The following is a 72,089-nucleotide window of genomic DNA, read 5'->3' as shown; positions in this document are numbered from 1 at the left end:
GACATTAACACAACAATCCCATTTATTTGTTCAAGTTAAGTCAAGTTCAAGTTAAGTTGAATTCATCCTAAATGAACTTGATATCATCGTTATTCCTCAAACTATTCTAAACTTCTGTCAATTCAGATGAAATATCATGTTGAATTCTATCTTTGAAACAAAATAAAGTTACTAGAATACAGCTTGGGGTGTAATAGAATAGAATGTCGTAGTAATTCTCAGAAAAAATCTTAAACACACAAAGCACTGTTTGCTAAATTATTATCTTATGAAGAAACGAGTTTTATTGATGCAACTTTGTAATGGAAAGAAAAATGTCATCTTCCACAAATCCTGCCACATACATATACTTGTTTGCAAACATTTTGGTCTACTGAACAAAATTTGATGCAAATCTTTGGCTTTTATCGTTTATTTTGATAATGATACAAAACGCACGCACACACACATACAAACAGCTATTAAACTACAGCTATTGGAAACAGTGCACATTACGAGACATGTATCAGTCTAACAAATAATGAAATTATATGATGGGTATGGCAATTTCTGCTCTCAACCATCAGTATCCCATTGTGAAAAATGGCAAGAAGATGTATGACGTATCCTGAATAAATTATTAATACACCCTCTGTCAAAAAAAGAAACTGAACTTTTCGAAAATAGAAGAAACTAGTGGCGCCACCTGTTGTATCTTTATGTTGTCGAAAACGGCAACCTTCATTAGTGTTGTGTCAACTGCTTATGACATTTGTTTCATTAGAAGTCGAGTTATCGTGCCAAAAGTGACAGTGTGTTTTGACGAACGGTCGGAAAATGAGTTTCAAACAGAGAGCTGCGATTGACTTTTGTGTTAAACTTGGTAAAAGTTTTACCGAAATACATGAACTGCTCCAAAAAGCATACGGTGATGAATGCTTATCCCGTACTCAAGTTTACGAGGTTTAAGCGATTTCAAAGTGGTCGTGAGACGCTTGAGGACGACGAAAAGCCGGGCCGTCCAAAAACTGGATTGAGCGAAACTAGCATCCAAAAAGTGCGTTTTTTCATCAAAGAAAACCCCAAATGTTCTGTGAGATTGATTGAGTATGAATTGGGAATTCCAATTCATCTTCAAGTTAAGCTCAAAATGTTGTGCACAACATTTTGACCGAGAGTTTGAGCCTTCGTAAATTGAATTCACGATTTGTTCCTCTCAAGGTGACCGACGACTAAAAAATGTATCGACTTGAACACTGCTCGTAAGGACTCAAACTTCCTTGAAACGATCGTTACTGGTTACGAAACGTGAAACAAAGCGCCAGAGTGCTGAATGGAGACCACAAGAAGAGGGTCATCCGAAAAAAATATCGCTTGGAGAAGTCAAAAGTAAAGACAATGAAGATTTGTTTCTGCGATTCCAAGGGCATTGTCCACAAAAAATTCGTTTCGCCTGGCCAATCGCTCAATGGTGAGTTTTATCTCGAAGTTTTGAAGCGATTAATAGCGAGAATGCGTTGCGTACGGCATGAATATCGTGACGACCGACCATTCGTCAAAACACACTGTCACTCTTGGCACTATAACTCGGTCTCAAATGAAAAAAAATATCATAAACAGTTGAGACAACACTAATGAAGGTTGGCGCTTTCGACAACAAAAAGATACAACAGGTGACGCCAGTAATTTCTTCTATTTTCGAAAAATTCGGTTTCCTTTTGGACACAGGGTGTATAATGCAGCCATCTGCTTTTTCAGAAGTGTAAAGAAAGAATTATACAACGTGGATATCCTTTGTTAAAGTATTCCATTCCGATATTACGGTAGCAATCAGCTGGATGTGGGTATCGAAATTGGTATGTAACACACATGTAAAATATTATATAATATAATATTTTAAATTATATTATATAATTATTTTATATTATAATATATATTATATAATCGTAAATATTATTATTATTATTATTATTATTATTCCTGATACCTCCAAGGAGTCCGAGGACTCATCGCGGGAGGACATCTTCAACTGTCTCTACACCTTACCTCTACTACGAATCAACGCCATCTACCGCCCACCTCCAACACCACCACATTATATACGACATATAATATTTTAACTGAATCTAGCACAAGAGAAATTGCAAAAAACTGGAGACTTGTGTAACGCTTGCGTGCATAACGCTTGGTCACCAGAGAAACACACTTTTTAATTCGATTCCAGAAACTAAACTAAAGGAACTTTTTGTAAGCCTTTCTTCGTTCGTGAGTTAATCGATCACTGGCACATGTAAGTAGGGTTTCTCTCACAATTTCGTTTTCCTTTACTGTAAATTCAAGAAATTCGACCCTAGAAATCACAATGTTTTCAGCTAGTTATATATAGTTGTTTATTTTTTATTATGATGTATAGTTTTAGAGACTATGACATGGTAGCAGTTGTTTTCTATCTTAGGCATAAAGATCCATAAGGAGATCGATGTTTCATCACTGCTTAAGAAAGGTCATGAAATTTTGAATGTCACACCAATGAAGTTCTTGTCAAACAAGAGGGGACAGGAATGGCATACTGTAATCATTAATATAATGGATAGAGTGGCGTTGGTGAGAGCATGATCATCATAATGGCTGTTGTTGTTAGAAGTGATGATGGGCGGTAGATTGCGTTGATGGTAGCAGGATTGTTTCCCCTCACTGCTTAGTGGAGAACTAAGTAGTAGGGGAAACAGGAAAGTTTGTGTAGGTGGAGATTTAAGTAGTAGGAGAGACGCAGAGTTTGTATAGCAGAGCAGAGTGCAGTGCCTTCCCACGAGGAGTCCTTAGACTCCTCGGAGGTGTCACACAATAATAATCATAATAATAAAATAATATTTAGTGGGAAACTTCATTGGAATTAAAAAAATCCTAATAACAGAATTTTAATCATTATGCAGTTGGTATGAAAGTGCTTAGATCATAATCCCTGTGGTTTCAAAAAATAAGACTATAACATTTTCTCGACATGCAGTAGAAAGATCTCAATTTCATTAATGATTAATTGAAAATTTATTCCGATCAATTATAAAACAGTTGATCAGATCAGCGATGAAACTGTTCTTTGTAACTATCAAGTTGGCTTACATATCCAAAAGGAAAATGTAGCTGTTGTTATCATGTAAGATAATGCCTAATTAGGTGCATTTATTGATGGGCAAATTTCAGAGAGTAAGCACAAGAAACAGATATATTATGGAACTGACCAACTTTGGAAGATTGTCATAAGATGCGATGATCAAAATGTTACTTATCTGATATCAAAAAATGTCAATAGTCAGGAAGATTATTTCTTTGCTATTACGAATAATCATAGCTAATATTATTTTGATAAAAATATGCATATTTTCTACTGACAATCAAGAATGAATCAGTGCTTCTTGTTATATGCTTTGTATATAATTAATGCATTTCGTTCTTATATATATGATGTGTTCAAGAACAATCTGATTTATGCTAATATTGCAAGATTTATGATTAATTATTATTCATATAGTTATTCTCTTATCCCAAATCAGAGAGTCACAGACACAAAGATTTTCTAGTTACTCAGGACACATCGCTCTTGGGTAATTTCAATAATTACTTATTGTGTTCCTGAGCTAAACGAAACACTTACTAGACAGTCACAAAAAGCCGAGTTTCATTTATTCAAGTTCGTTTATAGTCAGTGTCTAGAAACGAACCCATAACAATATTTATTAAGATTATAACTTTTCATTATATAATATATATAATGAAATATATATATATATATATATATATATATATATATATATATATATATATATATATATATATAAATCAGCTAATGCCTTTTTATTCCCGTATAGGGAGTAAGCGACGCCGTTTTAACCCAATCTAACTTTTGGAGACTGAGTGGGCAGTTTAATCTCCACTGGTACCGAATCAGAGGTAACTGGCCCAAGGCTGTCACTAATTAAGCAGCATGCAGTGAAGAGAGACGTCTCAACAAGGGCCACCATCTCGTGGTCCCTAACGCTAACACAATTATATTTAATATCTGAAATAATGTGTGTTCTACGGTCGATTTTCTTGAGTTTCCGAGAAAACAATTCCACTTTCCCGTGCTATATAACGAACACCTCCATGGACAAGTTGCATCATGCCACGTAACGAGTTAGGTGTTTCTAGCTGGTATAAATTGGAATAATAGGATCCTACCAAGTCAGTCCAACTGTGTCAATGTGAAATGGCTACTATTATGGTACTGACCAACTTTGGAAGATTGTCAAAAGATGCGATGAATCAAGCTTATCTGTTCGATGAATTCGACCATTCTAGCTCAAAAATCAGTGACACAATTCTAAGACGGAAGCACAGGGACTCCACTGCAAGTGGACCCACCACACCAACCAAAAGTGACCGTAAGGTACTACGAAGGATAATGGGGAAAACCGCCACTCGTTGGCCGACATGTGGAATGTGTAGTTCCATGCATCGACTGGAACACGAATCTCCACTAAGACAGTTAGAACCAAAGTTCACACAGTTTTCCATCGTAGATGCAGAGAGCGTATACAGTGGGACGTTGAAAATTAGAGAGAAGTGCAGTGCAGCGACGAATGACGCTACGCACCCTACCGAGCAGATGAATGGATTTGGTTGATGCCTGGTGAACTCTCTTAACACAGTGAGTAACCCCAACTATGAAATTCGGAGATGGCGGAATGACTGTATGGTCCTATGTTTCTGCTTGGCCTAGGACCTCTGTTTGTGGTGCCACAAACACTGAGCTCCGATAGGAACCTGAACATTTTGGAGAATACAATGCTTCATACTTTGTGGCATTTCTATGGAATTGACTATTGTCATTTTCAGCAAGACAATACACTATGCCATAGAGCTGCTTCTGTAGCCATGTGGTGTGTGGACTTGAAAGTGGATTATTGTTCTGTGTAGGCCAATGAGTGTGGTGACACCTACTGGCCTACACAGAACCATAATCTCAACCCTATTGAACATACCTGTAGGATGAACTGGAGCATCACGTGAGATCAAGAGACGTCCGCCTCACAACAATCCATGACCTCATTACATGCCTACAGGAAGAATGGTCCAAATTCCCATTGATAGCTCTTGTACACTTGTGGTAAGTATGTCTAGAATTGTTGTAATAATTCCACCTAAAGGAAGTCCTATATCTTAGTGGAAAAAAAATCAGCTAACGCCTTTTTTATTCCCGTATACGGGAGTAGGCGAGGCCATTTAGCCCTATCTAACTTTTTTATTGGAGACTGAGTGGGCAGTTCAATCTCCACTGGTACCCAATCAGAGACAGATGGCCCAAGGCTATCACTAATTAACCGGTACGCAGTGAAGAGAGACGGCTCAAATGTGCCGCCATCTCGTGGTCCCTAACCCTAACACAATATATTTAATGTCTGAAATAATGTGGGTTCTAGTGTCGATTTTCTTGAGTTTACAGGACGAAAAACCCGAGTTTCCGGGAGGAAAAACCTGCTTGCCTGTGCCAGAGATCGACTAACTCAGGAAGCGGTCGAAAAAAGGCTCGGAAAAATTTCCTCTAGTCGCCGACTAGACTCGAAACCAAGTCTTCCTTCGTGCGGCCAAGCGCGGCGGTATGCAAACGCCACAACCGCTGAGCTATCTTAGTGGAAGCCATCTCTTTTTCTTCCCCATGCTAAGGTGTCCATTTACTTCTTTACAAGCAGTGTATATATAAGGAAACTCTTTCAACCACTATTCTTGAATCTGAAAAAAAATCCTGCCACATCTTTAGCCAAACCATCTCAAACTTTCAGAGTCCTTGGACTCTGGAGGTGTCAAATGATAATAATGATAATAATAAATTATTTGCAATCAAATTTTGGTTGTCTTCATTGCTTTTACAAGAACTATTTATGCCTCTGGTATTGGAAAAATGCTATTAATAAAAATGAATAAATAAATCTTTTTCTGCTTTTTATTCTTCTCCAAAAAGGAGTAGGACGATCCCTTTATCCTAAGTTTCGAAATAGAGGAACTTTTGAGTTCAAAGTTAGTAAATGAAGGAATCGGGGAGGAACATGACAGAATGATGCAATCAGTATGAATTTTGTGGTATATTTTCTGATTGCTGGACTGAAATCCCAAATTTTTCAGAGAGAAAAAAATTGTGCTTGCCTACACCAGAAATTGATAACTTCAGAAACTAAAGCTGGAACCAAATCCAAGAAAATGTTTCTCTAGTCATCGACTAGGATAACAATCTATAACAGTCTTGGTAGTGGAACATCAAACCTTAACATGAAATAATGTATAGCTCAATGGAAGTGAAGTTTGCCCTCTAATGGGCGCCAGGACGTCCGACGAAATACCTAGGTTCAATTCTAATTGCCGACTAGAGGTACATTTTTTAAGCTTTTTTTTGACTGGTTCCAGAGTTAGTCGATCTCTGGTACTGGCGAACAGGTTATTTCTCCTAGAAACTCTGGTTTTTGTCCTGTAAACTGAAGAAAATCAACTGTAGAACAGTTGATTTTCTTCTAACCTACACTGTTGCAGACAATAAATATGTACTTAGAATTAAGATGAGCCTCCGTAGCTCAGTCGGTATAAACGAAGCCCTTTGGTCAGAAGGACCTGGGTTCGATTCCCGTCTATGATATGAGGAACGTTTATGTGGTCTCTTTCAAATAAAGGTGAGTTATCGTTCTCATTCGGGGGTTGAGGGTTTTTTCACCTGGAAACTCAGGTTTTTCGTCCCTCGGAACAGGCAAACCGGCCCCGTGAACACACACGGATTACAGTCATTAATACTTATGGCAATATGCTGAAGAGATAGGGTCTTCACCACATGCCACAGTTAACCATGAGTAACATCATGGTAGTCAACCTCCTAGATAGGAGACGGCACATGAATGGAATGGAGAATTAAGACATACGAGATTGCAGCACTGGTCAGCTGTCTCTACTGGAAGCTGTGTATAATTTGTGATAGTCTTAAGACAGCTATCGCCATTTGGTTATTGATCGTCATTGAACTCCCTACTCAGTCTGCAAAGGTAGATATGACTTAAACGACATCAGGCTCTCTCTATATAGGAGAATAAAATGCGTATACAGGTAGTGGAAAATTGATACGTTTTATGACTTTCTACCACTGCGATAAAAATAACATATTTTAGCTTAGCTTCTATTCAGAGTTTAGAACTGAATCTATAATATATTCTCTATGCTAATCCTCGTCGATTTTTGATGCAGGGGAAAGATGGATTTTCTTTTGTCTCCTGAATATTCTGTTTAAGAGCTTTAGGCTTAAGAGCCTGTGTAGCTCAGTGGATGTGACGTTTGCACACCACAGCGCTTGACCGCATGAGGGAAGACTTCTTAGTTTCGAATCTAGTCGGCGACTGGAAGAAATTTTTCTAAGCCTTTTTCGACCGTTTCCCGAGTTTGTCGATCTCTGTCAGGGGGATGCAGGTTTTTTCTCCCCTGAAACTCGGGTTTTTCGTCCTGTGAACTCAAGAAAATGGACCATAGAACCCACATTATTTCAGGCATTAAATACGAGTGTTAGGGTTAGGGACAACGAGATGGCGGCACTTGCTAAGCCATTCTCTTTACTGACTGCTGCTTAATTAGTGATAGCCTTGAGCCAGCTATCTCTGATTGGCTACTGGTGGAGATTGAACTGCCCACTGAGTCTCCAAAAGTTAGATAGGGCTAAAACAGCCTCGCCTTCTCCCTATATATGGAAATAAAAAGGCGTTAGCTGATTTTCTCCTGAATATTCAAATTTTTATAAATCAGGGTTTAGAATCATGAGACGGCAGTAGTTGTCTTCCATATTCTTTGTCTGATGCCTATAAAATCATGTGAGAAAACTGTGGATAAAATCGGCTGTTTTTATTTTATGTAAATAAATAACAGCTGGTTGTAACAATATCGTAATATAGCATCATCGGCTGGCTGAAGATTAGATAACCAAGAAACCCTGTTTTTGAGAGTAAAAATGAACCATTTTTAAGCAACTTCATCCAGCCAATAATGCAGCTTAGTGGTATTCAAGGCCTGAAAATCTGTTTAAGTTGATCATAAAAGACGTTCACCTACTTTTGAATAGAAGATAAAGATATTAAAAGATTTTAGAGATTATGAATAAAATATAACAAAACTGAGTTTAAATAAAATCCTTTTAAATCGAATACATCATCCAACGCTTTTTCCATTTCAAGGAGTAGACGGGAATGTTTTAGCCCTATCTAAGTTTCGGAGGATAGTCTTGAGATAGCTCAAGACTATCACCACATCCAATGAATATATAACTTATATGTATCTCTCCCATGGTCCCTAACCTTAACGCAATAAGTTATTATCCAAAATAGTGTGGGTTAGACTATCTGTTTTCTTGAGTTTATGGGACGAAAAACGCGAGATTCCAGTAGAAAAAACAGTTTCCTGGAGAGAGAAAAAAACCCACTTGCTTCAGTCAGAGATCAACTAACTCAGTTACCAGCAGAAGAAATGCTTAACAAAGTTCTGCTGGTCGGAGACTAGAACAGAACCTATGTATTTCTTCGAGCGGCCTAGCTCAGAGGATGCAAACGCCACTTCCGCTGAGCTACACAAGCCTTTGTAAGATGAATATATATTTCACTAAATAGAATGTGTGTATTTCAAAGTGGAGTATTACTACCTAGAGATTTCAAAAAGAGTATTCTCTCAAACGAATGACTCCATGCTTGTGATATGATTAGCTATCACTGGATCTGTTAATGCGATGATGAAAAATTCTTTATTGAGAAAAAATACAAATATGTTTTATTTACATCAATGTTTAACCTATTTAGCTCCAAGGATGTGGCGTTTGCACACAATGGCGCTTAGCCACACAAAGTAAGACTTGGTTTTAAATCTAGTCGGCGACTAGAGGAAATTTTTCTAAGCTTGGTTTTCGACCGGTTTCCGAGGTAATCGGTCTCTGGCAGAGGTAAGCGGGTTTTTTCTCCCGGAAACTCGGGTTTTCATCAAACTCGAGAAAATCGACCGTAGAAATCACACTATTTTAGATGTTAAATATATTGTGTTAGGTAAAGGACCACGAGATGCCTCTTAATTAGTGATAGCCTTTGGCCAGGTATATCAGTGATTAGCTATCAGTGGAGATTGAACTGCCCACTCAGTCTCTAAAAGTTAGACGGAGTTTAAAGGCCTCGCATACTCCCTATAGGGGAATAAAAGCCGTTAGCTGATTTCTTATATCAACTTTTACCTGACATTAACGTATTGTAACAGAAATGAACAATTATTTTGTAAAATGCTCACTATTTATTGCCAGTTCGATTTACTATATGTCCAGTGTGCAAGTTTTTCTTTTAAGTGGAGAAATTTATTGAAATTTTCGAAATGGAATATTTCCAAGAATTAGTGAGCCATCCCAATTTTTATTTCAATAGGATCATTCTGAAAGGGAAAACATTTCGAAATTTTGGAAATTGTGTTTTTTGAAAATTCTCTTTTGGTTGCATGGAATTTAATAAAATTTGCATTTAGGAAAGATAGAGGAAGATGTCCGTATTCTTCAATTTTGATTTCTACAAACACACTTTTGTTGGCAAATAAACTCGAACTGATAATATTTGATACCTGTTAAAAGTAATTTACTGAAACTTGATATTTAAGAAATTTAGTGTTGTGGAAATGATATTTGAATCCATAGTGCTAGGTTTTTCGAAGAAAGAGCGTTCTGTGTTCGATTCTGGTCTATGATGACCGGAACATTTTTTTAAGCATTTCTTCGACAGTTCCCAGGTTAGACGATCTGTAGCACAGAAAGTAAGGTTTTCTCCTAGAACCTTCAGTTTTTACTCCTGCAACTACAAAGTATCTATCCCAAATCCACACCATTTTAGAGAAGAATATTGATGAATTAAAATATGTGTGAATGAATTAAAAAAATCTACCAGTCTTTCGTTACTCCTGAGTAACGAAAGACTGGTAGTTTTCTTTTTTTTTTCGATTTTATTTTCTACTGGATCCTATAGTGATAAAACATGCCTAGATTAAACAGTATAAAAACACTACATCAGTTTAATTAAACACATAGTAACGATAGATTTCATTCACAGGATGGTTACCAAAGTGCAATTAATCTACAGCTTCCATGAATAACTAAATTTTGTTGCAGAGATATGACATAAAAAGCGATTAATATTGACAGTGAAAAGTCAATTTTCAAAAATGTCAACGTGTGTTGCAAAAATAAATAAACAAAATTAAAATTTATAACATGTTGATTTTGAAAAATCTTTTTTGTTTAGTATGCACCCTTCATTGGAATGGTTTCCGTTGTGAAACTAGTACCGATTATTATTATTATTATTATTATTATTATTATTATTATTATTATTATTATTATTATTATTATTATTTGTTTCTCTCTCCCCCACCACACATACACACACACACACAGACATAAACCTACGACAACCCCCCCCTCTCAAAAAACTACCACTACAAGAACACAAAGAAACAAACACACCATGTCTAAATCCAACCCTATTTGCACAAAAAAAAAAAAAAAAAAGTTAAACTGTAATAGCAGTCGAAGTCTTTCAAGCACGTACCAACAAACAGTAAAATTAACACCTGGCTTGTGACCACTATAGGAACACAACCATGAAACCACCACCCTCTGTCATCTATTATCTTCCTCAGATAAGCTCTGCTAAGCTTCGAGGAAGAAAATTACTAACTTGCAAGTATCTGTTATACACACTTGTAATGCGTTATAAATATTATATACATATAATTACTACAGCAGCTATGTATGCAATTCATCTGAGACATAAAAAAAAAAAAATTCTGTATAATCCGTATTGTAAATACTGTAAATATAATTATTGTATGTAACTTATACTGAGACATAAAAAAATGTAAAAAAAAAATTATTATTATTATTATTATTGAATTGTGTGTGTATGCTGCATTACTGCATTGTATCGTGAATTGTGTGCACATTGGTGCCAATCCATATTTAGCTAGTTTAAAAAAATGTATATTCATATTTATAAAATGTACTCTGCATTTTGTATATCGAATTTTCGTACTGTACAGAAAAGATAATATGTTTTTCATTGTGTGTGTGCAGATACTCTGTGTGATAGTAAACCTTATCATTTTCATTGTAAAAACAAATAAGTCGTTTATAAAAATAAAAAAATAAAAAAAAAATCATTATTATTATTATTAATAATATTATTATTATTATTATTATATTCTAAATTCAAAAATTCTGTATAAACCTTATTGTAAATATACTGTAAATATTATTATTGTATGTAATTTATACTGAGACATAATAAAATGTTTAAAAAAAAAAATTATTATTATTAACTTGCACTTGAAAGTGCTACTATTTAATTCTACTAGTCACGCTGAAGACAGAGACGTTCAAATTACCAAAATCGGATAAGTAAGATTCAAATTTTCAGTGTTGGAAGTTCATAGAGTGTACTGCAGTCACCAGCCAACAAAGAACAAAGGACGTCGCCATTTTAAAAGTCGCACTATAGTCGCTAACGGGAAGAAAGGCTAAAGGTCACCGAGACAGCGAAGTTCAAGCAAAATGAGCTGTAACAAATGCAATAAGCCATTAAGCGATGAAGGGGGGCCGCATTATTCCGGATGTAACAAAAACAACACCTCCACTGTTAAGGGATCTCAGAAAGCACGTGGAAAGCAAAAGGAGCCGTGAAACGGACCGAATGGCGATGTCAACAGTGCCGTGAGAAAACGAAGAACAAAGACCAGACACCAAAGAAAAGTAACGACGCATATCAAGGTAAGCCGCTTCCGGATCCTAAAATTACAGATAAATTTCATTCATTTAAACTCATAAATGCACACATGGAACAAATTAACAAAACATTCGAGGAGTATGAACATTACATACAGTTCAATAAGGAGACCTCTGAAGAAATGTTAGTAACCGCGCGAGAAATAAAGACGAAATTAACGGTAGCGATAGAAACGCAAGAAACACTCCAACGCGAAAATCAAGAATTGCGGAAAGAAGTAAACACACTCAAATGTCAAATGGAACAAATGCTACAGAAAGAAAAAAAAGAACTTCAAATTGAGGGAATAATGAAAGAAAATACAGAAGACTTAAACAGCATAATGCAACTGATCGGCAGCAAAATTGGAATTCAAATCGCAACCACAGATATCACCTATATCAACCGAGGCCCCAAAAAAAATAAAGAGAGACCGCCAACAATCATCGCTCGTTTTACCAACAGAAATCTGAGAGACTCCATTCTTACAGCAAGCAAGAAAACAAGGCCGACAACAACGATCCTAACTGATTAGAAACTCCCAACACCAATCTATATAACGGAACACTGGACTCCATACTTCAAAAATCTTCTATACCAAACAAGGAAGACAAAAACAGAGAAAAACTACAAGTTCCTGTGGGCAAAGAATTCCCAGATATTTTTGAGAAAGAATGAAAACACTCGAGTATACATAATTACAAGTGAATCCGACTTACACAGCCTACCAATATAAAACACTAACTCTTTACATCCTTAAGAATAAGATTAGAACTCATTTAAAAACTATATAATGGAGATCTCAAACATAGGTGAACATATCCAGTCAGACAACATAAACCTCATGGTCTTTGACTCTTTGAAGAAATGGTGAGACAACATTTCCACCAACACCAACTTCACTATCGTACACACAAACATAAGAAGTATAAAAAAGCACTGGCTTACATTGATAACACAGCTCAATTATACCATGATAAACATAAATGCGCTAATACTGACCGAAGTTGCAATAAACGACACAGAAATTTACGCATACAACATAAATAATTATAAAACCTACAACTTATGTAGACCAAACAAAAGAGGAGGAGGCATTGTGGCATTTATCAAAGAAAAATACAATGTGGCATTTATCAAAAAAAAAAAAAAAAACTCGCTTCGAACATGCGGAAACACTAATTTTGGAAATCACAAATAGCCACAATAGTATCAAATACACAAAAAACACAATATACAGACCCCCAGATAATAATCCACTCAGTTTTCTTCCCGAGTTAGAAACATGGCTAAGCGGCATCGAACCGCGTACAACATACGGGCTCATCCTAATAGGAGACATTAACATAAATACTCTTGACCACGCTTCTTCAACCACTAACACATATCTTGATATATACTAAGTCAATACAACATAAACCCTACCATTAACTCCCCAACAAGAGAAGAAATATTCAATAACTCACTTACACAATCATGCATTGATCATATCAACATACGGGCTCCCGTCCATACACATACATCATCAGTAATTAACATAAAAATTGCCGATCACTACTTTGTCTCAACTTCGTTTTATTACGTTTCCTACCCCCCCCCCCTCTCACCACCACAAAAGTCGACAAAACTCGATCATATGAAAGAGCATTGTCGATAACCAAGTAAAAAATACAGAATACAGACTGGAATTCCCTACTTAAAATAAACGATCCTGTAACATTATACGAGAATTTTCAACTAAAGTTCACAGAAATATACAAAAAAGCAACAAAACCTACACAAACGAGACGACAAACAGACAACAATCCATGGGTAAATGAAGACATACTAAATACTATTACTGAAAAAGAATATCTATGGAAAAAACCCAGTAACACACATTTACAAACCTTATACAAAAACACAAGAAATAAACTAACAAGGCAAAATGGCGCTACTACTTCCAAAAATTCATGGAATATAACGACAACATTAAGCAAACATGGGCTACACTCAACGAATTAGTAACCCGAAAAAAGAAAACTTCAGCACAAGATTTTATTGCAAAAAGCTTCGGTCAGGACACAAACCAAGAGGAACTAGCAGACTCATTCAACCATGCTTTCACAAACAACATCACACAACTCAAAAAAGATAAAACTACCAACGATCAACAAAAAAATACCGACACAAAGTCAACAACAAACGATGTATTTTCCACCCATAACAAAACAAGAACTGAAAGAAGCAATCCTACAACTAAAACCAAAGACCACTCCAGGAATAGATAAAATAAGACTCACAGACCTTATGACACACTTTGAACAAATAAATCCAATACTTTTGAAACTCGTGAGCATAATATTCGACACAGGCATTATTCCACAATAACTAAAAACTGCAGTAATTACGCCAATATATAAACACGCAAAAGAAACGATACTCAGAACTACAGACCAATAGCTACACTACCAGTCATCTCAAAAATTCTAGAAAAAATAACACACACCAGACTACAGAACTATTTACAGAAGTACAACATCATCTCACAAAACTAATACGGCTTTCAGAAAACAAAAAGCACCATTACTTTGTTAGAAGACATCGCCAACATAATAAACAAAGCTCTGGACTAAAACAAGTACGCCGTCCTTATTACTGCTGGACCTAACCAAAGCATTTGACACACTTGAAGACGACATACTACTCACCAAACTATACTCAATAGGTATAAGAGGAACACTGCATACATGGTTCAAGAACTACCTCTCAAACAGAACACAAGTAACAAAAATAGGTACATATCACAACCGGGTTATACAAATAAAACACGGTTTACCTCAAGGTGCCATGTTATCCCCCACCCTATTCAACATGTACATTAACGATGTTCATAACATATCATAAGAAGTCAAATATTTCAATAAGCAGATGACACTGCACTACTAGCAATCCACACAGACATTAACACAACTCTCTGCAAAGCACAAGACCTAAAATAAATCACAACATACTTCCACCAGAACGGAATTCTAATCAACGGCACCAAAATACAGATGTTGATAATACACTACCCAAGAATCATACGCCCGCACCACTATCGATACACTGTCACAGATACCGCTGCATTTTCAACAAAAATATCTGCCAATGTTCCGAAACCAAACCTGTAACACACGCAAAATACCTCGGTCTCTACATAGATTCCCACTTTAAACGGACAAAACATGTAGAATACCTACACACTAAACTCCGGATCATCGCAGCAAAACTATTCCAAGTTAAAGACATTATTCCACCCAAAATAAAAAAACTCCTATATCAGGCTATCTGCGAATCCCTACTCAGATACGGAATAACAGTCTATGCAAATACATCAAACAGCCACCTAACAAAATTAGAAACACTACACAGGAAAATCGTGTCAATAGTGATCTGGACACCTTACACGCAACAACCAATATCTGACAAGCACATGGCGATACACAGAATTCTGAGCATTAAAAACCTGAAACACTACATGACATTAACAAGGAATTACTTCAACATCATCTATAAACAACAGAGACACACATCGTATAACACGACCTACAACAACTCTCTACATCCCCACACCCTTCAACAACTCATACGGTTCATTTGTGGGATCGCATCAGATACCCACGCAACTCAACAACCTACCAAGAAAGTTAAAATACGTAGATAACTACAGAACATTAAAGAACGAACTCTGGAAAATATACCAAGAAAGTTAAGAAACCATTAACACTAATATACACATCACAAATCAACAGCATCCAATGCCTACATCCCATACAAAAACAGCAACAACAACATAAATAGCGAAAGCCAAATCCCACTCGCTTCATAAAAGCTGACCCACGCTTCGAAGCAGGTGGGATTAACTCGTCTCACTCATCTACACGTAATCCTTATAATCAAAGAAAGCAGATTATGCAACAAAACTGTTAGTAAAGTATATAACAATAAAGAAGATACTGATTATTAGAGATAATATCATTAATATAATATTAGTATGTAACACGAAAAAATAATGTAATAATTATTCTTATTATTAAAAAAATATGTAAATAATGAGTTTATTGTATGTGTGTGAGAATTAGGAAATATAATATTTTAATTGCATACGTGTAAATATTGTTGTATAATCACACTTTCTCAAACTTTAAAAAAAATATAATAAACTACAACATGTTATATTATATAACTTGTGCAGCTCTGAACTATATGATTGTTATATTAAAAAATAGAAAAAAAGTATGTTGGCATCATTATTATTGAAATCTCATTATTGTAGCACTTAGTGCTGAACCTTGTAAAATAACATACTGAATGTTACTCAAGATGATCATAGTATATATGTAAATATTTGAGAGATCAATAAGAAAATATTTGAGAGATTTAAAAAAATATATTATTATTATTTTACCATATGTATCATATGTAACCAAGTGCAAGTAATTTGTTGTTTTAAGGATACTTGCGACATAAGACTGAATGATATAATCACGTAATCACAAGAAAGATATTTATTTAACCAAATATTTCGGTCTGGAAATAGCAGACCATCGTCAGTGGTGTTACAAGAACAGTTTAAAAAATATACAAGCTAGAATACTAACAATAGATCGTTGAAATTAGAACATGCCGCGTGATGTTATATCACTAAGTATGAAACGAAATATTTTGAAGTAGAAACATGATTGAATTTGCTATTAAAAAAAAAAAAAAAAAAAAAAAAAAAAAAAAAAAAAATTAATAAGTAATCTTGATTAGGCTTTCCCAGATTTTTGATATAGATATGCAGTCATTACGATTCAGGTTGGGATGATGGAGCAAGGCCTCCACGCTTTCCTTGAACAAATGTTCGAACCTATAACGGGATCTATGTAAGAGGCGCGTTTTGGACCAAAGGATGCTGTGGTCAGTTTCAATCCCGTGTTGAGCCAAACCAGACTTTTCAGGTTTATTGTGAAGAATGGATGATTGATGTTCTTGGATTCTTTTTTCAAGAGAACGTCCAGTCTGTCCAAAGTAAGAGAGATCACAGTTGCAAGGAATTTGATAAACTCCAGGAAGAGATAAAGTTGAGCGTTTGTCTTTAGGAGAAGGAAAATGAGAAGACAATTTGTTAATAGGAGAATACGTAGCTGTTAAATCATATTTCTTCAAAATTCTTGCGATAGGTTCTGAAATACCGGAGATATAAGGAATAGGTACTCGACGTATTGAATCTTTGTTGTTTTGTGGAGGATTATAAGATGTAAGAAGACGTTGAATACTTTTTTCAGAAAAGCCATTGAGTTTCATGTGTTGCTGGATAGTAGAAAGTTCTTTCTGTAGATAATCAAAAGTAGAACAATTAGTTTTGGCTCTTTTGATGAGACATTTTATAATTCCTGTTTTATGACATGGATGATGGGCTGATTCTTTCAGAATATAACGACCTGTGAATGTTGGTTTCCTGTATACTGTAGTTGTAAGAATATTTGAAGATGATCGGATGAGGAGAACGTCTAAAAAAGATAACTGGTTGTTTTCTTCTAATTCCATAGTAAACTTTATGCGATGATGTAAGGAATTAATACTGTTTAAAAAGGAAGATAAAGTGTTTTTACTGTGAGGCCAAATAGCAAATATGTCATCTATATATCTTACCCAAAAAGATGGTAGAGGGAAACTAGATGTGAAGAGGACTTTTTCTAAATGTTCCAAATAAAAGTTGGCTAAAGCTGGAGAAAGAGGACTTCCCATGGCTGTTCCTTCTACTTGGCTATAAAATTTGTTTTGACATATGAAATAACCAGAATGTATAACGAAATCGAATAGTTTTATAATATCTTGAGGAAAGATGTCAGCAAGTAGTTTTAAAGTTTCCTTAAGAGGTACATTGGTGTATAAAGATTCTATATCAAAACTAACCATAAGATCTGTAGGTTGTAATGAGACATCTTTTAATTTTTCTAAGAAATCTGAGGAGTTTTTTAAAAAAGAACTCGAGTTGCCAATGTAAGATTTCAGTAATTTAGCTAGATATTTGGCTATACGGTAAGTAGGAGAATCAATGCAATCTACTATTGGACGAAGACTTAAAACTCATTTTGCAAGACCTCCTAGATTTTATGGCCTTCCAAAAATCCATAAGATTGACTATCCTCTTCGTCCAATAGTAGATTGCATTGATTCTCCTACTTACCGTATAGCCAAATATCTAGCTAAATTACTGAAATCTTACATTGGCAACACGAGTTCTTTTTTAAAAAACTCCTCAGATTTCTTAGAAAAATTAAAAGATGTCTCATTACAACCTACAGATCTTATGGTTAGTTTTGATATAGAATCTTTATACACCAATGTACCTCTTAAGGAAACTTTAAAACTACTTGCTGACATCTTTCCTCAAGATATTATAAAACTATTCGATTTCGTTATGCATTCTGGTTATTTCATATGTCAAAACAAATTTTATAGCCAAGTAGAAGGAACAGCCATGGGAAGTCCTCTTTCTCCAGCTTTAGCCAACTTTTATTTGGAACATTTAGAAAAAGTCCTCTTCACATCTAGTTTCCCTCTACCATCTTTTTGGGTAAGATATATAGATGACATATTTGCTATTTGGCCTCACAGTAAAAACACTTTATCTTCCTTTTTAAACAGTATTAATTCCTTACATCATCGCATAAAGTTTACTATGGAATTAGAAGAAAACAACCAGTTATCTTTTTTAGACGTTCTCCTCATCCGATCATCTTCAAATATTCTTACAACTACAGTATACAGGAAACCAACATTCACAGGTCGTTATATTCTGAAAGAATCAGCCTATCATCCATGTCATAAAACAGGAATTATAAAATGTCTCATCAAAAGAGCCAAAACTAATTGTTCTACTTTTGATTATCTACAGAAAGAACTTTCTACTATCCAGCAACACATGAAACTCAATGGCTTTTCTGAAAAAAGTATTCAACGTCTTCTTACATCTTATAATCCTCCACAAAACAACAAAGATTCAATACGTCGAGTACCTATTCCTTATATCTCCGGTATTTCAGAACCTATCGCAAGAATTTTGAAGAAATATGATTTAACAGCTACGTATTCTCCTATTAACAAATTGTCTTCTCATTTTCCTTCTCCTAAAGACAAACGCTCAACTTTATCTCTTCCTGGAGTTTATCAAATTCCTTGCAACTGTGATCTCTCTTACTTTGGACAGACTGGACGTTCTCTTGAAAAAAGAATCCAAGAACATCAATCATCCATTCTTCACAATAAACCTGAAAAGTCTGGTTTGGCTCAACACGGGATTGAAACTGACCACAGCATCCTTTGGTCCAAAACGCGCCTCTTACATAGATCCCGTTATAGGTTCGAACGTTTGTTCAAGGAAAGCGTGGAGGCCTTGCTCCATCATCCCAACCTGAATCGTAATGACTGCATATCTATATCAAAAATCTGGGAAAGCCTAATCAAGATTACTCATTAATTTTTTTTTTTTTTTTTTTTTTTTTTTTTTTTTTTTTAATAGCAAATTCAATCATGTTTCTACTTCAAAATATTTCGTTTCATACTTAGTGATATAACATCACGCGGCATGTTCTAATTTCAACGATCTATTGTTAGTATTCTAGCTTGTATATTTTTTAAACTGTTCTTGTAATACCACCGACGATGGTCTGCTATTTCCAGACCGAAATATTTGGTTAAATAAATATCTTTCTTGTGATTACGTGATTATATCATTAAGTGCAAGTAATGTACGTATCAGATGTAAACCAAGGTAAGTAATGTATGCATTATATGTAAACAAATGTATGTAATGTAATTATCATATGTAAACAAATGTAATGTATGTAATAACTGTAACAAAAGTATGCAATATAGACTGGTTATATCCATTAATATTGTATATATATAGAGTGTAAAATTGCAAAGAAACAAAATTCTTTGCAATTTTGTTTATTTAAAATATTCAAAAATATTCAAAAAATATTCAAAACAAAGAAACCAAAATCTTCACCACCTCTCCTGACATACTGATTGTTCTATAGATGGATACATCGATCTTCGCAGCAGTCTTGTGCAATGGGATTACCATACATTCTTTTCATTTCTCTAGAATATTCCCTGTAATAATCGTCATTATGAATATTATAATAATATATGTTGTAAACAGTTATTGTTATTATTATTATTTAAAAAAAAACTTTATGTACGAGAAAGTATTTGTTATGCATAATTGTCTTCATATAATGTATGTAATTTATCTGAAAAATAAAAAAAAAATATATATATTATTAAAGGCCTGTGTAGCTTAGTGGAAGTGGCACTTGCGTCCTCTGCGCTTGGTCGCTCGAAGTAAGACTTAAGTTCAAGTCTAGTCGCCGACTAGAGGAACTTTTTCTAAGCCTTTCTTCGACCGATTTTCGAGTTGGTCGATCTCTGGCACGGGAAAGCGGATTTTTCCTCCAGGAAACTCGGGTTTTTCGTCCCGTAAACTCAAGAAAATCGACCGTAGTACCCACATTATTTCAGACAATGGCATATCTTGTTAGGTACCAAGAGATAGCAGCACTTGTTTGCCAGCCTCTTCATTGTTGGCTGCTACAATTAGTGATAGACATGGGCCAGCTATCTCTGATTGGCTACCAGTGGAAATTGAACTGCCCACTCAGTCTCCAAAAGCTAGATAGGGTATAAAGGTCTCGCCTACTCCCTATAAGGGAATAAAAGGCATTAGCTGATTTTTTTTATTATTATTAATAGAGACCACCAAGAAGTCAGGGACCCATCGGCAGCCGCATACTGCATGCGCCACCTATCATATTTATAACTGAACTCATTCAAACAGCTTGCACACACAACGTCCAATGGAAGTCCATTCCAACCACGCACCACCCTATGAGAGAAACATTTTACCATCATCCCATTTTTAGCGGCATTTATTCTTAGCTTCCAATGATACCCTGCTGTTCTTTCCCCACCCTCCATAAATTGAAAAATTCCATCAACTGGAACCCTGTATGACCCTTTCAGAAGTTTGTAAGTCTCAATCATATCACCCCCTCTTTCTCCTGTTTGCTAGTGTCTGCAGTCTACAAATTCTCAATCTGTCTTCATACTCAGTATTCCACAAACCTTATATCAGTTTCGACACTCTCATTTGCACTTTCTCCACTGTATCAGAATCACAATGGAAAGCAGGAGAACAAACGTGCACGCAATAGTCCAAGTGACATCTTATTAAGGCTTTGTAAAGAAAAAAATAACATCCTTATTTTTAAGTTTTTCAGCATTGCAATTATCTTTTGAGTTGTATTTGCAAAGTTTGCTACATGGCCCCCTGAACCTCAACTTTCTGTCTACTAACACGTCAGGATTCCTAGCCTGATCAGTTTCTTCTAGCATAATCCCACCAACATAATACGACATGGAATATCTAATCGCGCCAAAGTGAATGACTTTATATTTACTGACATCCATTTTACTATTTCCACATTTCCAGTCTATTCAAATTATTCTGTAAGTACTACATATCAACAGCCAGCATTCCTGATTACCCTACCAATCTTTGAATTATCAGTAAATAGCTGTATGTCGCCTGTCAAATCCTTCATAATGTCATTAATATGCAGATTAAACAGCGGTAGAACAAGGACTCATCATTGTGGAACACCACTGGTTACCTTAAATCTTGCAGAGACATGCCCTGTATATCACTTTTTGATATCTGTCAGTCAGTCATTTTCTTATCCCCGTTAATATTTTATAATCCAAACCCATATTCTGCAATTTATACAACAGTCTCCCATGCTGTACATTCAAAATCCAAAATATCATGGTGTACTAATTCCCCTTCTCTAGTTCAATGGTAACATTGTTATAAAATGTGAGCGAGTTGGTAAAACACATGACCTTCCGTTAGTAAATTAATGCTGTTCATTGCAAAGTAGAGATTCACTGTCAACCCATTTCTGAATGAGAGCCCTAACTAATTTTCCCAAAATCTTCACCACCTCTCCTGACACACTGATTGTTCTATAGATGGATACATCGATCTTCGCAGCAGTCTTGTGCAATGGGATTACCATACATTTTTTCATTTCTCTAGAATATTCCCTGTTCTGAAACTCAAGTTATTTAGCCTGGTCAAAGAAATTGCCAGTTCAGCTGAATACTCTTTTAGCACCCGTTCTGATATCCCAACATTACCTATTGCCAAATTCTTATTCAGTTTGTGCAACAGCTCTAATACATCCTCTTCATACATCTGAGTTTCTTCAGTGAGTGAAGAGGTAGCAGTGAACGCAATGTTGCATTCACCAGGTTCATAGCTTTTAGCAAAACAGGTACTCCTTAACTGAACAACGTTTTCTGCTTCTATTACCTTCATACCATCTGCATTCAGAAGATTTATTCTTTCATTTCCATTCTTTCTTTTACTTGCAGTAAATCGATAGAATTCTTCTGCGTTGTCTTTAGCTTGCAGAGCGTAGATTTCTTTTTATACTCAGACAGCCTTCCGTACAACAACTGTGACTATTCTAGCCTGCTGGTTATAATTTTTATAGCGGACATCATTCTTATGCACACTATATTCCTTCCACATCATCCATTTCTTACGAATCTCTTGCTAAATAAGATTACACATCCATTTCACTCCTACCCTATTAGTCTTCGAACTATCGGGACATTCTGATATTGCATCATTTAAGTAATTATTACATGCTTCCCATGCACTGTCGATATTCTTTCCATCCAGCAACTGATCCCATTCCACTGAACTCAGTATACTCCTCCTTTGGTCAAAAGGTCCTGCTTTGTGGTTTGTAAACTTTTCTGAATGGTACATTCATAAACATAGTCACTTCTCAAGTGACTACTGCATGATCTCTGACGCCTCCGGATCCAGAATAGTTACATTTTAAAGTTAAACATCATATGACGCAATAATCAAATCTAACACTGTTTGACTTCGACTTCCTTCTGTCACATGCTTCTTGAGGAAGTTGTCGTGCAACAGCTCAATAATTCAGTTTCATTCTTCTCATTAGATTCTAGTGCTACCCAGTCAATTTTTGGATAATTAAAGTCTCTCATTATGATAACTCTTTTCGCGCCCATCGACTCTATTTGGTGATGCATTTCCTCATCACCACCAACCTATCCATCAAGTCTGTAACAACACCCCACTATGTAATTGATCTTGTTAGATTCCATCTCACACCAGATGGTTTCAAATTCACTGCCACATGAAATAGTTACTAGTAATAGTAACAGTACTAGTACTATAATCATAGGTCTAAACACTCACTTCATTCAAGTCATCCGATATCATTAGTAGCACGCTTCCTCTCTTGTATGACCTGTCCTTCCTAAAAATACCGCACCCTTTACTCTCGATACCGGTTAGTATGTCTAATTATGATGGCTGGGTCTCACCAATTCCTACAATCTGTGGTCCCAACATACTGACCAAGGCAACAAGCTCTAATCCCTTTGTTTCTGATACTCCTGGCATTCATGTACAGACCTAATAATCTACCTGCAATTTATTGTGTATAGTCTTGTCTGCAGTCTGCACGACACAGTTGAACAACTTGCAGATCTCTATTCTTCTCTAGTGCCTTATACATGTAGACATATTTGCACACGTTTGATTGTTTCGAACCAGAACACAAAGTCTAAATCGTTCTCCGCTTGTAATCATTTCCATGTTAAAGCCCTTCACTAACACAGTTACAAAACATTGTCGCTTTTACTAATAAAAAAACTAATAAAACTAATAATAAAATAATAAATAAATAAATAAATAAATAAATAAATAAATAAATATATATATATATATATATATATATATATATATATTTCAAATATATATCACCATTTCAAATATATATTCAAATATATATATATTACCATACCAATGTTATATATATATATATATAACATTGGTATGGTATTTAGGGTCTACTACTCACTGAGGAGACCTCAAAAAAGGTTGAAACCGGGTGATCAGAGCTTTACCCACCTTTACAATGAGTTGCCCTGGTGTTATACCATTTTTAGACTTGAACTTTGTTTCAGGCGCAAACTTAATTGTTTGCATACTTGGGATTAGGAGTTAAATAACCAAGTTTATAAAATAACTTGGTTGTCCTAATATATATATATATATATATATATATATTCCCAATAACCTATTCCCAATACGTTCATTTTCACGTTCTTGCTTAACTTAGGAAAGTCATTATTATTGCCTTTTTTTTTTTCTCAATGCCACTGAAGTTAGCATTGTAGCTGTCACAATAAAATCCTTGACGGTTAATTTATATATCTCCAATATAGAAGGCATGTGATCCACTAATACCGCAGACGTTTCTGCTATGAGATTTTTGATTTCAACAATTTCAGCTCTTCAGTGATTTAATTCCTTTACCATAACAGACACATATTTTGTCTCACAGGAGCACAAAAAAAAGGCGCCAATTCACAACTGTACTTTTAGAAAGACAATACTCGAATTTATTCGTACCTGTCAATCGCTAATCTAATATCACAGAAAAAGCCCGCACAACTATCGAAATATCAGATCTGTTATTTCAGTTTAGTGCATTATTAGTTAGTTAATTTTTGAGTGTTGAAAATTATTTACATTAATATTAATTACATCACAAGCATCTCTTACAGAAATGGTATGACATTTTCTCACGCCTCCTAACGCCCCCTGGAACTCTGTATTAGAACGGCTAACGTAATTACGAAATCAATTATTATAATTGCAATATTTACTCACTCTACCACAGCTAATTATCACTGTTCATTTCCGGGCATTCCATGATAAATAATAATATCGTGTACATAAAAATTACAGACACAAAAGGGACATCGATTATCAGCGAAATTACTTGTAATTTTTTATTGCATGCGAGAATGAAAAAATACTACAAGCATAAAGCAGTTGCATGATGATCTTTGTAGCCACTTTGCCAACATTTTAATTTGCTGTTTACAATTTATCCAGAAGAGACAGCGAATCATCAAGAATCCACGAAGAAATAGCAGTATTCTGTAAAAGAATAAAAACAAACTCATTATTGCAGTCCAAAAGATAAATCTCTTTATTACAAGAAAACTATTTAGCGGTCATAAATTTAAGCATCTTTATATTTATGAAATAGCAAAAATTTTTAATTATTAATTGCTATGTGACTGCCCTGTTAATGTTTTTTCCTTATTATTCATTTTTTAGTTTATTATTTTGCTTTATAAAATAAAAAAAAAATTAAAACAATTTATTATTATTACAAATACCTTTTGGGAAGAAAGCAAATAGCAAAGGAAGCAATTCAACTGACCAAGTATTTATTATAATTATCATCATTATTTGCCATTTTCTGCCTGCTGCTGAATGAAGGGCTCCATCAAAGGGTCCCATTCAATCCTCCTATTTTCAGCTATTCTATGCCAGGGAGTTCCAGCCGCCTCTTTAATTTCATACCTTCACTGTTTCTTTGTTCTTCCAGTAGCTCTTTTACCATCTCTGGGAGATCATGCAGATATCATCAACGTTCAGTTTGGAGTGTTACCGTTTGTAATATGACCTTCCAATTGCCATTAGGATCTTTGAATGGCTGTTATAATGTCTCTCATCTTTCTTTGAGCTCTGACCCAAATACTGTGCTTTTCATGAAAGATATTTTGTGCACGAAAATTCTCAAAAAAAAGAACCGAGACACTCACGAGTTCCCATTTCGGATAACAATGCGAAGCTACACGTTGTTTGCTTGGAGTATTGAATCTTATGAACAAGTATTCGAAATAAGTTTTTCCTCACTCCATATACAGTTCCGACATGAATCCTACAGACGTCGATCTGTTCCTTAAGTTGCAAGAACTACTAAATGGAAAATGCTCCTTACACTGACGAAGTTTTTGTTGAAACGACCCAACTTTATTAAACACATCAACAAAAAATGTCCTGGGAGGTATATAAGACATCCAAACGTTGAAAAGTTCAGAAAACTCGACTGTGGAACACACATGTATATGCAAATAAACAATATTTAAACTTACGAAACATTTTTTCATATCTAGTATGTGGTGGGAATGCACTAAACTTTGACGATGGTGAGAAGTGAAGGATGCTACCTCCCAATTAGAAACGTTAGAGTTAATGGGGACTGTAAATTTCATGATTCAGTGGATTTCTTATTGCGTTTACACAGCTCAATTTAATGCAGCAATAAAACATCAAAGAAATCTTATAAATATGGCTATATTCTACAAGAAAGCGATTTATAAACTTAAATATTAAACAGTATATCTTTATTAATTATAAGCATATTAAAGAGAAACAAAAGGATTCATCTATAAAGAGAGAAAAGACTGTTTTTGTGTTGGCACCAATTACCATGCCATAAATTTTGTTTATCGCAAATGGCTAGTGTAAAGAAATTACACTTTATTATGAGTGATTCAATGAACTCTGCTAGTTAATTTTTATGTCTGAAACAGTGGGAGCTCTGCAATCCATTTTTCATAGTTATACATAAATATAAGTCCACTAACGCCTTATAATTCCCAAAAGAGAGAGTAGGCGAGATCTATTTAATTGTAACTTTAGGGATAACAGTCAATCTTCATTCAAAAATAACTCTCGCTAACCATCAATGAGTTTACATGGCAGACGGTGGCGACAGTACACCAGACAGCTACTGCCATTTTCTGGTCGGCCTGCTCGAAAGCATTATATTATTATCTGAACTATTATGGGGTTTTAGGTCGATTTTCTTGCATTGTGAGATTAAAAAGCGGAGTTTCGATAGAAAAACCCATCTTGCTTATCTAGAGATCAGTTAACGCGATAACCGGCTGAAGAAAGACTCAGAAAAGTTCCTGTAGTTGGCATCTGCAATCGAACTTAGCATGGTCTTTCTTCAGGCAGCCTAGCGCTATGGATGCAAATGCTATTTCTACAGAACTGCATAGCATAATACGAGATAAAATTTGAATGTCTATAGAAAAAAATTAGGAAAAAGCAGAAAAAAGTTATACTTTGCAACTAGAACTGAAATCTTGTGGTACCATAGTACGACACAATGAGACGAATTTTCCCGGTTCGCATCTAGTCGTCGACCACAGCATTTCTTTTGACCGATATAAAACCATGGACAATGATACCTGTTAGGGTTTAGGATAACGAAATATTTACAGTTGAGATGCCTTCAAAATCATTAATAACCACGAACTCACTTATTAATGAAGGCTAAGTATGCTTTTGATAATCGATGGTTCCCATCAATTTCAAATAGTGAATAAAGAGATTTATTTATTTATTAATCAACGAATGCACTATAACCAACTTTGTTTTGCTTAGCAAGTTTTGCTTTCTGTTGAAACAAACACTGAGCAAACTTATTCTCTCCAGTTGTTTATTGTAAAATAATCAAAGTGGTTTTATGAACAAAACAAATAAACATTATAGGAAGCGAATAGATTACCTGTATGCTTCATTAGCGCGCGTGGTGGGCAAAGTGATGAGGGAGGTGATGCTCGTCAAAATGATGGCCGTCAAAATGTGGCCCTTCAAAATGGTGACCGTCAAAATGGTGGCCATCAAAATGTGGCGCTTCAAAATGGTGCCCATCAAGATGGTAATGATAATCAGGATGATGAACAAAGTGGTGATCGAGATGATAATCAGGATGATGAACAATGTGGTGATCGAGATGATGACCATCTATATGAGCATAATGACCAACAGGAACATAATAATGATGGTCATACAAGTACGGATAGGGAAGATGATGATAGGCGAGTTCTTCCTCTGGAATAAAGTGCGCTAGGGTGCATACCACCATGGCAAAAAGGAGTACAGCAACCTGTGGAAAATAATTTATAAATAAGAATTGCGAACAATGAAACATTTGAATAATGAAGAGTAATATTTATTCTTTAATTCTATAATGAAGAGTTAAAGCGTACTACTTAAAAAAAAGGTTAAAAGGGATTAATAAAATTTCCTGTTTCGTGTTTTTTGCTCACTCTAATTTATGGCACAGATCCCAAGAGATACGCTTCTGATTTCCTAAATGAAACATTGAAGAAAGCTGGATTGTAAGATATAAAACAATGCATATAGTAAAGTTATAAGGGAGTTATAACTTGTAAATATAATGTACATGAAATAGCAAATAATTACAACTACGCCGCTCTTAAAACAAGGAAATAAATATCTTCCTTTATTTTGGTAATAAAACTGTCTAAATAAAATGAAAAAAAAAAGCATATCTGTAGAACACTGGCTATTATTTCAGAAATGCATATTTTTAGATCTTTATGGTATCAACTTCCAAATAAGTAAAATAGCTGATGGAAATATCTTTCTTTGCATTCGACAGTTTATTTAAATAACGGAAATATCGAAAGTCTTTTTTTTTTCCTTCTATGAACTTTGTAGTACAGAGAAGTAAGAGAAAATCTGGATCAACGATGGTCTTGGGCTCAGCTATCGGTGACTGTTAAAAGTGGCGACCGGCTAACTACTAATTTCCAAAGTTAGTAAGGGATAAAATAGCTCAGCCTATTTAATTTAAGGAATTTAAGGATAAAAAGTCGTTAGAATTTTTTAAACTTTAGATACATTACTTCACTTTGATAAAGTGCAATCATTAAAACTAAATGACTTATAGTAACGAATATAACACTATATGCAGTACTTGCAGAATGTTTTCAATGATTTCAGTTCATTGTCGGTAAATATAAAGTACTTGGGCGTGGATAGATATCCAATGTCGTATTATATTGGTGGGATTATGCTGGAAGAAACTGATGTGGCTAGGGATCTTGGAGTGTTAATAGATAGGAAGTTGAAGTTTAGGGGCCATGTGGCAAAGATTGCAAATACAACTCAAAAGATAATTGCAATGCTGAAACGAACGTTCATGTAAAGATATGGATGTTATTTTGCCTCTTTACAAGGCATTGATAAGACCTCACTTAGACTATTGTGCGCAGGTCTGATTTTATGGTTTCCGTTTTGATTCTGATATATTGGAAAGAATACAAGGGAGAGTGTTAAAAATAATATCAGGATTGTGTAATAGTGATTATGAACACAAATCGAGAATATGTACACTAGCAAACAGGAGAAACACCGGTGATATGATTGAGACTTACAAACTTCCCAAAGGCTCACACAGCATTTCAATTTATGGAGGGTGGGGAAATGACAAGAGGGCATCCTTGGAATCTGAGAATGGATGCTGCTAAGAAGGGATGAGGGCAAGATTTTTATCTCATAGGGCGGTGCGTGATTGGAAGGGATTGCTATTGGATGTTGCGAGTGCAAACAGTGTGAATGAGCTCAAGAATAAGTATGATAGCTGGTGTATGTAGTATGTGGCCTCCTTCGGTGAGTCCCTGACTCCCTGGAGGTCTCTCTTAATAATAATAATAATAATAATAATAATATTTTTTTAAATACTTTAACCAGAAAAGTTTGTGAACACACAAATGGTAGATATGCTACACCTGCATTGTATCAGTTATTTATATATGTTGTCTAGCCGGTTTATATCTGCTTTGAAAAAAAGTAAATAAAAATAAAATAAAATAAAAACATTGTCCAGGAATAAAATGCTGCCACCTACATATAAGATCAACTTACATGACATTAACATATTTATTGAAAACTAATATATTTACGACAACAAATTGCTACTTAACTTTCTAAAAATGTTAATTAAAAGAGAATTTAAGTATTATCCTAGAAATTCGATTTATATTATTACAAAGTCAGAAATATATGGAACCAAAGTTACTTATGTCTTATAAAAATCCGTGTATTATGGAAAGTTGAATAACAAGCGTTCTCTTCTTTTATTTTCTTTTTGTTTGTGATTCTGTTTATCCTTTTTCTTTAGCTTTATTATTATTATTATTATTATTTTTTATGCATACATTTTGTACACACCAGGACTTCATTGGAAAATTATACTTCTATATTCCTTCCAGGTTAACTTCTATTCTTAAATAATCTATCTCCAGAAGTCTGTTCTCACTTAACGCAATTTCAGACATATAGAATAATACAAAAAAGTATTGATATTCTCAGCAATTTTACACAATTATGAATAATAAGCTAGCATACTAACTGATGAACCATGTACTTCACATGGTTTATCAGGATAGTAAACTGGATAGATTCTTTAACGAATGCTACAAAAACTATAAACTATAAATACTGGAGACCTTCATAAGTCAGATTATAGTCGACGAGCCTAGGCATATTTTTAGGACTTATTCAGCCGTTTATTCTTAGATTTCAGAAAAAAATAACTATAAAACTCACACAAACAGACAAAAAAAAACGAGTTATATGGTTTAAGATCAGGGAGATCCGAATTATCAGTAAGTCAAAGATTTATTTTCAGGGGAGAGAGAGAGAGAGAGAGAGAGAGAGAGAGAGAGAGAGAGAGAGAGAGAGAGAGAGAGTATGGCAGACTACTGTCGCCATTTCGTAGCCCTAAATCATAACATTCTTAAATGTGTGTTTAAATGCGCCGGGCACGACGAGCTTGATTAAAATGGTGGCAACGATATTTACCTCGAACAGAAAAACATAATCAGTCATATTTTTGACTAACGTGACTTTGTTTAACAAGTTAAAAGTTGTAAATTTATCAAACCATTGTAAGTTGTGAATTCATCACATGTTGACTGAATGTATATATTTCTGACTGAATGTATATATTTCTGACTGAATGTATATATTTTGTTTGATCTGCATATGCATGATCGGTATAACAGTGTTTAATACAGTGACTATGGGATTATCTAAAAGTATCAGAGAATTAGTATTTGCTGTTCAGTATATGAAATATATATTAACTCATCTCGCCGTAGCACCACTAAAACACACATCTATCCAATTTACTATCGTGATAAACCATGTGAAGTACACGGTTTATCAGTTAGTATGCTAGCTTACTATTCATAATTGTGTTAAAATTCACGAGAATGTCAATACTTTTTTGTATTATTCCATTACACTTGTTTTAGAAGGAAGCCAAAGTATGGAATACATAATTTCGTTAACAAATATATTACTTTTATGATACGCTAGTATCAAGTAGTTCCACAAGACTATGATTAATGAATGAATATGAAAGGCAAAAATATTTTCATTGTTACAATTATACTCTAAGAATCAGTAAAATAGAACTATTTATTGCAGACAGAAAACTAAATATTAAAACCCCATTAGGTATTCATAGCGTGACTACTGCATCTTTGGTTGCCATTTCAATATATAATGATGGTATAATTCTGTGTGTTTTGGGCCGTTTAATGCATCTGATTGAATTTAGGAACTTAGCAGACATTATAGATTATAACTGCTTAGCTAAACTACGTAAGTAAGGTGAGGACAGTCTATTAGTCTTTTTAGTTTATCTGGTAAAATATTATCGCATCATTGAGTTTTAAAAATGTCGCGTGTGTATCATCGCTGTGATTCATTTAAGAATACATGGTCTACTGAGTTTGTTTGTTTACGAAAAAAAAAAAAGGATGCATGTGAACGGCTAGATGATGCGAATGTTTAGAGCTTTATATGAGTTATGAAATTTGTGCAGTGTGCAAAATAGCGTTAAACGGGTAACCATGTGTATTCTAGTCAATAATATGCCTAACGACCTGTGCCTTGGATGTGTCTAATATACGAAATTATATAAAGCGAGTTTGTAAATAGGAATCGAATTGCTATTAGAGCTACTGAAATTATAGTCAATGCGAGATTTTAATTAATCAGAAAATCCACAACTAGAAACCTGTTATAATAATAATAAGCTAACGCCTTTTAATCCCTTATAGGGAGTAGGTGAGGCCTTTAAACCCTATCTAACTTTTGAAGACTGAGTGGGTAGTTCAATCTCCACCGGTAGCCAATCAGAGAGAGCTGGCATTTGTCTATCACTAATTATAAGCAGCCACCGATGAAGAGACCGGCAAACAAGCGCTGCAATCTCTTGGTACCTAACCCTAACAAGATATCTCACTGTCTGAAATAATGTGGTTTCTACGGTCTATTTTCTTGAGTTTAAGAGATGAAAAACCCAAGTTCCCGGGAGAAAAACCTGCTTGCCTCTGTCAGAGATCGACTAACTCAGAACTGGTAGAAGAAAGGCTTACAAAAAGTTCCTCGAGTCAGCGACTACACTCCAACTATAAGTCTATCTTTGTGCGGCCTAGCGCAGATGATGTAAGCGCCATTTCCACTTAGCTACACAGATCTCTAGAAATCTGTTAACAATAAAATTTTGGGGAAAAAACAGATAAAAAAACAATAATAGAAGATACAACATGTAAACAGTAAAATTAATCTTTGGACATGTATTACTTTCATTCTGGGTATTGTAGTTTACATATGTTTAAACTATGCGTTGTTTTCATAAATTAATATTATCGAAACTGTCTTAACATGCTTGTTACATTAACACAATAATGATATTCACCTTATTAATATAATTCAAATCCATTCCACGACAAAGTTAACGCCCCGATTATTCCAGTTTTTCCTTCCGCTTTGCAAACGATGTCCAAAATGCATTCAGTTGATAGGCAAATACAAACGCACTCGCGCGCCGAATTCTCGTGGTTTCCTTGGTGCTAACTGCCTCAACCACAATACAATACATTGCATTAAATAACACTAAGCGTTATTTAATGAAATGATTATTACGTAAAATTATTAATCATTATTCTATATACATGTGTCTGTTCTTTTTTTTTTTTTTAATTTTTTTACTCTTTTTTGTAGTCGTCACTACCACGGTATGCATTAAAGCGGTAAGACGTTGCAGCAATGAAAGTAAATACCAAGCAGTCAAACAAGATGCTGTTGCAAAGTTGGCAGAAAATCTTGTTTCCGAGGAAAAATGTTTCTTACTTCTGGAGGAGGGGGGGGGGGATGTGACGATGAAAAGTCATAGAGTTCCGATATGCACTTGGCCGCTTTCAACGAAGTAATGTTTCCAGCTCACAAGCAAAATTCTCAAAATGAAGAGGACACCAAACAGAGCGAGAGCCATGGACAAAAGGAAAGCGTCTCTAACGAAGAGCAGGTGAAAACTCTTTTGTGAGTCTTGGTCTGGAACACGAGACTTTGAGATCTTCATTCAGATGAATGAAGATTATAGCGCTCGTCCTGTGAAAAGGCTTATTTATTTGTAATCAGATGATTATATACTGAATGACTACACCCAGCAATCATACTTCAGATTCCTAGTATGTTTCCTAGTAGCTCGGTGTACATTATTTCTGAAGCTGACTACATTTATTATTATTATTATTATTATTATTATTATTATTATTATTATTATTATTATTATTATTATTATTATTATTATTATTATTATTATTATTATTATTATTATTATTATTATTATTATTATTGACACCTCCAATGATTCCAAAGGTTCATGACGGGAGAACAATCCAGACCACACAACTCACTTTCTACACCACGTACACATTATATCAGTGTCCACTATTTACACACTCTGGCATCTACAGCCCGCTAACAGTATTTTTCCTCTGTTAATCACCGCATTCGAATGTTTTATCTATTTATTTATTTTTATATGTTATAGAGGCTATACTTGCTTTGATATTTAAGAACATTTCAAAGATGCTATATATTTCCTATTTTATCTTTAATTCTAACGTGGCACATTTTGTAAACATCGTCACTACTTATTTCAAAAATATCGATGAAATGCATGTTTAGATATAATTTAGGCAATAAATCTGACTAAGCTAACACAAATTGGTTGCCTAAACGTTCATAAAAATTAAAGTAAAAAGAATACATCTTCATAAATTTTACTAGTGTTAATACTATAATTAATTTATGGATATAAATTCGACTGCAAATGAAATATAGGATTGCATTCGGCGATTTGGGCTAATCAATGAAAAAAAAGATTTAAGCCAGCAGATATATTATTCTAGCAAAAAGAGGGCGCTTAATTTAGTTCTCTTTTAGTAAATCGTTTAAGAAAGTAAGTGAAAAATGAGCACTGATATTTTGATTAAAATTTAGCTTTTGATTTGTAATTACTTGTAGTAATGATTTCTAATTTCTCTTCTTATTTATTAACAGCATTTATCATGGGATAAATACTGTTAATGCGAATAACTTTAATTAATAATTTTCTAACTGATCGATGATTTTTCTCCGCGTGGTCTGTCATATTACAATTCTACAACGGAAGTGAAAACTAATTCGCATTATTAAGCTTTATTTAAGACAATTTAAGAGGAGAAGTTTGTATTTAATGCATTTCTATGCAAAGCCACGCATTTTGCATTTCTAGTTGTTTAAGAGAATTATTTAGTTTCTAGTTATAAAGCAAATACGGTATGTTACTAGTACATTTTCGCTTTACAAATACAGTAATCTCTCGATTAATGCGGCCCGGATTAGTGCGTCATTTTTTTTCGATACCCAAATTCGATTAGTGCGCCTCTAAAATTCGATTAGCGAGCCTATATACATCTTAAAAATAAATGTTACAGATTTTAAAAATTTTCTATCTATACATTTTTATGGCTAACTGTTTTAAAAAATCACTTACCAGAATGAAATAATTTAGTTTCCGATTTAAAACATTTTACAAGTTATTTTTAATGGAATACCACTATGTATACTATGTTCCAAATTTTTACCGCCAAAATTTATGTTGTCTGCTATAGTACGCCCACAGATTCGAGACCCTTCGACACTTTTGCGCATGTCACAAAAAGGAGAACCCATCCGATAATAGGGTAATCAATTCATCTTCTAGGATGAGTTGTTTATTATTACATGGCGGAAAATTAACTTCTCTTTTATGATCATTGTAGTTTTAAAGTGGTAACTATTTTGCTTGTATAATAGTTGGGAAATTTTACCTATTAAGCACGTGATTTCGCTTGTTGGCGACCAAATCGTACGTCCTTCAATGATAACGTCCAAGAGTTAATGAAATCTGATTCTGAAAAATTGAGTGATTCCGACCTGCTAAATTTAGATGCACAGCGGGAAGATCCCGAAGAATATGAAGAAAATTTAACCGCTGATAGTCAGCCAAAACAGATTTCACAGAAACAATTTGAAAATATTTTTCAAATTGTTTTTAAGTTTTTTTAAAACAAAAAGTTTTTAAGCAGCAATGCTTAGAGGCTGACCGTGATGAAGAGAGAAGCAGTAAAATTTGCAGAAGAGTAGAAGGGGCAATAGGGCCATACCGTCGGTTGTATGAAAAAAAAAAAAGAAACAAAATGGCCACCAAACTACGTTAGCTCAATTCTTTGTCAAGAAGTAGAATAATAAAATTTATATTCTGAATATGTTTTATTGTGTTTCAGCTTCATGGTTTTCCTTTAACTAGGCCCTGAGACAAATTTGAGGAACGAATTATACATTTTTCCATAGGTTATTATATTCGATTAGTGCGTTTTCGATTAATGCGCCTGTTTTAAAGAACGCATTAGGCGCACTAATCGAGGGATTGCTGTTGATAAATTAATGAGTGTTTACATATTAGTAAATAAACATACAGGTATGAATATTTACATATATGTTTATGTGGTGATGAGCAAGTAGAAAACTTGCTCGTTTGAAAATAAATAATCTTTTCTAAATTTTAGCTTCAAAGGATTCCGAACTCTTTTTTTTTTTTTTTTTTTTTCACTCCAGAGAGCTTAGCATGGCTGATGATACACAGTTTGTTAGTTTCCCAGTAAGTAAATGCTAACAAAATGACAGGAAATTGAACTACTCTTGCTTTGCTTTCTTAATAACTCAAATCTTAAAATTAAAAATAAAACGAAATAAATGTGTTACTTACTGCGACCTTCATAGCGTCCTTAGTCTCTTTTCCAAACTTGCATTAAACTTACTACCTGTCAACGTCTTATATATAGGCAAGAGATTATTTAATGTCATACTTAAATTCCTAGTTTAGTTATCATTTTACATGTAAAGTGGACTTTTATCCAGTGATTCGATATGCGATTGCATAACAAAAAGGAATTTTGATTGAATCTCAGGATCACAGAATGCGTGGGCGGTTCTTATGTAAATAATTCAAAGTAGATAAATATCCGTAACACGGTGTGATTAGGTTTTACATTAATGACAAAAAAAAAAAAAAAACTGTCGGGATTTGGAAAGTAAAATGATTTTTTTTTTAATGTTTTATTTATTTTTTACTTGAAAAGTATGTAATATCACTTTTAACCTAACCTTTGTGATGCATGTACTTTTCGATTTTAGATATTTTAATGTTTAACACTTCACTCATTTGGCAATTTAAGATAAATTAATGAGTGTTACACGGTGACATGCACTTTAGAATGAAAGCCAGTTTAATGATAGTTTAGTAAACACATGTCGAAAAGCAAAAATATTATTGGCGTTGCCGCTTGAATTACCACACTTATGGTTGTAATTGTTGAATATGTTTTTAATCACTGATTTTTTTTTTTTTTTTTGTTTGAATTTTCTGATGTGAAGTGTGGAGGGGAGAGTGAGGAAACTGCTGAAGGCATTGCAATTAAATAAATATTCAAGGAGCATTATTTATGAAAGCACGTATAGCAACTTCTTTATTCTAAACTAAACATTTCTACCATGTAGCAAATAAAACCAATATTAGAATTTTCATCTATATGTATATTTTAACAGAAATGTGGTAATTATGAAACTGATATTAACGATCCCCCGCATGACGTATTTCTGTCTATTCGCTTGGAAAAAGAACGTCCGTTGCAGATCTCGTGAGAGATTGGCGTGCCCAGACAACATTTGAAGCTCTCTCCGTGAAACTCAGATATTTTATATTGCAAAACAGACTTATTGGTTAAAAATACATGCAAACTGACAGGATAGATTGCATAAGGACAAGAAATCAATTACCTTATTGTACTAATAGAGTACGAAGCCGTTTCTGGGCAATCATTTCGTAATTGGAAAATTCTTAAAGAAGCGATAGTCATGTAGTTGTATACCAGAGTAAACTTTACAAAGAGATTGCTTATCTGTTTTTCGCATTTATATGGATACAAGATCTTGAATTATTTAAATTATTAGTCATCAGAAACACTTATTTTAAAGATATATTGCGTATTTACTAGAAAGGGGCTTATTATTATTGTGTAAATGACATTTAGTTTGGTGTAATAGCGCCTCTGTAGTACAGTTGGTAAAATACGAGGCATGCGCCTCGAAACCTTGTTCGATTCTCGTCATGACAAGCGAAATCTTTATGTGAACTTTCTCAGTTCGTCACTTAAAAGTGATTTTGATGTCCTACCGATTCAGTATGGTCTTTCTCCCAGAGATGTGGTATTTTTCTCCCGAATAACAGGCAAGTTGGTCAGAGATTACGATATTTATACAGTATTAATCGAAAAATACAATATTTTTGTTTGCTAATTACGTATGTCACTACATGACGTGACATATGTAATTAGCAAATAATTAGCAACTGGACTCCATGGAGATGTCATGTAATAATAATAATTTTCTGTGTGCCAGGGAAAAAGTACGGAATTGTAACTTTAGAATGCTTAAAATATTCACCTTTCTCAAGTCTGCCGTTTTGTGTAGTTTAAATATGGACCCTTTTGAGGTCCAATGCGCTTAGTAAAGCCGAATTCGATAACAGCCATGCTATTTTCAAGATTTTTGGAGATAAACATTATTTAGGATCACTTACATTACTAAAAAGACAAGACAAGCAGTTACAGTCATATAACGAACATTTTCAATTTCGTTGACTTAAGTTAACACAGCTCTTTCATCACATTAAAAGCATACAGTTTAAAAGACCGAATAAGATGACACTAACAAGTTCTTATATGCATTCTGCGAAATCAAAGATGACTTCTCAATGATTGTTTGCTCCAAAAAAGTTTTTAGATATCACATCGGCATACGCTACATTAAGTTGGATTTCCAAACTTCATGTAGCTGTGCCCTCATTATCGTAAGAAAATTTCGGCCCTCATTTTGTTTCAGTTAAATATTTTTTACAAATATTTATTGCACTGTTTTATTTATGTGAAATATATTGGTCACTAAACTAAGAATTAAGATATACAAAAAAAAGTGCATAAAATTTAATGCATGACTTATTTCAAATAACATAATAACCGTAAGACTGTTCACATTTGTCATTTGCATAATTTGGAAACGGATCGACGTTTGGATCATTTACATTATTTAGAAAATGCTAAAAAAGTTTAGGCTTATGGTGCAATCAGAAGACCAAATATACATCTTTATAGTGAAAAGTCAAAAATCACATAACTCGAAGAAAAACAAAACTTGCCTCAATATGAAGCGTAACGAATTCATTCCAGTTGAACAACGCATAGCATTTACAGAAAAAGAAGAGATGAAAATCTTCAAAATGGGACAAGGTGGATACAAAACTGACTATTCAGAAATGTTTCTGCAGCATAGTTAAAATCGCTTGATTAACCCATGAAATCTTAAATAATATTAAATCGAAATGATCGGTATGCAATAAATAATCACTAAATGAGCGCAGATAGCTTAAAAATACCTCGCAAAAAAGTTTTGATCACACCTGAAACATATGATAGAGCACTCCGTGAAATTAGCTCAAACGGAGGTTTTTTACTATATGTTTACAGATATAATAGGAAAATCATGCTAACGTCGCTTCATTATTTACAAAATTCGCCTAAAAATGAGCTTATTTAACTGTCTAATAGGTGGCACTGTAAGAATTTCTTACCCTGTTTCCACTCATTGTGACGACAGCGAATTAGTATGTGCAAATCAAAGAACTGGCGAGCATGCAACCCATTGTGTACTTGCGTGTTCCTTCCACTGCATTTATGTAACTTTATCAGGAAAGTAAGCCGAGAATACACGATGAAATGTTATCCTGCTCTTAGAGAGGCGCTCTGATAACAGACGAAGCCTGTAACACGAACAAGCACACAAATGATCCGAAAGAATCATAAAAAAAAATGCTCATTTCGTGCCAATTTCGATCCTGTTTCTACTTTCCTCGCACGCATGCCTTTTTGACCTCCCATTAATTCCTTATTACTCATTTTCATGATATCTTCAGTTATGTTGTTTAAAATCATAACTTGAGAGCTTTTGTCATTTCTTTCCCTGTTCCTAAATCAAATAAACCGTTAGTGTCATCAGTTCTTTTATGAAGATTAAGCTTAGTAATTAGTTGGACTGGACTGAATCAAGGTCGAAGCGACTAAGGCTATGAGGCTAGTGTATTATGCCTTTTAATTGCGTGTATTCTTTTGCCGATTTGTCCGTTTTGAGGACAAAAAATTCCAGAAGAAAAAAAAAAAAACGCCACGACCATCTCCGTATGCGACTGGTAACTCATTCTATAAAGGTTCGTCTTGTCACGGGATTCTCATCCAATTCTTACTAGTAAAGGGCTTCATTGTTTTCAACGGAGCTACTGAGGCTTTTGTGTTGTAATTCATTCATTCGTTATCTTACGATAGTGAGAATTGTGATGAATGTTAATTATACTTATATTAATACCTCAAATTATGGGAAATTAATGATAATAGTAAATGCTTTAATTTTCTAATCTGCCCATCTAGACGTCTCATGTCCCTTGTAAAAGATATACTAATGATGACGTAATTTATTATAATATCAAGCGATCATTAAAAATTATCGAATGCATAGAATTTAAGCGTGCTTCATGGGATAATTATAAGGTTTCAACTGTATAAAGTGCGAAGTAGGTAATACTGGATCTATTTGTAAGCACTCCTCATATGCAACAACATGCAACGATATTTCAATAGTGTGATTCTTTTTAAAATTATGGTTGGTATTTTCTTTTTCTTTATAGATGCTTGGGGAAATGTTTGGGAATAGGATGCAATCCCGGAAATGTCGTGTTAACATAATCTTATGGATCCGATGTAGGTGACATCACATCAGGGTTAGCAGTTAAATTTGTAAACAACATTATGACATTATAATGTTTTTAGGTGATTTCATAGTTTATTACCGGTTGTGCATCCGAATTTATATTTAGAATGTTCGAAACTGCATTCGATGTTTTTACGAATTTTGTGGATTTTGAATTTTGAGATCACAGATATGTTTTCATGGGGAAAGGAAAGGTTGGTTGGCATAATCTGCAATCTGTTGTAGATATTGTCGGTGAAGAAAGATATATTTGAGACATACAATTTCTTGGGCTTTAGAATTATGAGTGATGAGAATATTTGAATGCGTTAATAAACTAGATGAGATGTGTTTATACAGAGGAATGTTAAAAATCCCTTGGACAGCAAAAACGTCCAATCAGGAAGTACTGGAACAAATGGGGAAATCACGTGAACATTTAGATACCATAAAAAGAAAGAAAACTGCATATCTTGGTCACCTACTTTGTAATGAAAAATATAAGATACATTAATTGATTATAAAAGTGAAGATAAAGGAAGAAGAGAACAAGGAAGACGAAGATAATCTTGGCTGCCAGACATCAGACAGTGGACTGACTTGAACTTTGAGAGACTACTCAAAGTAGCTGAGGATCGCTCAACATTTGATTATAAAAGTGAAGATAAAGGAAGAAGAGAACAAGGAAGACGAAGATAATCTTGGCTGCCAGACATCAGACAGTGGACTGACTTGAACTCTGAGAGACTACTCAAAGTAGCTGAGGATCGCTCAACATTTGCCAAGGTAGTCGCCGACCTCCGATAGCAGATGGCACTCAAAGAAGAATAAACTAGGATAAGGTAACCTATTTAAAAAACAAACAAAAAAAAACACGATATGAAAAGTAGCTCAAGTACGTTCCAACATTCCATTGTATACTTTGGTCCTGATTTTATGTTCTGATCTTGTAATGTGTGCCACATTATAACTGTTTAATTTATTCAATACTTTCGTCACAGATTTAAGTTTACAATCGAATATGCAAAAGAAAAATCCAATAGCTCTTTAAATGTAACTCCCAGTAGAATCTCGAAATCTTTTTCTTCATGTCTTATTTTTATTTTTATTTTTAAAGTATGACAACAACCTTTGCACTTACTTCAGGTGAAACTATAGAATAAGCTCAGGTTTTTCTAGGTTAATTCTTTTCACAACTGTGATCATGGTAATGTATTATTATCGTGTCAGACCAAATGCGAAAATCTGATCGCATTCCATGTTAAACTGCAACCTGATGCTATGAATCATTCTGTTTCTATTGTAGACTTGCAACCTGAAGCTAAAAAGACGCGATCTCAGATCTACTATGTATAAGTTTGCCATCTCTTGATCTTGAGTATCTCTGATATTATGGACCTGTCCAGGATTGAACTATCAGAACATCTGATTACCACTTGCAGTTGGGCAGAAAGAATCTTAAATGAAAGACCAGGGATTAATGAGCCGGGAAATCGGTCATGGATGGATGGCCAAGAACGTTGGCCGTTAAGCATTCCACTCATAAAATGTAACACACACTATTTCCAATATTTTGGTATTCTAATTTTCACTTGAAGTTTCGAAGTTATTATTATTCCTCTATGTTCTTGGAAATATTCTATTCCAGGGTCAAAAAATCATACTCCCGGAATCTGAAATCTAATTATGAAAACTTCATTAAGAGCATTGAAAAAAGTATTTCTCTGTCATCTATATACAAACAATAAAAGATTTGTTAACCGCAAGCACGTTACTGTAAACCATTCTCACTGTAAAACACTAAGAATGTAAATGGCACTACGAATCCACATGACGATAATAATAATTTATTTATTTATTTTTAAATTTGCAATTAACAACGATGAGACGTTTGCTGGATCTCCTTAAAAGCACAAAACCACTGGATAATACACATAACCGAGAAATAAATAACACGCACATATCGTAAATATAGAAAAATCACAAAAATAAATACCAATTATCCGATAAGTAATTATGCTTCAAGTTGAAAGACAGGATAGACTACGTGATGGTGTTGTACAGTTCAGATTTTAGATTAGCTGATTGCTGTAGGAGTACTGTATATAAAAATGTAGGAAGAAAAGGAAATTTATAGCTAAAGAGTGCTCAAACGAACATATGCTTTAAGCCTTTAGTAAAATTATCACGTACGTTAAGGTTCGTTTGGTGGCACACATTTTTTATTATCTTTTTTTTCATATTAATTTAACACCATGTGTACATTTCATACTCCTGCCGAGTGATAAAGGCGCCCTCTATAAACCTTTTTTTTTATTTTAAATCTACGTGGATGAATTAAAAAGCGTTATGTTTTTCAGCGTGTTAGCGATAAGAAATATTAGTGCTTAATATCTGTTGCTCATTAACACGATAAAATCATTTTATTTACTGTATTATAGTTTTTTTTTTTTAAATAAAATAAAATTATAACAAATTTCTAACTTTTAAAACGATAAAAATGTTTTACAAGTATATATAAAATTTCTAAATGAAGCTATAAAACTAAACTCAGTTACAACTGAATAAAACTATTTGAATACAGTTTTATTTATATGCTTTTCGTACTTTTAAAACACGTCTTCCAACAGAAATGCTAGTCTCGTACACAAGTACACTAATTATTATCATTCCTTAACACATTTATGTAATTTGATATTGATTGAGTGAAGCGACATTCTATATTCCTTTCTTCTTCGTACTGTGTTTTTATATTTTACTTTTCTTTGTAGATTTATCATTGTTAACAACGTTGTCAAATACGCATAATTAAAAAAAAAAATAAAGGAATATTTGTTATAAATAATTTAAAAAATTACAATCTGCTACACTCAATACAACTCATCCTTCCATTTAATAACAGAATTCAAGATTGCTTAAACGTTTCTTAAATTATTTTCATACTACCCCCCCCCCCTCGTTTACACACAAGAGTTACAAGATTTTTAACACAACAGTGCCAGTGTGTGTGTGTGTGTGTGTGTGTGTGTGTGTGCAAACAGTCAAGGAGGAATATTATTATTTGCTGCCCTGGTAAGCAGTAAGCTGTGTTTCGAATCCCCTATGCAAGAATCACCTGTTGGACGGATTGCCCTCGTCTGTATCCAATCAAGAATTCTTAGGGAGTTTTGGGTGCACCATTCTAAATGTGAGAACAGTATTCTAGTCGATCAGATTTGGTTTTATAAACTTAGTTTTGAGCAGGAAAGAAGTAGTGTTTTGAACAAAAGAATACCGCGTTTTTTTGAAGGCAGAGGAGACTATGGATGTAATTATTTTCTTATACCGAATATGGTGAACGTCATCCCAATGAAGGAAAATTTAATGCTGACTGGAAATCGGAACATTTTTAAAAGTAAGAGGGGCTGAAGTAGGGTCTTTCTTCAGAAGTGCATTGCAAGCATTGAAGTTCACTAGATTATCTTCTGTTTGAGATCTTATCCGGATATTGTAAAATACATTAAACAGGCTAAGTGGTGATGGGCTGGCCATATTGTCAGATGCAATGACGGGAGATGGACTAGATAAACAACAGATGGAGCAAGACAAAGAGGAAGACCGAGAAGAAGGTGGAAGGATGAACTGGAACAAATTGCAGGAGTGAGATGGATGGGAGAGGCAGAAAACCGAGTGGAGTGGTCTGGAAAACCATGGGGGAGACCTTCGTCCAGCAGTGGACACAACCGAAAGGTTGAAGAAGAAGAAGAACAGAGATTATCTTCATTCCAACTGACAATGGTAACGAGATCAGTGCATACGACGTTGATTATGCAAGATTTTGTAGCTTGAATCATAAGTACTACAAGGTTTCACGAAGTAAGAAGAATAGGGAATATTGTCTTTAGCAAAACTATGCTTAGGATTTGAATTTAGAGAGAAAGAGAGGTCATTGATGTAAAGGAGAAAGATCGTGCGTGAGACTACAAACTCTGTGATACGTCAGATTTGATAAAATCATAAGGAAGGCCATCCGTGACACGCAATAACGACTACAAAGGAAGTTAGCAATTCATTCACAAAGGACTGGAGGTAGAACGATGAGGCCAGATAAGATCTTATTTTTTTGTGAAGGCCTCGAAGCTAGAGACGATCAAGTATATTGGAAATATCAAGCGCGATCACGTGAGATTATCAAAATCTTTCCATGGTTCGTATCCAAAAGTTTGAAAAGTTCTTAGTGAGAGGGTCTGCTTTATAAATGGTGGAATCCGTATTTTGATCGCTAATTAGTTGATGGGTTTCCAAGTAGTGATGACGTTGGGTGTCGATGACCTTCTCGATCACTTTACTGAGGCATGGGCGTGACGATAGTTTCATAGCTGACTTTTATATCTTTTTTTACGGGCATGCTAGATAAAGGCTTGCTTCCGTTCTTCTGGGTAGATGTCAGTAGGTAGGACAGCTTGTATATGACTGGTATTAATTCAGGAACAGAACAGGAGGAATACCATCTCTACCAGGAGACATACATCAAGTTATATAATGATTTTTCTGTTGTCTCTATAGAAGGATCTGAGAAAGAATGCTGTGAGTAGTTCGCCGTATTATAGGAGGTGATTTGCTGTGGTTGTCTGTACAACTGTTGGAGGTAAAGACCAGAAGGACCGTCTTATCTTAATGCTGTTACCATCGCACTATCAGGATTTGAGAAGAGTGGAAGCAAGGATAGTAGAGGTTCTTTCCCAACAGCTTTAAGTCTGCATTTACCAAGTCTGCCTTGGTGTTGATGATTTTTCTTATACTTGTTATAATGTAAGCTGAATAAGAAACTGGAGTTTTGACTTCAACCCTGAAAGAATGTATACTGTATTTTTCTCATGGATAGTAAAAGCACATATTTTAGAGTAACTTTAGAGTATTTTAGAGTAACAGACATCCAATGTTGTAGCTTTGCAGGAAACAGCTGGCCAACATGCCCAAGGCACGTTAGTTAAGCGATTTTGAACGAGGCATGATCATTGGGTGCCGTATAAGTGGCATCCGTGAAATCAGTGTTTTGACATCGTTCATGTACAGAAATACGAGAAGAAAGATGCTACAACTGCCGTATCATGATCAGTAAGACCCGTGTCCTTTCTGGTGGCGACAAATGGGTCATTTCCCGAGAGGTCACGAAGATTCGTAGAACCACTCTTCAGGCCATCACTGCTGCTGTATCAATGGACCTGATGGGTTCTCCTTCCGCCAACATGAACAGTGCAGTGTGCTCTTCATGAAATGGCGTTTTGGCGGGCTGGGTAAAAGAAGCCTTTCAACTCGGAGGCGAACGATCGGTGTCAAGAGCTGGTGTGGAGTGATGAGAATCGCTTTACCCTCGACCAATTTGATGGACGTAGGTAGATCTGGAGGCGTCATCACGAAAGATATGACCAGGACTGTCTTGTGCCTACAGTGAAGAATTTTGATGGTAAAGTCATTGTATGGGTAATGTTCTGTTATAAAGGTATGGAGCTCATATATGGTGTGGATGCGAGACTCAATGCTTCTAGTTACTAGGAAGTGCTGACAAACCATCTTTCAGGAGCGATGGCGGAGTTCTATGGGAATGCAACCGATTGTTTCTTCCAGCAGGACAATGCACTGTGCCACTCTGCGCGTACAACACAAAGGTGGTTAACAGAGGTTAGTATTAACCTGTTGCCTTGGCATGCCCAGAGTCCAATTTGATCCCGATTGAAGTGATGTGGGATTTTGTGGAGCGCCGCTTTGCAAGCCACCTGTCACCAACCACCATCAATTGATGGCATACTTGCAGGCCGAATGGCAACGTATCTCTCCAGAATGGTGTCATCAACTTGTAGACAGCGTTCCATGGCGTGTTGCAGCGGCCCTACATGATGGATTGCATCCATCATGTAGGGCCAGTCAGAAGTGGTGTCCAGATACTTTTGGCAGGGTAGTGTGTATTTAAGGTTGAGAGGTGGATATCCTGGAAGTTTATCAGATAGGAAGAGGAGTGCGAAACTTGCCCATTGACAAAAGCGGCTTTGATTACTGCAGGTTCGAATCTTTCATAAGGAACTGTCGAAGTTCACTCCGGGTGACATATCGTGATCCGACATTTTATTAATTTAGATGCTCATAGAATTTCTGATAAAGCAATCGTGCATACTGTTTTTGTTGTGTTTCACTGTAAGTATTTATTTTGTAATATTCAAGAACTACATTAGTAAATTAATAATAATAACCTGTAGTACGTACAGGGAGAACCTGTACGTACTATAGGCTCTCCTTTAGTACGAAAGAGGTTCCTCAGTGACGCGAGGAACCTCTTTCAACTAAAGGTGTGTTAGCCGGTCTCATACGAAAGTAGGGTTTTTTTCACCAGGAAACTCGGGTTTTTCGTACCCAAGAACAGGCAAACCGCACCGTGAGCACACGCTTCTACAGACATCTCCAGGAATAAGGAGTTCTGTATGCCCACAGATGCGAGACCCTTCGACTCTTCTGCGCATGTCAGAAGAAGGAGAATCCATTCCGATAATAGGGTAATCAGTCCGTATTGTGGGATGAGTTGTTTATTATTACACGTCGGAAAATTACCTTCTCTTTTATGATCATTGTAGTTTTTAAAGTAACTATTTTGCTTGTATAACAGTTGGGAAACTTCATCTCTAAAGCACGTGATTTCGCGTGTTGGTGATCAATTCGTACGTCCTTCATTTCTTTCTCCCCTTCAGCATGAATGGACTCTTCTTGGCAGTCTGCCAACGAGAGCTCTCACTTCTGTGGTCGGATAGTAAAGGGTAAAAAGTGTAGGTCTGTGTGTCAGCGTAAATTATGATAGGAGAGAGAGGACATACAGGTTCATAAGTCCCACATTGCATCTTCTTCTGTTTAGGTTGCCTGGTTGTGGAATGGAAAACCCTAGTTGTTCAGGATGAAGAACCCTGAAGTCTCTGGAATGACGAAAGTAATTCAGATGTTTAAAGATGTACAAAATAGCGATAATTTTGCAAGTGCAGATAAAATTAACTGGCAATTGTGCACTAAAAGCATATTTTGTTTGGTTCCCTTTTTTAGGAGTTAATTCAATCCATTTACTACCAGCTTTGTCAATGCAATGAAAGTTTGTTGTGATCAGGTATATAGGTTGTAGAGGTTATTTAATGTGGACTGTATGTTGCACGTGCGAAAAGTTGCTAAAGTTAGCGTGTTAGTGCCATGTAACTTAGTATTGTTTGTTTCCTTGACCAGTGGAAGTGGTTGTAGTCCTTGGGGAATATTACGTGAAGAAGGCTGACCACTGCAAAGAAATATACACAGAATGAAAGAGGACGACAAAAAGGTGGTTCGAAGTTGACCATTAAGAACAGGTTGTTCCATTAGTCGTACACATCGCGCCTTTTGATTTCCGTAAGTTGTTCTGTTTTATAATTGACAATTTATCTGATTTAAACGCATTGAAAGATAAAGTTTTTTCCTTCACGAAATCGCCATTGTAATCTTTTCACACGATAAGATGAGATCGGATTCCTCCGTGTGCCCTTTGCCACTTTTCTGTATTTTGTTTTATTATGCAACGATTGTGTAATAAAATGGTGTGTAATAAAAAGACAAATTGGGTGTAGATATGGTTCTATAAGATTTCAGTAACATGACCACGTGATTAGTAGACGAGCACGTTGGATGTCTTCTACTATTGAATCGGGCATTTGACTATCATAAGATGTTCCATCCCATGTAAAACGCTAACAGAATGAGATAAGAAAGCAGCAAGAAGACAACTTTAATTAAGTAATGGTATAATAATCTGTTCTGTTTATTATTATCTTTTATTGTTTTATATAAACTGGACTCGCAAAGCCGTATACAGAACGCGTTTGATTTAGTTTGAAAGGTGCGAAACAAACTCACCTTCTAGGGGAATTCTGGTCAACATCTTTACAACCGAAGTCAAATGTTGCTTCATCCTCTCGCCTGCACTGCAGAATAGGATGGTTTTTCTTGTAGTGTGTTATGGTCATGTCCGTGTATTGAACAGCCCATTTGCTTGTTTTAAATTATGGAAATATGCAAATTGTCTATAGAAAAATCCACGATCTTCACATGACTCCAGCTAACTCACCTTCAATTAAACAAGGCCTTATAAGAATTCATTTCATGAGAAGATTCGAATCCAGGTGTCTTCCAACCACCATAGGATAGCTTCCTTCCAACTACACCACAGAATACAAAAATACATTAACAGCGTCTTAATAAAACGTTTTTCACTCACTGCCAGTAGTTAACTGAACATTTAGAATCAAGATGATGTTGATAGAACAGAAAAAAATATCGGGGGTTATTATTATTCCTCAGGTCTCATCAAAGCTTTGCTACTTCACATGATATCTGATATTCCGGTTTTAAGGATGTCGTATTCGTTTATTTCGACTAGTTGAAGTTATTCCGTAGCGCAATTGGAAGAACAACGGTACATTGCACTCTTCGATTGGAATAGGCCTAAGTTCGATTCTCGTCGCCACGAGAGGAATCTTTATCTGGACGATTTCAATCGAAGGTGAATTAGCCGATCTCATACGGAGGTAGCAGGGTTTTTTCTCCCGGAAACTCGGGTTTTTCATCCCGCATACATACAAATCGGCCCTTCAGAACACACGCAATTTACAGACAAAAATTACTAGTTGTGGTGGTGTTGGAGGTGGGCGGTGAATGGCGTTGGTGGAGATGATTCGTAGTAGAGGTTCGGTGTAGAGACAGTTGTAGATGTCCTCCCACGATGAGTCTTCGGACTCCTTGGAGGTATCAGGAATAATAATAATAATAATAATAATAATATTTCAAAATGCCTTTTTTGCTTTTTAAGGTGGGTCTATAAGTCGCAAAATTTTCTAAATAATTCTTCTGAGAGTACCCGTCGAAATGTTGTTGCAATAAACCACATACAACTAGGAATGCTGTATTTAATTAAAATACTAAATATGTTGAAGCCAACCGTTAACGAAGCACTCAGGGGCACACATTCAGTGAACCCGCACAGCAAATGATTTCAAAGTAAAGAAAAATCCACGAGTGAGTATTTGCGCTCCTGGTGGCGATTTTGGCACACAAAATCACTTTCAGATACAATATTTTTGATCGGACCAGTGACGTAACTTGATTATTTTCCATATGTTGATTTTTTCTAGAGAATATTGTAATGATCCACTTTCGAGTTTCCTGTTCGCTCTCTCCAAACCAGAAGAGATTCGAATTTTGTCTAAAATGTAAATAATCCTCATTTATATGAATCTCAGATGAAGAAGGTGTCATACGTAAGTTGCAGAGTTTTTCTTCCTGTAAGCATACAAACATACAAACCGGTGTCGGGAACACACACACACACACACACACACACACACACACACACAGCTACGGACTTAACAAGCACCCCCTTAAGGGATCTGCATTCTGCTTCATACTGGCAAGAGGTACTTGAAGTCTGAACGTTTCTCTGTCTAAATAAGATTATCTTGAGCTAGCTAAACGCGGCTCAATATAATCTTGGTAGGCACCCTGTAATATTTTTTTCAATAATCACTTCAACGTAAGTATCACCACTAACAGACAGCCGTAGTATTGTGACATTAATATTGTTCCAGCGTATAACAAGTTATTCCGTCAATATGTCAAAAAAAAAAAAAATTATAACATTTCCTCGTGTCACTAGTGGCGTTTGGACCAGTTCTTAGCAGCCAAACGGCAGTCGTTGCTGAAATAATCAGAGTGATAAAGTATGTCTATTATTAGCAAATATAAAATAATTGATAGAAAAAAAAACTTAATGCACGTTTGCGTTTGTGAGCTTCTTTTTGTGATGGTTTAAGTGCAAACTGCGTATAAATGGACTGACTTGGATCTTGGTTCCTGAAACATCACAATTATTTCTTTCTTTCTTTTTTTATTTTCTTTTGATGTAATGGGAAAGAGAGAGAGAGATGTTGAGTAAACATCGTATACTTTTAGAAATTTGAGAAAATATTACACATGCTAATTCACTGTCAAGAAGAGGTAGATGTTGGTCGAAATGGAACTTGATGAACTGTAAATTCTTCTTCTTCTTCTTCTTCTTCTTCTTATTATTATTATTATTATGTAATCTGATGTTATTTATATAATAATCATTCATAAGTTGAAATCATAATAAAATTATATTAGAACAATTAATCTCCTCACTAGATGGCAGTACAAATACTTTAGATAGCTACAGGTAAGGTGCACGCTAATTAAATAACAATGTCATACTCTCACCTTCTAGAAAACTTAGATCTCAGAAGAGTGTTATTGATTATCAACCCCTCTTATTTTGTTTGCTTTCTCTCATAATTTCTTTTGCATTATTTATATTACTGATATTTGTATTATTCGTTTTTTAATGTCTATATCTTTTGTTTTTGCAATAATTTCAAATTTGGAAGCAGTGAATAAATCAAAACATTTTTAAGCAAAAGAATGTTTATTGAAATTGAAATACAAAATTAAGAAAATTTCAAAGCAGAGAGAGAGAGAGAGAGAGAGAGAGAAGACACTTTCGGAAGCAGTCGAACGCCAGAGTTGAAAATCCAGCCTTTCGCTAAGTCCCATCACCGTCCATCACGCTGTAATAATAATAATAATAATAATAAAATAAATTACAATTAAAACCAAATATTATTAGAATAAGTATCTATAGTTGAGTCTTAAACATATTAACTGTTTACATTATTATTGATAAACATTAATAATTACATTATAAATTAAAACAGACTTTTTATTATTTTTATTGTTATTAATAGTAAATAAATAAATATTTTAACGTTCTTTATTCCCAAAGAGCGTGTCGGGAGATTGTTTAGCCCCTTTTTTCGGTTTGATAACAACGCAGGTCTCCGCCGTTGATTATCAATGATAGCTGAGCCCAGGACTGTCCATGATTTTAGAAGTATCAGGGGATGAAAGAGGTAATTCACAGTTACTGCCATCTCGTGATTATTAACGTACAATATATGTTATTATATACAATAGTTCTAAGGTCAGAACAAACCCCCCCCCCCCTAAATTAAGGGGATAAAAATCCCTTATTATTTTACAGCCAGTAAAATAGCCGTTTGGCTTTTTATCTTAGTTATAACCGCCCCCCCCCCCCATTTGCTTGCATCAGAGAGCGACTTTGATTAAAATTAAAAAGCACATGTACAGTTCTTCTTATTATTTCCTTCGTTTTATATTAAATGGCATTCGGAATATGCACATCCACTGTGAATATAAAAATATTTCTTATGATGAAGATATAAAATTAGGAAGAAGCGTGAAGATTCGTTAAGAGTATTTGTATCTTATATATACATATTTTAGACGTCACTTATACGCAAATACGCTTACATTCCATTAGCGACTATTACAAATAGACTCACCTGCTGGTCCTGTGTTTTAACGATTGTAGTACCAGTAAGGGTTGTAGTCATTGTTGTAGGTATGGGAATAAGCCACTGGGTTAGCGAAGCCATAGCTATAGCCGCCCCAAGGATAGGCGCCTAAGGCGCACACCACCATGGCAAGCAGAAAGAGAGCAATCTATGAAGATAAAATACAGAAAAATAAAACACCTCGAAGATTCATATCAGAACTTGATAAGAAAATGAATTAATTTTACGATGTAGGGTAACATCCTACAACTGTTTAGGCGACTGTTTGGCTCTCATTAAGCAAAGACAAAAAATAATAAACTATTTAATAATACATCAAAATATACTTGAATTTTGAAGAATTCGCTGAGTAACACGATAATTAACAGAAGCTTTCTTGCATTTAATTTGCGTGGGGAGCACTAACGGTTGGAAAGTATGTAAAATCATTGTGGCTTCACTGCAGGATCGCAAAGTGGATATTTCGGATTTGTCGTGTCAGATTTGTCTGCCATTCATTATGCCAGTATCTGAAGGGGTAGATCATGTCTGGTGGTCGTTTGCATTTCCTTCGTACCAAATTTGAATCTTGTGTCAGAATTTCTTTTCTCAAATGCTGCTTACAAAAGATATGTTGCGTGCAAGTTAATTTGAATGTTAATTGATGCGGGTGTTAGTTTTGCAAATCGAAAGATGAAAGTGACCTGAGTGATGTGAAAGTGGATTGTGTGGTGAAATTCTTTGGGTTCGAGGTCAGCTTAACGAGATAGAGTAAGACCATGTAATGTGGAGTGCCGAAGAACCTTCCAGCAATGGCATATTACGCTGTGTGATCTATTACGCTTCTCTGTAGATGGCAGATCCACTGATATCCGTATACATTTCTTCGCCATCGACTGCCCACCGATGAATTACATGAGCTTATTGAATAATTCGCAAAGTAGGCCAACTCGGCTTTTTCAGCCTTCCATTGAAAGCGGTAACTTCTCAAACACTTGTTACAGTGAACTCATCTTTCTTACTTGCTTTAGTAAGAAAGAAAGAACAGTGTTCCAATCTTTTGTTTAGTATACAAAATATTCTATGCATACTAAACAAAATGTTAGAACACTGTTGTTATTGTCGGGATAGAAAATTCATCTTGTGAGTAGTACCAGAACTTTTTACAGTGTATATATATATTATCCTATCGAACGGAGTGGCTATGTAAGGAGTTTTAGATTCTTTTTCATACAATTACCTTCTGATATCCTGATAATACGCACATGACTTCGAATAACATAATAAATGCAATGGAACTGTTCAGACATATTCCGATATTAGATATAACTGGTCTTACATTTCGAAGCAGAAATTTTTCCCAATCATCATTGTAAGAAAAATAATGAGACAAATCTCAAAAAGGAAGAAAATCAAATCTCATCACCCTTCGCATCATCGAAGCAAATCGATTCTAAGCTCTGAGCATCCAAGGTTTGAGCAGCGAACTAACCTGTAATGCTCACTAGCGTGTTAAGGGGCCGTATTTCCCCATATTTTCTACTGAAACACAATTTATTAACTTAGTATTCATCTTTGCCTGTGAGAGAAAACGAAATCGAACGAAATAGGTCAGTGTGTTATGCCAAATAACGGTAATTTAATTGTCAACTAATCGCACGAATCCTAATCCACATAAATATGACACAAAATAATGGCAAGCCAGAGAGTTATTATAAGGTGTATCTCGAAAGGTTCTTTTGATCTGTAAATTTTAAAAGGTTGAAAGAAAACTAATGCACACTAATCAACGTACGAAGAATCACCGAGAAGGAAGAAGGTATGATCTTGCATCCTTTCTGATGTGTACAGAATAAAACACCCCGCTAAAGACACTTCTGCGTCGTCTTATTCTATTTAACATTCTGAACTTTTCTTCAAAGGAGAGACATTAAAAAATATAAACAGATAGAGATGGAAAAAATAGATTCAGAGACGATAGGGAAACGAGAGAATGAGTAAAACAGAAAGAGACAATAAGAAATGGAGCAAAAGACTGCAATACTTACGAAAATCTTCATGATGAGGAGTTGCTAGTTTTCCGTGGAATACCAACGTAGACTGCTCTGCAATCTTCTCATTTATATAACAAACCAATAACCTTCAAATCCCATTGGATGAAGGTCGAGGACAAAGCATCGCCCACAAATTGAGGATACTTTTTTTTTCTTTAATTATCCTTGTCGCTTTTTGATTTTTTCCATTTCTCATTTTCAACAAAGCTTATGGCGCCCTCTGTGAAATCCACACCATTAGTGGGAGTCACAATTTTAAGTTGATCAAATGTGGGACGTCCGCCAAACAATTTGATCATGGAGGTTCCACACCTTAAAAACCAGTTCGGAGGTACCGAGTAGTTTCTAAGAAATGGCAGAGATTTCCGCTAAATTTCTCTTCTTTAATACTAATTAAAAATACAACTGAAGTCGTATTCGATGTACTAATTCTCTTGCGATCTGTCAAAAAGAGTAATTTTAAACTTCTGTAAAGTAAAGAAAAAATAAAATGCTCATCATCATACATGTAATGCATATTCCTGACCGTCTAAGCTAAACTGAATTGTTTAATTGATATTAATTTGAATATGGCCTGATAATAATTTGGGAGAATTATATAAATCAAGTGGATATTAGATCCAGCATTATTTCAAAACCGAATGTAGAAACTATGAAAGATACGTAAAAATAAGTTGCCCACAGTATATAGACACTGGTATAGAGACGCTTGGGGCAGCATTTATGTTTTCTAAGTAGTCTGCGCTAAGGCATCTGGTGAATGCGGGCTAGTGTATTCCCGTAGGCTCTGTGGTCAACTTATTTTTACGAAACTTTCATAGTTTCTACATTAGGCTTTGAAATAATGCTGAATCTAATATCCACTTGACTTATATAATTTTGCATCGCAGAAATGAAACCTTTTGACTCTTTATTTTAGTAAATTTGGGAGAATTGTTTATGTACACCTTCCAAACGTAGTTTGTTTATTTCCGCTAAGTCTAACTAGAAGTAAATAAGTGTCAAAACAGATACATAAAAATACCAACGAATTAGAACTGTTACACCTGCTCTAGAATTTATTTCTTTTTCTTTTCTGTAGCTCCCACGCCAAAGGTTTCTTGTTTCCCTGGATAGATTAAGATTTTTTTTACTGATTTTCATTATTTTTCTAAATATTTTTTACCTCATCCGAAATTTTTGCTCAGGAACAAACATTGAAGCCACTTCAAGCCTCAAATAAGCAGGATGTGGTCTCACACCAGGCAATGAAATTCATATCCTACCATAAAGATAATCACAAACATCCCTGCTCACGGCGTGATTCGAACCCATGACCTGGTAATCGGAGAGCGGTTATACTAACCACTCGGCCAACCATACTTAATATTTTCGGAACTCTCAGCGTTCAATTATATGTTCTCTCATGACCATCTACGTACAGATTTTTGTAATGGCAAACGAGAGAAAAGACGCTACTGGAAATACTCCTGATGATTTTTGCACCCTCTACTGCTGTAAACCCATGTTTTTATTGATGTAAACCGGTGTCTATGCCCAACTAGATCATCTGGTATTTGTATCTGTACGTGACAATAACCATGAAGATAAAAGTACCGTACTTCGAGTAGTACAAGAAATCTGGAACTACTCAGTGAATGTCTACTCCTTTGGAATGCCTAAATTGTTGAAGGATGCTAAATAAAACGTGTTTATGTCTTTACCGTTTGTAGGAAGCAGAATCCCCTGTTAATAAGCCGAGTGGATATCGTATCTTCTCTCCAAGAAATACGTTCCCGTTTGAATCTAGGGTGGCTTATGGAAGTCTTCACGTAATATGAATTTAATCGCTAGGTCACCCTAGTAGCTCTTGAAAACGTTCCATGTTGTCCTCTCTAGAGCAAGGTTTCTTCCTGATTTAAGCAGCTCTTATCTTGTTGCCGTACTAATGTTCGATAGTCTTCCGTAGTATGATTCGTATTTGAAAAAAAAATCCGAAAGAGACAAATTATGAGCTTCAGATGAACTTTTGCCGTTAGTTGGCTGCAAATTCTCACGTGCGCAGGAACATTGCATGCAATCAAGCGAGATTTGATTCCAGTTGAATCGAATAATTATTTGTAATGAACTTCTGTGGGCTTTCAGTAGTCGAAACGAATGTCTGACATGGAAGCAAAATTTATTCCTTTTTTTTTCCTTATTGGTTGTCTGTGCTTTTCTCTCGGCATCGTCGAATGCATTCTGTTTTTATTTCTCCCGAAAGTTGATGGACTGATAGGAAAATGAGCGGTCTCACTTTCAGTATTTCCATCGATTGAATTATCGCACGAAATAATATTCAAGGCTGGATTGAAATCTCGTCCCTGAAAACGATTTCCTACCACGCCCTGGACTAGAAAGTAGTGTTTAGGGAGTGGCGTAACCCTGACATCTGTGCCGCTGTCGTTCGGGTCATCTTTCCAGGAACGGAGAGGAAAAGTGGGTTGTAGCCTCGACATTGGCATCGTTTTCACTCGACGGCATTGTCACAGGGATACAATACGACGGCATTCCGTCCATACGATCAATTTGTAGTCGAATCAAGTACCGAAATCTGACTTTTCCTCCTTTGAACGCAGTTAAGAATTCCAAAGATGGGGATCAGAACCGAAGCGATGCAAGAAGGACTTCTCAGGGGGGGAACAAGGATAAGAAAGTTGCAGGATTGAACTGTAAACAAAGATGACATACAGCGTACAAGATATCGTTTCATAAACAAAAACTAATAGAAGAAGAGAGAGAGAGAGAGAGAGAGAGAGAGAGAGAGAGAGAGAGAGAGAGAGAGAGAGAGAGAGAGAGAGAGAGAGAGAGAACAAACTAAAACAGATAAAAATATTTGGTTTATATTTCTGAGGAACAGAAACTTTATATAATCTGAGCAACACTCATATATTCAGTAGCTTTTGGATCATTTTAAAACGACGTCATATTTAAATACGAATTGAAAAATACGATATTTTGTGGCTGTGATGATGTCAAAAGCCCGAGCACTTTCTTAAAAAAATCAAATTATTATATTCGCAATACAAATGAAAATGTTTTCCAAATCTTAAACACTATCAAAATGATTTGTGGATATAATTTTTTATCCAGAATTTTTTTTTTTTTTTTTTTATGTTGGGCCCATATGCGAGAGGTTGGCTGGTCATCCTATAGCACGTTAATACCATATATGGGTGGTGGGTTGGGAAAGGAGAAACTTGTTTACATTTGATTTAAAAGACTGTATGTTGTATTCCTTGGGAAATACATCAGTGGGAAGACTTCCACAATACAGCAGTGGCAGGGATGGAGGAGGAGGAAAAGAAACTTGTTCTGTGGGTTTCAAGGTGTACTGTAAAGGGATGTTGGGCAGCAGCTGCAAGTGTTCCAATGGGCTTAGTACAGAGTGGGGGAATTATTGATGCTGTTTCAGATGAAAATTTCCGATGGAAATATTTATAGAATATGCAGATTGCAGAGACCAAGCGTCTATGTGAAAGTGTGTGTGTGTGGGGGGGGTTGAGTCGGTGAGAGATGGATCATTTATCAGTCTAATTGCTCTCCTCTGTATTGAGTCGAGCATTTTGAGAAAGCTTTTGGGAGCCCCACTCCAAATGTGAGAGCAGTATTCGATAGCTGGGGGACTTGTGACTTGTATAGTGTTAACAGCTGTTTAGAGGTGAAGTAGCGTCTTCAGCGAAAGAGAAAGCCTAGCTTTTTGGAAGCTGAGGATGCAAATTGAATATTATAATATTATTAATTTTAATATTCAATATTCAATATTAAAAATAGCACCATAAAATAATATTATTATTTTATGGTGCTATTTTTAAGTATGGACATGTGAGCATTATTATTATATGTAATGATTGGAGTAATAAAATTAGAAATTTTTTTTTATTTGCATATCGTAATCAAGACGACTCTTAAGTGAGGAAAATGAGATTGTATACGCTACATTGGAAACCCATGGTATAAACCTTTGCTTCTTTGAATATTGCTTGATCACACGGTTAACAGATCATGTTTGGAATCAGTCTAATACAATTAATATAAAGAATTCGTTTTTTAAGTGTTATAATAAAAAAAAAAAAAATCGTCTACTTTGAACTCCAACTTTCTAAAATCGATAGAGGATGATCGCACTCTTACTCATCACATGTAGATGAGCCTTAGGCCCTGGATGATTTTGGAGACCCTCATGTGAGAGAATATTGCAGCTGTCTTAAACCTTTCAATTGTTAAAATAGTGTGTTCTGAGTTAAAATTTTCTGAAATGCGGACCTAAAAATCTGAATTTTTCCGGTGTAAGAAAACCTTACCTCCTTTGTCGCACATCGACTAACTAGAAAACTGTCTGAAGGAAAAAAAAAAAGCCTGGGAAAAACGTGCTGTACCGGTGATTAGATTCGAACCTATAACAGTCTCTCGACTGTCGGTGTATCGTGATATTTCAGAAATCCAGCCCCAAGAGCAGCGTGAGTGATTTGTGCTCCTATTCATAATTTTTTTGTCTCCCACTCACGAAAGTGACATTGGACTAGAAATTAAACCTACGATGTATAACGTACAGTGGTCGGGCTAAGGATATTTTTATATATATTATTCTACTTATTTATTTTTTACATCGTCTAGAATCCTTGCGCTAAAGAACAAACATGGAATTTTTATCAAGTCCATTGGGGCTTCAGAAGAGAGCCTCCATAGATCATGGAATATCGATGATGCCCTTTGGGTGGGGAGATCTAATGCGAAGACCCTTCATCAGAGCTTTTCAGATGAAGGTGAGCTAGCCAGTCTCATACGGGAGTTGAAGGTTTTTCTTCCCAGAAAGTCCACCTTTTCATTTCCCCTAAACCAGGAAAACTGTTAAGTAGGATGCATGCAATTGACGAATAAAAATACATTACATAAAGCCAATATCTTTATATTGATTTCATAAGATAGCGCCGTACCCGTCCGTATGGGCCGTTCTATCACAATACCCAAATTAATGGCGTTAGTTTCTTCGGCCGTAAATTCAAAAACAAACAATAGCCTCCAGTAAGTTGAGCGGTGGTCTCACACCGGGCGAATAAGTCGATCTACTGCCTTCAGACAATCACTAACATCCTGTTGGCTGGAGCGCGAGTACAGTACCTACTTGTCCAACCAGAGAGGTTGACCAAGTAGGTACCAGACATCTGCATCAAAGTAGAAGATGCCAACAAAGTAATGACTGAAATTGAATTTGCATCGATTTTTCATTTTTATCGATGAGTGGAAAGATAGAACATATTTTCGAAGTATGTTGTAATTCGCAATTCTTAAATTTTGATTTAATATAATATCGAATAAAAAGATTTCTCGCCAAAGGATACTGTGATCAGATCATCTTTCATTCAAGAAAAGCACCGACCTTTCAGAGTGGTGGAAGATATCGTTGAGTACGCAGGACTTCCTGGATAGCATTATCTTTGATATGCCTTTAGATTAGGTTGCGTTGTTTAGAATTAGAATTAGGAAGAGGCAGCTAAGGCTAAGATTCTAGTGTGTTACGTCTGTCATTTGTTTATTGGCTGGTTTGTGTGTTTTCTTTAAAAACAAAACGAAACAAAGATTTCGGTAGAAGAATATCTCCATCTAAGTATTGGATATTTCGATATGTCCGAATTTGTCCGAAGTTATGTTGGCGTATATAACTCTCTCTGAACGTGTTGTCCCTATATACATGTGATATCTTAAACCATATAATAATAATAATAATAATAATAATAATAATAATAAACGTAGTTTCGAAGTGGAACGTATTTTCCTTTTTTTTTTCTAGTCTAACCAAGCGGGAAAAAACTTCCAACATCTTTCTCTAAATCTAGAGTAAAATAATAATAAGGTGAGATACCTTTTGGCAACTCGTATAGATAAATATGACTTCTCCATTTCTTCCACCTTGGTATCACCACCTCTGGGTCTGACTCCCACTGACGAGACCTTAATAAAGGTCGAAACTGGTTGGAAGCTTGGGTGATGAATGGCAATGCTGTAGCCCATGAAGTTTTAACTGAGGCTAGGCTGTTGCTGTCACCGAGGTCCTGGGTGTGTGTGTGTTGGGGGGTATGAATGGCAATGGTGTAGCCCATGAAGATAACTGAGGCACGGCTATTGTTGTTACCCCTCGGATGAGATATGAGCAAATGAGCGGTGGTGGGGTGAGCCTGCCCCGGTGTAGAGCCAACCGGTTCTGAGAGTTCTTCTCAGTGGCAGGGTGAGCCTGTTACTGAGGGGAACAATGCTGCGTTTTTGGAGTTTGACCTGTACTTGAACATTCAATAAAGGTCGAAACCGGTCTGGGTAGTGGCTCTTCCCTTAATGCATAGCAGTATACATGTCCGCAAGGAGATGTGCCTTGCATTATGGGAGATATTAAGACAAGGAGTGATGAGAGCTTGGTCCACCTTTACCACCAGTTGCCTCAGTCCTGAAGATACTTCAGGCGCAAACTTTGTTTGCTTACACTTATAATTTATTGCAAGTAATAAACACGCTTGCATGGTTGTAATTTGTGCAGTAGTGAAGCGAATGGGGAGAAAGAATATTCATCATGATTAGCAGCAGCGTCGCCAACCTTTTACTTCAATAAAGCCATCGAAAGCGATTCAAAACGAGGAGGAATTCTAGCAAGTCTGATTATCGCATTTCAAGTTCGATAATGGAGAGAATGCCTCAGTAGGACACCGTTTGGCATTTTCGTGATCACAACATATTCACTGAAAAAACAAGCTTGTTGATTCAAGGTTTTTTTTACTTGAATTTACTATTCAAATAAATTAAAATGCAATATTAGATCAGTTTTAGTAATTGAAAATCGCAATAAAATTATACGTTCGAAATAGCAGACGTCACTTTCGTTTAGTCGTTATTTTATTGCTAAAATTTAATTATAAACGGCGTTTATAAATATTTCCAATGGAGACTCCTAGATGGCAGCACATCTAAGACAACCTCAACGAATATTTGTTGGTAATAACGAACTAAATCAATGTTTAAATCCTTGAATCTGCAAGGGTTCTTTTGTGTTGAGGGTTATTTCTTGCTCAAAGCAAAATTTACTTCGATACGCTTTGTATTCAACCAGAATCAAAGCGTATCAAACATTTGTGCTTCTTTCAAGGTTGTATGTGAAGCTGTTTGGAATTGACGAAAAGACTACTAAAACTGTGTACGAGAGTATCATATCCGGTCGTCATGTGCTGCTTTAACTTCTTTGCCGGAGAACAAACATTACCTTCCCACGTCACAGAGGTGCAGACGAGTCAGAAACCAAGCCGTAAATTCGATTACTTCTTCTTCTTCTTTTTTTTTTTTTACTTCTTTCGTTATTCCTGTTTCGTTTTCTCCGCTGTTATATTGGATGCTACACCTTATATTGTACAAAAAAGTTGCACAATATAGGTATAGCAACATTATATAAGCGTAAAATTATATTAAAAGAGAATGAGATGTACCACAAAATAAAAATCTTTGGCAAAATGAGTTTTCTACTTGATATGACTTTAAAAAAAAAAATCGCAGAATATAAGATAGCACATAATCGTGCAAAAAAGCAACCCAGTTGACTAAACGCTGCGTAATGAGTTAAGGGACATCTCCGAAGAAGAGGTGTGTAATATACTATAAGTAAAAATCTCAAGCCTAGCAGTACAGTTTAATTTATGATTATTCCTACGTGTGTGTGTGTGTGTGTGTGTGTGTGTGTGTGTGTGTGTGTGTGTGTGTGTGTGTGTGTGTGTGTGTGTGTGTGTGTGTGTGTGTGTGTGTGTGTGTGTGTGTGTGTGTGTGATATCAATATCCTATCCTGTTCCCCCAGCCATATGGCTGGTGGGGGTAACTATATGCTACCATACTAGGGAGATGATGATGAGCAAGGTGGTTCTCGTTGCCTTCCTTGCATAAGTATTTATGACTGTAGCCATGTGTGTAATCACTGGACCGATTTGCCTGTTTTGAGGGATGAAAAACCTGAGTTTCCGGGAGAAAATCCTTCCACCTCCGTATGAGACCGGTTAACTTTCCTTTCGTTGAAAGAGATCCAATAAAGGTTCCTCGCGTCACTGATGGAAATCGCACCCAGGTCTTTCCGACCAAAGGGCTTCGTCTATAGCGACTGAGCTACGGAGGCTCAAGAAATGTGTAGGAAACAAACACATCCTGTACACTTTGAATATACTCTCGTGAGTGTGTGACCCTCCAGCCTGTATCCGGCCAACTAGAACTGCGTGGTTAGCAGGCAAACAGGGAGGAGGTGGTGGTATCTTCTTATGGAGGATTGTTCTTATGGCCATCACTGGGTCCTCTTATCCCCATTGAATACCCCTTGACCACTAATTCTTACCTGGGCATTATTTCGAACCGTTTATTGCCATACCCGGTAACAATGCATCCACATTGATTAGGAAACTTCTAGCAAGAGAACTCCCCTCTCAGAAGGCTCATTCAAAGTTTGGATCCAAGCATTCTGGATTAATTTTCAGCTTTCCTGGCCTCCTAATTCTGTGATTGGAATTCCATTGAACATTTGTGGGATCATTTAGAATGTAACATTGAATAGTCGCCGATCTCTGGGACTTTATTCTGTCTAGTTGATCTGGAATACCTCAGGATGCCTTCCATGGTCTAGTGGGGTCATTGCCGAGATGAGTACAATTCAGCTGAAGGGACTACCAACAGGTTGGCTCATAGTGGTTTGGCTCATCAGCTCAACCGATCTCCCGGTAACCTCACGATGCTTATTATACAGTTGTGGAAACACGGAACTAAGAAATTCAGTAAAAGTATTAGTGAGAGAGCAGAGGCGTAGGTAGGTGGGGGGGGGTCCTCCCCGGGGGGCACTTTGAACCTTTTTGAACTACAATACAGTCTCGAGAACTCATTTCCAAATACTGCAATAGTACTGCGAATTTTCATCACAATTGCTGTAAGTGTTGCTAGTTATGAGAGCAGTTTTTCAAAATTAAAAATGATTAAGAATTACCTGCATTATTATGAAATAGATTTCGCCAATGTCATCGACGATTTTGTTAACAGAAAAGCAAGAAATATAACATTTTAGTCCCACATTGTTTTAAAACCGAATAAGAAACTCAAAGATTGGGATCTTATTTTTCTTATTCGGTTTTAAAGCAATGTGAAATTTAATATCCCCTTAATTTTAAATAATGTTTATATCGCCGAAATGAAGCTTATTAGCTCTTTATATTTAAGTAATTTAAATAACATTTTAGAATGTTGAAATTAAAGTTTTACTTCAAAAATAAACATCGTGTTTTAATTTATTTCCCCATACGTCGTTTTGACTTTTTGTAGTATTTTTGGTGTGTATTGAGAGGGGCTGCAAACTCAGGGACCGCCCCGGGCGGCAAAAGCTCTGGCTACACCACTGTGAGAGAGTTATGCGATTAAAAAAACTCAACGCATTACTTTGTTGTACTAATTTTATTCCAAGTAGAAAGAAATGCAAACTGAAGAAATATGTTGACAGAAATTAAGGACGTCCAGGCTTCAGTTTCAATTCTCCCATCCGTTAGATCATCGTCATTATCTACGGGGGAAAAATAAAGAAAAATTAGCTTAATGAGATCAATAGAAATCAGTTTTGAGTTGATTAGCATAGTTTCATGATACTAAATAATGATAAGTAAAATCTTCCCTTCAAAAAAAAAAAAAGGAAAAAAAAGAGAGAAATGCACTCGGTGCACTAAGGCCTTTTTGTTCGCTAAACTGAGAAGCGAAACGCTTTTAGCTCTCATTAACTTTTTTATTTCTTTTCGAAACTGATTGTCTGCCAGTTCCACCTTTAGCCTTCAACAATGCTCACTTCAGAATATATTTGTAACTTACGAAGCGAGAGCAAGTCAAACAAGTACTGCCATCTAGTGACTAATATTAACACTCATAATGCTGTCTGGAATGTAAATATTTAAAAAAAAAAAAAAAAACGCTTTTTTTTTTTTTTTCTGTTGAACAAAAACTGTAATATTATCTCAGCTGCTGTCGCGTTCTCTGTTAACTCATGAGTTAACAGAGTTAACTCATTATCATTATCATCTGTTAACTCATTAGTTGAAAAGACTTTAGAAATATTTCAAGATGACTGATTTCTCTTCTCCCACAACAAGTAGCTTTTTAAGACTAAAATTTTTTGTTAAGTTTCTTAGAGATGCCCTGTGTATGTATGTGTGTGTGTGTGTGTGGGGGGGGGGTTATAGAACCCAGTTCTCTCCAACCCTGCTGCAAATGTCACTCTTCCAACTGTGGGGCATGCACAACGGTGATAAATCAGCACTCGTAATACTAATTAGCAAAGAGAGGTTAAAAGAACTGACTGTTAATTAAGCTAATCGCATGAATTACTTTTAGTACGATGCTAATCGATCGTAGTATATTCTGATCGTGTTGGTTGTTTAAATAGCAATTTAAACAACCAACATTAATTTAAATAAAGCGAATGCGTTTAATTAATATAAACAGTTCCTCTAATATGCTGATGTGTTTATGATCTGTTGTTAGTTTTGATTCAATTAAATCCTTTAATCGTAATGTCCAAATATTCAAAGAGACGGAGTAAACACGATAAGCACTACGAACAATCTACTACTGGCGCAAACTGCATATAAACAACAGTGGAACTGCGCGACGGACAGTGCCACATTACGCTAATATCTCGCATCTCACTATGACGTGCATATGCTTGCGCGCGTAGAAATATGACACTGTGGTAAACATAGTGCTGCTAGCGCCCTCTTAAGTGCTACAAGATGGATTTTTATTATTTTTTTATACAAAATAAGAGAATTGTATAGGATTGTTGATGATCAAATTAATTATTACAAGCAAATATAAATAAATATATTTATATATCGAAAAAAATTGGGGGGGGGGAGGGGGCTGTAGTTCTGCAGCGCCTGTGCACGAACCGCCTCTGATAGTCTCCCAGTTATTTAACAAATATGGAAGACCCGAAAGTGAAAATCTTTGATACATTCAGAAATAAACATAAGTTGGTATCAGTAAATTAGTGTTGTTTTTTTTTTTTTTAGATGAATAAGTAATCAAAGAAAAATCAAAAAAGACTTTCAAGGATCTTGTTATCATTTACTGAAACCAGGTACCGAATTCGACTTACAAACTTCATTAAAGAAAACTTAAACTGTGGCATTTCGGAAAACATTCCATGCGAAGTAAAACTAAAAATAATTGAAAACCAAATTCTAATCGAAGAACTGGTAAACTATTTTCAATATTTATGATATAATAATAATATTTCATATTGGGTCCGATGTAGATAATTACTTTTAAGTGGTATTATAAGACGAACAACTGAAAATGCAAATCAAATCACGAATGGAAACAGAATTAAGATACTGTAAGGAGGTACGCAGTACACGGCATCGATATTATAGAGTTTGGAAAGTTGAATGGAGAGAGAAAGAAGAGGTGAGCGTGGAAATGAAATTTCTTGGAGTAGTAAAAAATATCGGTGAGAATCGAGAGAATACAAAATGCATAAACAGGAACTAATTGAGTGCACGAAATGATGCGTTAAAATAATGTCGAAAAATTGGAGAGAATGTGTACAGCAAATGGAAGATGGGCAGCTAATAAAAGAAACAGTTACATATATATCTAAAGAGAAAAGAGATGTATGATGGCCTAGGAAAAGAATGAAAATATAATGTCGAAAATGTAATGAAAGTAGAATGTTCTTTAAATGTAGAATGTTCTTTAGATGTGGCTTACAACCTAAGCAGATAACGAATACAGCAGAATCTTCTTGCAAGGCATCCAAATGGAAGATATAATACGCCTCGCAGTTTTCGAGCTTCTCCAACGTTAATTTTTACCCCCCCCCCCAAAAAAGAAAAGCCTTTTAAATCTTAAAGTTAGGATTTTTTTCTCATAACACTAATTCGCGACTTAGTGTTACTAATGTAATGCAGCTTTTCCCCCCTCATGCTGGCAAATTGGCCACGAGAACGCATTCAATTTACAGACAAAAATATTACTGTTGGTAATGAGGGACAGTAGATGGCGTTGACGGTAGTTGTGTGTAGTGGGAGTATTAAGTAGTAGAGGAGACGGTGAGATGTGGGTAGTGGATTGAGTAGAGCGCCCTCTCGCGATGAGTCCGACTCCTTAGAGATTTCTCGTCAAAAAAAAAAAATTTTCTCGTCATAATAATAATAATAATAATATGGGAAGATACTTTTCAGGGAATTAAATGCGTGGACTTTTACCTTTAACTGCTGTTCGACCAGTAAATAATCACTACTAGTGTGGTTAAGATACGGGACTCAAAAACTTCGAGCGCAGTATAGATCGAACGATTTCTGCACTTACCTATTCACGTTCATTTCTTATAGTAGAAGCCGTAAGGGAAGCCATATGCGCCATATCCTCCATCGTGATAAGTAGAATAGGCGAAGGGAGTGTGTACTCCGTAGCCATAAGCGCCGTATCCCCCGTAATAGTAGGGATACACAGCTAAGGTGCAAACCACCAGGGTAAGAAAGAGCAATGCAAACTGAAACGAAACAAAAGAAGAGTTTGTCAATGTGCTAACTTGATATTAAATTGCCTAACTGATAGCAAAGTTAACTGACAAGATTTACAATTTCTTATTCGATCCCCGTTACCTAGTTCAGTAAAACCCTCCTCAGAAGAAAGAGCATCAAAGTAAAAATAAACTACGAAAGACTAAGAGAATCCAAACTTACCAAAGCCTTCATGGTTAGGAGTTTGTCGTTCTCAGCAGAAGAATAACATACGGATTACTGACACGGGGGTTATATTTATACGGTTTTAGATCTCTTAAAAACAACATAAGCCAAGGACAGCCGTTAATATCCAATCATTAACTGGAAAAGTGGGATGAATCAGAATTTCCCACTTCGGCTATTCAATGTGCGAGCAACCGTTGTTATTTTTATGATCGCTTTTTCTTTCTATCTTTCTTTGCCTTTTGTTTTTCTTTGTTTTCTGTTGCTGGTACATAAACAGGCTGCGTTTCAAATTTGCTTATGTCAATGACAAGTGACGTCATTCTGTTTTGGAGTAAAAAAACGACTACACGCCCATCTATTTTTTATTTATTTATTTATTTTTAACCGTGCCACACCCTCGACAACGGATGCAAAGCATTTATTTATAGTTTAAATTATTGATGGCTTGACACAAGATTGACGGAAGCACTAGTTTTCGATTTCATTGTTTTTAACGAAGTGAGATTAGCCTAAATACTTCGATTCGCTAATTTGTACATAAAACGTTCCGACAACTCCCTTATAACCTTCTTCAGGGAAAACGTGTACTTCTTAACAACGCGTTGTTATTTTCCATGTAAAGCATACCTTATATCGGTCCAAACAACAACAGATCAGACATTTTTTAAATTTTAATTTAATGATCTTTTTTCTCGTATGCCTTTGTGTACCTTTCAGTTCAAATAATACCGGAAATAAAGCGATTATATTGGGAGTTGCAAAGTACGGATTCTTGCTAAGTAGCGAGAACATTTTAAATCATTTCCAGGACTTGTCTGTTCCAGGACAAGTCCTGGAAATTACGGATTCTGGACGCAGTACCATGATTAGACTTTCAGAGATGATTCCCGATTTAGTACAGGATAATCTCCATATTTTATGTTCTACTATCCTTTCGTTTTCTCTCTTTCACGATAATACAATCTTCTAAAAACATCTCGTATGTGAAAGAAAAAAAAAAAAGGTGAGCCAAGCATTGAGGAAGTTTTACATAATTTCTTATGATAATATTCGAGCTCACTTGAACTAACTCCAGTTTAACAGACTGAGCTCATTGAAACCGAATAACAGTATCATATCGATACTATTATTAGTATTAGTATCATATCGATACTAATAATTCTTGTAATCTCCATCAAAAAAGTCTACCCCAGAAAAGGAAGACGCTTAGTGCCATCTGCCGTCCAAAGAGCGAAATTCATGAACTAAGAAGTACTTGATTGCAGTTTTATAATACATGAATACATTTTAGAGATCTTCTTCTTGTTGTTCTTCCTATCTCGGTTCTAGGCCAAGTGGCCTGTTCCGGACTCAGTCCATCTTCTTCTTGGTCGTCCCCTATTCCTTATCCCTCTAGGATTATTATATGTTAAGTTATTTTTTGCTAATCTTTCTCTCTTCATTCTTGCTATAAGGTCTGCCAGTTTTTCCTACATTTAATCATTAAGTCTGTTATGGAATTAATTTTAAGATTTTTAGTTATTTCGTTATTTCTTTTTTTTTTTATTTTATACGGTGAGATTTTCTCTTTTCCTGAGGAATTTCATTTCTGCTGCCTGAATTCTTTGTATCTCTTTTTTTTCGAAGGTCCAGATGTCACTTCCAAGTAATAGTGTAGGTTTGGCTTTTGTTTTGCGGACTCTAAGTCTTGTGTGTTTCTGTACGTAGTTAGGTTTAAAGGTTCTGTTAATTACTCCAGTGATGTTTATAAATTTTGTCATCTTAAAATCAATATCTATTTCATTTTTGTAAGATAGGTTACAGCCTAAGTATTTAAAATTATTAACTTGCTCAATTATTTTATTACTATTTATTACTCTTTTACTTCTGATAGGGTTATTTCCATGAAAAGCCACGACTTTAGTTTTCTCCGTCGACATTTCTAGGCCATACTGCTGTATAATATTATTTAAATTATAAATTGATTTCTGCAGTTCATCTTCAATCTTTCCAAAGATGATCTGGTCATCAGCAAAGAGTAGCGTGTCTATTATTGTATGTCTATTGATTTGGAAGTCACATGTATTTACATAACATATAAATATAATATAAATATAAATATAAATATAATATAAATACACATGTATTTATATAATCGATGAAAGTATTATATTTTAGAGATATAACGATTAATTAATAATTTACTAATTATTATATTAATATTATTAATTATTATTAATATGCTATTTATTTATATATAATATTTTTACTATTTACTAATTATTAATATACTATACTTTATGACCTTTCGGGATGGGGTCGCCATCGAAAAAAATAAATTCCAAAAAATGTCAAAAACTACTCAGAAAAATGACTCGTATTGGCCGATCATTTACAAATAAGGTCCACTAAATTGGTTTTCCCATTTAGAATATTAGAAAAAAAGAATAAACTCACGATCTTTTGATATAAATACACACGAAGAATAATTTTGCTTGTAATAACAAATAATCTCGCTACTCTCTGAAATTAATTTCTTCCTGCCCGCATGCGTTTTTTCATATCACCTGACAGCCACTGATCAATTTCTCATATTTTAATGTTAATTAAAATGTTTCCAAATTTTTATACACCGAAATATTTTTCACAAAGCGATTCTTTCAGTGCTGTTTGCACATTATCTGAATTCTTACTTTAATCGATAAATGAAATAGTTAAATAAAAAATAATAAACAAAAAATAAAAATCTTATTAAGCTTTATGATTGCTAATTAAGGTGATAAATTCATTTATCAACGTATTTAACAAATCATGTATGAAAGAAACATTGCCCATAATTTTATTCCTATATAATCTGTTCTAAACCTTGCACAAATAACATTTCTGCTGGATATAAATAAACATTTTTATATCAGTTTTTATCCCGAAGCCAGTAGTGATAATTTACTAATGAAGCCGTAACCCATTAGATTTTTAAAGCGGAAATACGACAGACTCTGTTTGGAAAGAATAGATGGCGCTTCACTCAGTTTCTTGTGCGAGTTACAAAAGTGATCGTCTGCATGAAGTGTATTTGAGATAAGAGAAATGTTCTTCACTTTATTTTTGAAGTGACTTTAAGGTTTTGGAATATGTGATTTTTTATTTGTTTATTTCGTGTAATTATTTTCTTTTTATATATTATATGTTTGTAGTCACTTAAGAGAGAGAAACGATTGCAGGTTTAGCTCTAAAACTTCAAGCTTTTGTAATATTTTACGCATTTATAAATACGCCACCTTTCTTTTTTCACAAAATCAACTAAAGTGTGATTTCTTTTCCCTTTTCATTCTTTCTCATTTCGGAATTTATGAACATTCATATTCACCCATATAACACGAAACCCCAGTTGCTAGTGTCATCTAGCCACTTTTACAAGGTTTATTTTTCGTAAATAATAAAATTAGATTTCTTTAAGGTTGATACTGTGCTTCCATGTTTCCATGTAAAAAAAAAAAAATAAAATAAAATAAAAAAACTAGGTGCTTCTTTCAAATGGCGAATTACTTAGTGTGCATTTCTGTTGTCTAGAGCACAGTGTCGTCAACAAATAAAGTTGGTTAAAGATAGAATTCGGGAATGCGTCGAGAAAATATGATACTCTATTGCAGGGCAACATGGTTTTGTTAAAGGTCGGTCTTGCCTTAGTAATTTCTTAACTTTTTATAATAAGTCTGAGTTGGACAAGGGGGAATAGCTACACAGTGATACTGCTGGATTTTTCTAAGGCTTTTGACAGGATACCCCATGGAATACTGTTACGTAAATGAGAACAAATAGGGATGGATATTAAACTGGCGATATGGATAAGACGATGACTCATGGACTGATACAAAAAAGTAGTGTATGGAGGATGAAGCAGGTGACCAGTGGTGTGGCACAAGGCTCTGGGCGTGGACCATTATTGTTTAATTTGTACATAAATGATATAGGAAATGACTTGAAGGGAGATATTCAGTTGTTTGCTGATGATGCAAAGTTGGGTAGCGCAATAATCAACCAAGCTGATATAGACTTGCAGGATGATTAAAATAAGTTGGCAAAATGGGAAAAAGGTGATGGATGTCAGTTCAATGTAGAAGAGTGTAAAGTTATGTATTTTGGGATTAAAAGATTACCAGCTGTGTACCACATTGATCGAACGGTACTCAAAGAGATTGATGGGGCTAAGGGCTTGTGGGGGGGGAGGTTGGTGGATACGGAGTTGAAGTCTCAGAGGGCATATTGCTAAGGTGTCCAAGATAGCTCATAGAATTACTTGGTTATTGAAGAACACATTAGCATTCAGAGATAAAGAAGTTATTATTACTCTTTATAAGGCGCTGATACTTCCACATCTGGTGCTCAGATCTGGTCGCCTGGATTCCTTGGAGATGAGAAAGTGGTGGAAAAGATTCAGAGGCGAGTGACCAAGTTGGTGAGTGGTGTAAGGAGTGCTACCTACATTGACAGATTGAGAATTTGCGGATGACAGAGATTGATTGATAGGCCTAGAAAAGGGGATATGATAGAAACATTAAATTACTAAAAGGTTTTTATAAGATTGATGAAGGGGAAATATTTCAGCAGTAGGTGTGGAAGAACAAGAGGTCATCCCTGCAAATTAAGTGAGAGTGTGGTTAACAAGGGTGTGAGGACTAGACTTTTCGCTTGGAGAGCGTTGAATGAATGGAATGCTTGCCAGAGTCAGATATGAGTGCTTCGTCTGTCAATGAGTTCAAGAAGAGGTAAAACTGATATCGTGTGGACAGTTTGGGTCTAACGCGGTGAGTCTTAGGACTCCATACAGATGCCCGTACAACAACAACAACCACAAATAAATAAATAAATAATGTTGGTACTTCATCAAAAACAAGATAGGTAATACTTTTAGCACCCTCTGCTGCCGAGGTCGACTTTTCAAAATTCATATTCTTACAAATGCAAGGCTGAAGTGTTAAAGTATGTAGAGTATACATAGGAGCATAATGCAGATAATAAAAACCGCTAATCAGTCAGGCATTCCCTTCGATGCTATGGTCACCAGCAGTATTTTTTTCAGAGTAGTAAAAAGAGTCTAGGGAGATATCCACCTGTTAGGAAAAAAACTGTCAAAAATACTAGAAATTTAGGTATTTCTGAATTATGGTTTTAATTTTTAATTACTTGTGAGTTTTTAGGGGGGGGGAGTTGTACGAGTAAACAAACTCACTGTTTCACGATTGCGTAATAAGCACTGAACACTCGTGGCTACTTGAACTTTACCTCCGAGTCTCCTGTATGTTTAACGCAAAAGAAAGAAAAAAAAGAAACGAATTTGGAAAATGCTTATTTGTGGCATTTCTGGATTTGAAAAAGTTTGATTGGATTCAAAAAAGTCTGTTAAAGTTTCGAAAAAAATACGTACAGAAAAAGAAGAAAACGTTATGATCAAGACGCAAGTTAAATGTTGGAGTTATTATCTGAAAACTAGCTTTGGTAAATCGGAGTACTTTGCATTTAATATTGCACTGAGACAAGGAGATGTCTTATCTGCATTACTACTCATTGTGGCAACAAACATTGTCTCCTAGATATGTTAACGATCAAAGAAATCGAGAAATAGCTGTGTTCTCGCAGTTATTTCTCTAGTCGAAGTTGTGGTGATTCAGAAAAAACAATGGAGAAGAAAGTGGACAATTGGAACAGTGTGACACAAAACCATGGGGGATATATTAATAGAATGAGAGCATAAAATGAGTGCATTTTCTAGTAATCGAAGTTTAGATCAAGAGATGTCGAATGGATTTCACTGGACCAAAACTTCTTTAAAGGAAGTCTTACTGACGTATTGGTGTAAACTGTCGGTTGAAGTGATTTTGGACATGTAAAGAAAATGAAATTAGAAAGAATACAAAGAAGAAGAAGAAGTTAAATGGAAATTAAGGGGAAGAGACCAAGAGGGAGAGACACAGAGAATATCGTCCGGCCACACAAGAGAAGATCTAGAACTAAATTCCCAAGACTTTCCCAATTCACTTTACCAATTTGCAAATTCCCAAATACGTTTGCGAATTTGGTGATTACGAAGG

At 35.4% G+C, this 72,089-nt stretch overlaps 1 protein-coding gene and 1 long non-coding RNA gene across 2 annotated transcripts; both read right to left on the bottom strand.

Annotated features, from left to right (window-relative positions):
* Positions 1-24,717: 24,717 nt before the first annotated feature.
* LOC150097067 (uncharacterized) lies at positions 24,718-38,725 on the bottom strand. The gene is made up of 3 exons (XM_090408592.1): positions 38,636-38,725; positions 27,323-27,703; positions 24,718-24,888 (listed from the first exon to the last, which is right to left on the bottom strand). The coding sequence occupies exons 1-2, from the start codon at positions 38,648-38,650 to the stop codon at positions 27,335-27,337; spliced, it is 384 nt and encodes a 127-aa protein (XP_090264718.1). The 5' UTR covers positions 38,651-38,725; the 3' UTR covers positions 24,718-24,888; positions 27,323-27,334.
* An 11,543-nt stretch (positions 38,726-50,268) lies between these two features.
* LOC150097066 (uncharacterized) lies at positions 50,269-53,316 on the bottom strand. Its single transcript, XR_016549806.1, has 3 exons — positions 53,258-53,316; positions 51,219-51,378; positions 50,269-50,423 (listed from the first exon to the last, which is right to left on the bottom strand). It is a non-coding gene; the product is annotated as an uncharacterized LOC150097066 (long non-coding RNA).
* Between the last annotated feature and the right edge of the window lie 18,773 nt (positions 53,317-72,089).

The sequence above is a fragment of the Typopeltis vanoorti genome, chromosome 18, assembly GCF_054136105.1.
Source record: "Typopeltis vanoorti isolate ZY-2024b chromosome 18, IOZ_Tvanoo_1.0, whole genome shotgun sequence".
Lineage (NCBI taxonomy): Eukaryota > Metazoa > Arthropoda > Arachnida > Uropygi > Thelyphonidae > Typopeltis > Typopeltis vanoorti.
The sequence above is the reverse complement of the archived record's forward strand: the minus strand, read 5'-3'. Positions and strand labels throughout refer to the sequence as shown.